Genomic DNA, 72,089 nt, shown 5'->3' with positions numbered 1-72,089 from the left:
ACTAGAACTTGTAAAATATATGAAGAACACTTAGAACTTGAAGATAGAACTTGAGAGAGATCAATTAGATGAAGAAATTTGAAGAATGAAAGTGTTTGTAGGTGTTTTTGGTCGTTGGTGTATGGATTAGATATAAAGGATATGAAATTTTGTTTTCATGTAAATAAGTCATGAATGATTACTCATATTTTTGTAATTTTATGAGATATTTCATGCTAGTTGCCAAATGATGGTTCCCACATGTGTTAGGTGACTCACATGGGCTGCTAAGAGCTGATCATTGGAGTGTATATACCAATAGTACATACATCTAAAAGCTGTGTATTGTACGAGTACGAATACGGGTGCATACGAGTAGAATTGTTGATGAAACTGAACGAGGATGTAATTGTAAGCATTTTTGTTAAGTAGAAGTATTTTGATAAGTGTATTGAATTCTTCCAAAAGTGTATAAATACATATTAAAACACTACATGTATATACATTTTAACTGATTCGTTAAGTCATCGTTAGTCGTTACATGTAAGTGTTGTTTTGAAACCTTTAGGTTAACGATCTTGTTAAATGTTGTTAACCCAATGTTTATAATATCAAATGAGATTTTAAATTATTATATTATCATTATATTATCATGTATGAATATCTCTTAATATGATATATATACATTAAACGTCTTTACAACGATAATCGTTACATATATGTCTCGTTTAAAAATCATTAAGTTAGTAGTCTTGTTTTTACATATGTAGTTCATTGTTAATATACTTAATGATATGTTTACTTATCATAGTATCATGTTAACTATATATATATCCATATATATGTCATCATATAGTTTTTACAAGTTTTAACGTTCGTGAATCACCGGTCAACTTGGGTGGTCAATTGTCTATATGAAACATATTTCAATTAATCAAGTCTTAACAAGTTTGATTGCTTAACATGTTGGAAACATTTAATCATGTAAATATCAATCTCAATTAATAAATATAAACATGGAAAAGTTCGGGTCACTACACCAATGACCTAATTGAGGTCCATCTGTACCTCCATTTTTTTGACAAGACATGTGTCCTCACAGCATCTACAACAGGTAGCTTCTCTAAAATCGAGTCTATCAAATTCTCTACCAAATTACTGATTCTATCCATTTCAGTACAAGTTACAAACCTCCTCTTAGCATTGTTATCTGTCATTACATTCAAGAAAACAAAGACTGGTTTATTTAATTACTATGATACTCTTTATTTTGATTTTTATTAATTTGTTTTTCCTTCAATCAAAATCGATAAAGATTTCCACAACCAAGATGCGCAAAATGTGATGTAGTTCTTAGGCCGATGTTATATCAATTTACTTATGAATGGAAGTTAGATCAATTTTCTTATAAATGGGTCGATTTGGGCTATGATATATCTCTCAATGGGTCAAAAGGTAAAATAGAAAAACTGCTTGATAAACAACAGATCTAATGAACTGAAAGTTTCCCAATGTGTATCTTCGATCCATAAAACCTCCCAAATCATTTCTATCAAAGTTTTAGTTTATTATCAAAGTATTATATATATGTATTTGATAATCATATTTGATACACTAGTTATTTGTATAAAAGTTTGGACGAGAAGTGTTTCTGGTCAACGCAACCTCACATGTATCTAGTTAACAAACCAATCATTAACTAACCTGCCCATTTTACCACCTATGGTTTCATAAAGGGACTTATCTTTTTTAGTAGTTGTCAAATATTTTTCTGTTGTGCTTATGTAACTTTCATGTCATCTCCCAATAAGTAACATCATTAATGTTTCCTGTTTAATATTAAGATTTGTGCAGCCCATATGGAGCTTACAGTACTGGTTTCAAGCCAAGTACTGGTTTCAAGCCAATTACTCATCAGGTAATCTGAATACACTTAGTTGATACTATATGCATTTTTCTATTTGTTGATTAGTCGTCTTTATAATGCTTAAAGTTCAAAAGGTGAATAGCTAAAGCAATCTATTCATACTTGCTGCTTTATTCTTTAGGGATTCTAATAAGTATCTAAGTTAATATTCGGTCTCTTGAATATGTTTAGAGTAAATCGCTAACTAGGTTATAACAATCTCAAATAACTCGAATTGCTAAACCAGAATGAACGAATTCAACTGGAATAAACAATGAATGTGTGACAGCATTAAATTGAAGAAAATAAAAATTCGAATAGAAATTACAACATGAATCATGTTTTTCACACATAAGTACGTTTATGAAATAAACAATGAATGTGTGACGCCTTTAAGGTAGTACAATGTGTGTTGCCATATAAGGAATTACAATACCAATTTTTATCGAGTAGTATTTTGTTTGTGGAAGTTGATCTTTTTTTGCCAAAAATAACGAAAACTTCTATAAAATCGAAAATGTTTTCTAAAAGAAAACGTCTTTAACCAAATATACAAAAGATGACCTGATGAGGCTCGTACCTAAAAAGCAGCATAGAAACTAACTATCTATACCGAGTCTCATCTACATTAAGGCAAACCAAACTACCCCAGAAGGAGAATCGAAACAAAAAACATAAAAAAAACATCAAACTAACATCCAACAGTAGACCTTACGGAAAAATGACAAAACGTAACAAGCATCGAATCTTCGACCTTTTTAAACTTGCCATGTAAAATCTCTCGACCGATATTTTCCGGAAGAGTTCTCGATCTTAAAGGAGAGAGCATAAGAAGATCAATCACCAATCAAAGTATCGGAAGAAGGAGGGGAAAAACCACAGTTAGCCAAGTTTTGGAAGGCATCTATATTCGAAGTTCATAAAATTCGCACCCGACGACCCAACCTGGTTACCATCTTGAGGAACCATAACAAATTTTAGATTGCTTCTCCGTAAACAAAATCTTCGTTATAATCCTTGAGTTTTAAAGATCGCAAGGTATGTATCTCTTTCGCCTACTTTCATGTCTTCAAATTAGCGCTACTAATTTGAACTTTTGATAAATGCCTATTAAAGACATGCCAAAATTGGTAAAATCATTCACACGAGGGCACCTCACAGTCGCAATATATTCTCCCGCTTCGCCCAATCAAAATCAGGGTAGGCTTTTCTTCGTTCTTGTCTTCATTGTGTAAACCCAAAGATACTTCCTTCTCCATCTTCTTCTCCGTTCTTTTTTTTTAATGATTTGACGAAAGTGGAATTTGTAGCAAAAGAGCTCGAACCAACATCAAGCAATATACGTTGATTGCAGTGGGCAGCAGCAATAGAAAGTCTGGGTTATGACAGCAGCAATTCAGATAAGAGTTTTGGGATGAAGCAAAGACCCGATGGTGATATTGAAATCCATGAAAATTTCTGAAAAGAAGATTTCCACATACCGACGTGCTAAAAAATGTGACTGAATTCTTAAACCCGATGTAACTCAATTCTAGTAACTAGTATAAATGTTGGCAAAACTCGAGCTGTTCATGTTGCAGATTTTAAAATTAACGCGAGACTGTGAGAGGTCTGTTGTGCCTGAAAACCATTTGAATGTAAGTTTAGATTTATCTGAATCTCATGCTGTTACTGCAGATATTACCACGGGTTCAAAACACCACATCGCTCAGTGTTCCTATTTTTTAAGACTACAAACAAGACAATACGTACTAATTGTTTGTTGTGTGGTTGGAACCTAAAATTAATTAATCCATGATGCTGACTTCACCGACTTCTCCTAATGGGTTACTGAAAATATTGAGATCCTACTGTTGGCATGCTGTATGGTACAATGTATCTGTGCCACATGTTCTTGTTTGTTAAAACTGATATATGTGCGTGTAGTAAAGTTATTTTTCGTTCACAGTAAATATGCAAAGATAAATTAATGTTTGTATAAGCACTATTTGGAAATGGGTATATTGTATTCAATCAAATCAATACCTAATCGTAAAATTGTTGTGGGATTATCACTTTTTTGCCCATTTTTTCACCCTTTTTTGCCTCAGAGCCCAAAAAAAAAAAAAAATTTGCCAGCCCGTGCAAGTCGCAAGAAACCTTGCGACTAGACCCGCGCAAGGCGCAAGTTTGAGACCTTGCGCCTAGCGGCATTGCGACCTTATCTGATCAGAACTGAATTTTCTGGATAAGATTTCGTCAGATTTCCGAGATTTTTTTGGATAAGATTATATCAGTAAATAAAGAATGGCCGTGGAAGAGTTCATACACACTCTCATATTCCATTATTTCAAATTCATTTCAGAGATTATTGGCATCAAAAGGTACACATTTAAGCATTTTTGCAATTATTTTAATGTTAATGAATTGTCGTAATGATGATAAATTTGTTGTTCATCTATGTTGTGGGGGTTCTTTCCAGTTTATTAACAACATTCCCATATATTTTCCCCTAGATTGTTTTTGAATTCAGTTAAAACTCCCAATTGCACCCGAAAAACCCATGAATCGAAGAATATTGTTGAAAAATGTTCTTAATAAGCTTAATATGCCACTCATTGCACCTGTTTCAATGAGATATTTGGTAGATAATCATGTTTTTGATATTACGGATGATTATGAAGACTTTCATGAGTTTATACAATACGCAATCGCAAACGCCCCTATTGATATTTATATTGTCGAGAGAGTACGAACGCACCAGCTTCAACGAAACCCAGAAACACACGAGCTACAACCATACCCAGAAACACACCACCCACAACCAAACCCAAAAATACACTGCCCACAACCAAACCAAGATACACACCATCACCAACAAAACCCAGAAACACACCTTCTAGAACCACCTCCAAATGTCTATAATAACAATTTAGAAAAGGATCTTCCTGAAATACCACCTCCAAACATAGAAGAGTTTGATTTTTTTAACCATGGTGTTGAGAACATATGTAAAATTAAAAAAAATAGACCACCCGTTTGAATCTGTTGTTGCATCTAGTGATTCTGATGACGCAAAAGACGGAGAAGATGAAGATGAAGATGAAGAAGAAAAGCAAGATTTATTCTGGAATATGCCACGTCTTTTGAGTCAACAAGAGGAAGAGCCTGAATTTACCACACAAATACCAACCACGTATCAGGTATCTGATTTAATTAGTGTTCGTCAGACGTTTTTGAATAAGGATGACTTTTTAAACAATCTGTTTAGAAAATGCCTTGAAGAAAACTTCCAAATCAAGTCGGTAAAGTCAGAAAAATCTCGATACACAGCTAAATGTGTGTTGCCAAACTGCGATTGGAGATGTAGTGCTTACAAAATAAGACACACTGAGAACTTTATGGTTAAAAAATTGTATAACGTACACACTTGTTCACGCACACAAATTATGGGAAACAATAAACATGCAAGCAAAAAAGTGTTGGGTAGTATTCTTATGGATTCATTCAAATATGCAAATCAAGAATATAAACCGAAAGATATACGCGACGATATAGGCAACCGGTTTGGTGTGAGCATATCTTACAATCAAGCACGGAGGGCCAAATGTCATACATTACAAAATGCTTTGTGGCAGTAGTGATGACTCGTTCCGAATGCTTCCAATTTACCTATATAACATCATGATCTACAATCCAGGAAGCGTAACTAATGTGATCACTAACAAGGAAAATAAATTTCTGATGTGTTACTATTCTCTTGGCGTAGTTGTAAGTATTAAAATAATTATTGCTTTTATTTATCATTTTGTAGATGGCAAGGTAAAACACATATATTAGTGTTTCTGTTTAGGCGCTAAGGTAAAACTTGCGCCATTGCATATGCGTTGCAACCATACGCAAGTTTTGCCTTGTGCCCTAGCGTAAAGGTTGCAAACATATGCAAGGTACCACTTGCGCCTTTGCGTAAAGGTTGCGACCATTCGCAAGGTACCCCATGCGTCTTCCAAACCATGCGCAAGGGCGTAAGGGAACTTGTGTATAGTGTGAAACCATACGCAAGAACCCCTTTGCGTCCTTGCATCTTTCATTTTTTTATTTGTTTTGTAAATCTACCATACAGGTTCGATCATTTGTTCAATGTTGTTGTCCGATAATCATAGTCGATGTTGCGCATTTGAAGTCAGGTTATTTGGGGACTAATTTAGTCGCTGTCGCAATGGATGGTAATAATAGAATTTTGCCATTGGGATATGGAATTGGTGAAGGAGAGACAAACGAGGTTTGGTCATGATTTTTTGGAAACCTAAGAGATCATTTAATGCTTTGTGGTATGGGTGATCGTATGTCAGAGCTTACTTTTATATCTGATCATGCCCCCTTCAATAGCACATGGTATTTCAAATGTCTTTCCCAAAGCGTTTCATGGTTTTTGCGCACATCATTTGTTCATGAACGTCAAGGAAAAATCCATAAAATTAAAGTATTTCGAATGACACTATTGGAAAATGGTTAAGGCTTACCGTGCGTCGGATTTTCAGGATCATCTTAGTGTATTTCAAAGAAGATTGAAAGTGACTTACAAATATCTACAAGACATTGGTTTCCAGAAATTTTTGCAGAAATAGAGCTGAACATGTTAGGTTTTCATATCTTACTAGCAACATTGTAGAGTCTATCAACGCACTAAGTAAACATGCTCGAAAACTACCTGTTTGCATGTTATTGGAATTTTTCCGTGCTTCAGTACAAGATTGGTATTTCAAACATCGCAACACATCAGTTAGTCTTACTTCCATGGTTACTCCATATGCTGAACGTAAACTAGCCAAAAGGATGAAAAAATCTAGAAGGTCTCAAACAATCCCATCGACAAACAATCTAATAGAAGTTCGTGATGGACGAAAAAATGGGATGGTTAATCTAGAAGATAGAGTGTGTTCATGTGGCCAGTGGCAATTATAGGGTATACCATGCGGACATGTTATTGCAGCAGCACGACGCTTCGAAGTAGAGGATGTTACTTGTTATGTATCACGTTGGTTAACGACCGAAACTTATATAAATACGTATGTGGAACATATCCTATCTTTACCCCATTGGTCAGAATGGTCAGATCCGGGGCCCGACGTTTTACAAATTGTAAACCCCCCCCCAATCCAGTGAAAAGAAAACCTAGACGCCTAAAAAGTACAAATCGTTAACCTTCACAAGGTGAAGAAACTTCCAAAACAGTAAGAACATGTACTCGTTGCAAAGAACCAGGTCATGGTAGGAATACGTGCAGCGCACCTTTTGACCGAACAAGTGAATCTACTTCAAAAAGGGTAGTTAAACAATCGGCCTCAAAATCGAAGGGTAAAGATAAAGTCGAAGATTAAAGCTTATCAGTCTCAGTTTTATTCAACGTGCAATTTAGGGGGCGATTAGGATTATTAATGATTTATGTGTGATTTTGTAAACTCATTTAGGGTTATTTAATGTGTATTTTATCTGCAATCACAATTTAGGATTATTTAATATATTTAATGTATTTTATATGATTTTATGTGTATTTTATATTGCCAAAAACCAATAATAAGGAAGTCGCGCAAGGGCGCAAGAAGCATCTTGCGCCTTCTAAATCATCAAACGCATGGAAGCAAAACAGTCCTTGAGTCTCGGCAAAGGAAGGCACAAAGGCGCAAGTAGGCCTTTGCGCCTATAAAATCGGACACAAGCACGCAAACATTAACTTGCACCTACAAAAAATAATACTTGCGCCCACAAATAACACGCAAGGATGCAAACAATAACTTGCGCCGCCAAAAAACAATACGCAAGGCGCAAGGACATTCTTGCTCCTGTCCAGTTTGTCTACCCTACTTATACAGACAATATGTAATAGACCAAATATACAGTTTTAGATACAAAAGGTATTTATCAACAACCTATTTACTTGTGGGTTGTTTAGTTGATGGTGGCGGATCAAGTGTATCAAACCGTGCCCGGAAGAACGTTCTCACCATTCTCAATCTGTAATCTTGTGCAGTCTTTTTTGCATATCCAATGTTTGGGATTTCATCCCAACCAAAAGCAACTCGCTCCATGTGGATGCACACCCAAACACCGCAATTCCCATTAATACCACACTGAATTGGCGAGACTGGTGCATTCTCGATCATAAACTCTACGCTCTCCTTGTTCTCGTAGTAATCACCAATCTGGGAGTCTTGTACTATGTTGTAATAGTCAAAACTCGGCGTTGATGTAAATAAACTGTTCATTCTGAAAAATGAACATGCATCGGGTTTCTTACTTATTCTCGACCATAGTCTTCTGATCTCTTGATGGGCCGACATGCTTTCTCCCGCCTCTCCAAGCATTAGGTGGTGGTGGTTGTAGAGTTCCTTGATCATTCACAAGCTTATCAACCATCGCCCATACTTCTTCGTCACTAACCCACTCCTTTTGAGACCTTACACGCTTAGCATTAGGTGGTGGTAGTTGTAGAGTTTCCACAGGCACCTCAACTATTTTCTAAGGATCGTTTTGTTCCTCGGTATCTAGATTCAACACTTGACTTTCCTGATGAACTTCATGATCTTTGGTCACCTTTATCCTTTTTAGTTTCTGTTCAACAACATCATCCAACTTTGAAAATACAATAAATAAGTAAGTCAGGAAAAATGGTCGCAAGGATGCAAGACAATACTTGCGTCCACTAAACCAGACGCAAGGTCGCAAAATGAAACTTGCGCACAAATAAATGCGCAAGAACGCAAACAGAACTTTGCGCCTACTAACCAACGACACGCAAACTCGCGAGGTTGGCCTTGCGCTCAGCAAAAACAAACTCGCAAGGATGCAAGGAGAACCTTGCGTCCACCTAGGAGATTAAACCGTAAATTTAACCCAACTAAATTCTGGTAATTATCAGTTTATAAATATTTGGGAAATACACTAACCTTCTCAACGGGTTTTCTGTACCCCGGAGTTGTGAATGGGGAGTTTAAGATATTAGTTGGCCGTCTTTCTCGTTTACCACGTCTAACCCGTGGAGCAGATTTTTTTCTCTCATTGTCAGAAAGAGATCGACCAATAATATCCTCTTGCTCATCATGATGTTCTTCGAGATCGGATAACCGTTTTTCCTGAACTGACAATCGTTTTTCTTGTTCGGACAATTGTTTCCTACACTCGGCCAACTCATTTTTCTTGAGTTTCCAAACGTTTCACCAATGACGAGTACAGGCGATGTAAATCGATCTTGTCGGTAGAACGATCAAGCACAGGCTCCTCATTATCCACATCCTCATGCACAGGCTCATTGACAGGCTCATTAACAGGCTCCTCGTCATCATTATTTTTGCCTTGAAAGTACGAGTCACTGTTTATCCACCATTGACATGCACTCTATATCTCTGTGTGTTTTGAAGCCATGAAGAGGTCTTTTATTCTTCGTACAATTTTCCTGTTCCTAAAAAGGTTTGGTCATAAAATACAAAATTTAATAGTCGCAAGGACGCAAGAAGAGCCTTGCGCATCAATAACAACCGCGCAAGGTTGCATAATTGACCATGCGCAGTTAAAATCTCAACCGCGCAAGGACTCAAGACATACCTTGCGCTTGAATCACCATGACGCAAGGTTGCAGTAGTAACCTTGCGTAGTAAACAACCGAAGGCGCAAGGGCGCAAGGATTAATGTTGCATCTAACTTAGCCTCAAGGTCGAATTGTCAACCCTTGCGTCTATAAAGAAAGCCACAAGGTCGCAAGACATACCTTTCGTAGAAAACAACCTGAATGCGCAAGGACGCAAGGAAATACCTTGCGTCTGTTAAATCAGGCGCAAGGTCGCAATACCTACGTTGCGCCTGGACAGTCAGCAATTTTGTCACATTTATTTTATTAAAAAGGTAGAATTAACGTAAAAACAATAGATATATGAATGTAAACTAACCATAACGTCAAGAATTCGAATGTAATCAGTTATCGAAAAAGCCTCGGCCGAGGTACGTTTCCAAAATACGGCCCTCGATACTCCATCCTTGTCTGTCTTTTCTACCAAACATTTAATCGTACGACAGTATGCCTCAAGAATCCAAATCTTAAAAGCCCACATATATCCCGCCAGAGTGTACCCCCTATTGACCTCTAACTGGGATCCCCGAGATTGAAACCCCTCGTTAACTGCTGCGTAAGTGGGTTCCCAAATACGATTCACCCATGGGTACTCATTAATTTTTTGTAAATCTTTCACCAACCAAAGGTACTTCTTGCTCACCACATGAAGCCCTTTTTTACCCAAAAATCCCCTCTCGACAATCAAAATAATTGCGAGTCGCACAACATCTTCATCACTAACAATAACATCACCATGATCATTGAATAATTTTTGGATATCGTTAATCGTAATGTTAGAATTTGTTGGATGCTTCGGGAAGCAACATCGTCTAATCGGCGGTAACTGTACATCATAATTACTAGGGATGAATAGTGCCATGTCCGTCCGGTGACGAAACATAAAACCCGTAATTAGACAAAACTCCCGTCTACCAAATGTAATTTGGAAATTATGACGAAAACTTAACCATATTTCCTCCTCTTCGGCTGGGTACCTCTCATGTATTCCCGTCGGCCGCTCAGTTTTTCGTTGGAGCATGGCATGTACTAGACCGGGATCATTGCTCGTGTATACTAAATCTAACCACGGACCGAAACATGTTGTTCTAAATTTTTTTTGTTGATTTTCAGTCAACGCTTTCTTCACCACAGGTATAAGAGTCAGCATATTCTTCATCGTTAGCTTGGCTTCAACATATCCCTGAAAACAAAGAATTTTATGTTAAAAAATACCATCCGCAAAGACGCAAGAACAAATTTGTGTCTCCTTAAAAGGGAGACGCATAGTCGCAAACACTGTATTGCGCCTATTACATTCACAAGGCGCAAGGATGAAAGCAATAACTTACGCCATCAACGACCAACAAAACACAAGGACGCAAGGTCTACCTTCGCGCCCAATATGTTTCACAATCTTTCCCATAAATTCGCAGTAAAACTAATTAATACCGCTTAAAAAAGCATATGTTTGCGAAAATAATCAAGTAGAAACAACCATAACATTAAAACAACACAAAATATTCGATGAGGCTTTTAATCGAGCACTTGGTGTGCGAAACTATTTGAGTGAGAGAGATTGAACGATTTGAGAGGATGAGTGGCACTAAACTGAGATTGACTCTGAGATCTACTCTGATCTTCTGCCATCGTCGATTAAAACACGGATCTAAGGCGGTTTGTAAGATATTAGGGTTTCTGCATTGATGTGATGGTGGTCGTGATGCTGATGGTGGTGATGATGACGACTGATGGTGGTGATGATGATGGTGATACTCCAAATGTTCGACAATGATGGTGGTTAGTGTAACGGGTCAGGAATCGAACACGCAAGGTGTTAGTGTGTGTGAAATGGTCGTAAGGGAGCAAATGGGGAAAGTGAGAAAAACAACAGATTTTTTTTATATAACAGCAAAAACGCAAGGACGCAAGGCGCAAGGTCGCAAACTTGTGCCTTGTGTAGGTCTGGTTGCAAGGTTTCTTGCGACTTGCGCGTGCATTCTGGCAATCTTTTTTTTTTTTTGGGCTCTGAGGCAAAAAATGGTGAAAAAATGGGCAAAAAATGATAATTCCAACTGTTGTGTCTTTTCTTTGGACCATTTCTAACCCTTGGCGGTGATATCACGAGCAGTTGTGCACTTTTTGGCCAAAAAGTACAATCTGACTGTGATTTGGCAATGTTTCTGACATTTTTTTAACCTCAAATGTCATTTTTTTTTCAAATATTGGGTAGAGTGATGTGGTAAAATCCGATTGAAAATTGGGTGAGAAAATATTAATTAATGTAAAAATATAATTAATGAAAAATTGTGATTGGTTGGGAGAAATCAAACGCACCTTCACATTTGTGTCACTTCGGTGCCTGACAGCAGTTGTCAGTTTTTTACACATCATCTGATGGGGGGGAAGCTAACGGAGGGTTGGAAAAGGTCTTATAACACTATAGTTACAATAACAAGAATATCCAAACATTACACTATAGATGTGATATGTATATTTTATCCAAACAAATCAATCTGTGAATTGTCTTTTTTCAAAGATGCTTGTTACAGAACTATCGTGTAAGGAACACTTGATCTAGTTTTTGATAAACCGAACCGACTGCTAGCCGCTCGCAAAGTATAGATAAATACTAGTAAGGTTACCAGTTTTATAGTACCACCCAACGAGTTAAAGAACCAGATTAAATAACTTGAAGATATGACGCTCATGACCATGGTGAAGGTGCAAAATTCAGGTAATGATCAACCATAAACTTATTTCTTGCCAATAATTGGGTTTATCAAACAGTATATACATACAGCAAATTAGAATTTTGCAATAACCAGCTTTCCAATTTTATGTATTACAATACTCAAGTGCTACAGCATACAAAACATAAAAAATGAAAACCCATAACATATATGCATACAATCAGAACACAACTAAATTATAAAGTAAATTAAAGTTATTAGTGCATTCTAGTTACGGATCCAAGTAGTGAAGCTCTGCTTTCGAGGAAGCTTGTGGGAACCGTGTAACATCCTTAGAGAAGTTGTACTTTTCCTGAGCATCAGCAGTAGCACGTGGTCGGATTGATATTTTTTCAAGTGTGGGAGAATGTTCAAGTAGAAGCTTTATAAAGAGCAACAAGGGCTTTGATCTTTCTACATCCATTATATTTATAGTTTTCAAGCGGTTCAATGTCTGGTCCGAAGCTTCCAGATAAGTTAATGATGGTTTCACATCCAAATGCACGTTTGGAAGATCCTAGAAATACATTAAAAGTGAGACTGACGGTGTATAAAAGGAACCCACATTAAATTACTATATATGCACAAACAACAAAAAAACACAAGAGAAACGTTTAGCACTCTTTACCTGATTGTACACATCGAGTCGTCTCAAGGTAGGTGAGTTCCGAAGGATACATAAAACACCTTGAAGTTGATACAAATCACCAAATTTGAAGTCTATTAAGTAGAGACACTTTAAACTATTAGCTGGGTGTGGAAGCCACTTGGGAATATTTTCCGCAATAGAAAACTGTGAGGGTGAAGGTAAGATTTTAAGTTAACAAAGAAGATATGGCTGGAAGATGATACAAAATAATATATGAGAAATAACTATACACAAGAGTTGAATGGTAAGTTCACTTGCTCAAACACAAAATGATGAAGAGCAAAATTTAAATATTAGACTTTAAAATTCAAATGGTACCTGAAGAAAATACCCGTCGATAACTAAACCCACAAGACATGGCATATTACTTAACAAGCTAGCCAAATAAAGTCTTTCAACTCCCTGAATAGTTTTTTTTGAAAAGTATAACAACCACACTAAGGCATTTACTATGCAACAACTGAAGCAAAGTTGCAGCAGGGCAAGTCCTGAGCACTAATTGAAACAACTTTGTAGACTTGATCTTGAAATTATAAACATTGGTGCATTCATCCATTTTCAACTTCTTAAGTTGTGGTAAGTTAATGATAGTTCCATTCAAGTTAGCCCCAAATTCAATATTCCTGAGCATGAGATCTTCGAGATAGAGAAATCCTTAAAAATCGAGTGGCGGCTTAATGATACAGTTTTCAAGTTCTAGCATTCTCATTTCTAGACAACTAAAAAAATAACATGGGTGTCGATAACGTCGGTTTTTATTAATAAGGACGAGTTCTTTAACACCATCTCTTGACAAGGATAAAATCCATTGATCGACTTCTTGGAAACTATCAAGAGCCACGTATGGTATGTGGAGATGTAACTTTAAGCGAGGACCTTTGAGAAAGTTAAAGATTTGGTTTGAGATTGAAATAAACCCATTATGACCAAAAGCTCCATTTTTGGCTAACTTTTCGGGGAAATGTTCATCAAGAACCAGCGAACTCAATGTGGTCCATTTGTATGCCCTTTTTTTTTTTTTTTGATAAAACGTGTGTCCTCACAGCATCTTGAACGGGGAGCTTCTCTAAAATCAATTCTATCAAATTCTCTGGCAAGTAACTGATTCTATCCACTTCAGTACAAGTTACAAACCTCATCTTAGTATTATTGTTATTATTACCTGTCATTAAATTTAAGAAAACCAAGACTGGGTTAGTATAAAACAAATACATGAAACTAGGAAAACTTATATATAGGGTTGTATAGTGATGCAACAGACATTGGAATGATGCCGAATGACATACTAAGTGGTAGAACTTAGTAGTTAGTAATACAAGTGTACTTAACCATCTGATGGTCACAATAAAAGCATGAAATATTGAAAGGGGAAGTAGAGATAGCAACACACATCTCAAAGATAGAAACCAAGTCGACTGCAGAAATAAACAAAGTGGGCATCAAAATTAAAAAAAGCTGAGTAGTCAGACAAGAAGGTTTATAAGGTTATTAAGGGTATGAATGAGAGATACGAAATCTTAAATAGTTGTAATAGTGACCATCATAAAGCAATAGTACTATGGAAAAGCAAGCTGTAGTTATAAGTAGGGCCAACATTTAATTCAAGGTATTATCAGTTCTTCCTATTAAAAAGGCTGGTTCTAGCTCTCTTAATCTTTTATCAATTTTCAAGAAATCAGGGTTTCGCTTTCACTATGTTGCATCTTATAATCAGACATCAGTATAGACAAAAAAAACTTGTAAACATTGTATAATTATGCGAAAACCTAAAGTAATCCATTCATACTTCCTGCTTTATTTTTAGGGCTTCTAACATATATCTAGGTTAAATTCCGGTCACTTGAATATGTTTCGAATAAACCGCTAACTAAGTTATAACAATTATAATCAGTCGAATTGGTAAACCGGAATCTACGAGTTCAACTGGGTAAATAATGCATGTATTATTATAGAATAGGGCATGTTGGGCGGTGAGTTTTTTGAGGTTTTTTGGAGCTTTTAGCTTGTATGTGTTATGGATTTAACCATATTGTGCCACACACGTGACATTAGATTCGTGCATTGCACCTGAGGTGTTAAGAGTTCAAAAGTTGTTAACTGATAACCGTCAATTTGTCATCTTGTGACCTAGCAGTAGTATATAGTTAGGATCCATTGTAACACAATAGTTAGCTTATGAATTTGTATGTGTGTGATCACACTTTCTTCCCCCTTTTCTGTTTTAATCTTGAAATGTAATTTGAGTAACATCAATACAAGTTCAATTCGATTTAATTCCGAAGCTGATTCTTAATTCGACGCTTCCATGTTGTTTCGAAGAACTTTCTCGATTCATTGAATTCAGAAAGTTCATATCAATTGGTAATCAGAGCCACACTTTTCTGGACCAATTTTTTTTTTCTTTTCTTTCTTTCGATTCAAAGATTAAAAACAGATCAATGGCTACTGTTGGAATCCTAAATTCGAATCAAGATATCAAAAATCAACTTCTACAATTTGTGATTCAATCAAGAAGATGACTGAAGAGATGACCACAAAATTAGATGTATTGGCAATAAGTCAAGAATTTCTGATGAGTGAAGTACACAACCTTAAAGATAAAAAGCAAGGTAAGAATCAAAATTCACATTCCTCGTGCTATTCTTTTAATGATTCAGTATGTAGTTCAGATTTTGTTGGCAATTCAAGAAGTTTAATGGTAAATGATCATGATGCACATAAGGTGTTTGATAAAATGTCAAATAGAAATATTGTCAAACAAGATGGGACGGTTCAAGAATATTATGAAGCATTTAATTCCTTGTTTCAAAATATGGGTTTAAATGAATCGTATGTCATAGATATCTTTGTTTGGGGGTTGCAACCAGAAATTAAGAAAGGTGTTAGCATGTTCGAACCCAAAACCCTTCATGATGCTTGTTGTTTGGCTAGGGTGCAAGAAGATATCAACAATGTCATTAAGAAACGAACTAGTTCCTCATTGCTACCTACTTCTACTCATAAGGTTTCAAATGAAGCGAATAACGACAGTTCTTGTTGTTTGGTTAGTTTTGGTAATTCAATTGACTTAGTGAACAAACCTTGTTTGGAATCACTACCTTTTCTCAGCGTGGAAGATTCAGGCAGCATAAAAAACAGTAATGATATAACTATTGTTAGTGCTGCTGCTGATAACTGTGAAGAGGTTTGTAAAGGTGATCGAAATGAGTTAGCTTTTGTATCTGTTACTGATAGTTGTGATGAAATTGATAAAGATGATCAAGGTAAGCCTAAACCGAAATTAGTGGAAGAGGATATCCAAGATATAGTTGTGGTTAGTAATGAGTTAGAAGATGAGTTTGTCACTAATATTTGTATTAGTCCGAGTCATCTAGTGTATTCAGATTCATTTGCTTCTAATTATGTGAACGAAGAATCTATTAACGGAACCACTCAGAAGGACCCAAAGAAACACCTAAAGAGTAAGAGTTATGGAATAGAAAGGACAAATCATAAAGATGGCATAGAAAGGACAAATCAGAATGATGGAATAGAAAGGGCCATCAAAAAGGTTAACTCGAGAACTTCCATTTCTTGCTCAGTAGAAAATAATCATGAAATCACTTACTTTCAAGTAATGGATGTTGGCTTTGAAGCTTATGTTAAAGGTAACATGACGATTATTGTTTTAAAGAAATTTCATTTTTCCTCATTAGTGGAAAAACATATGATGTTTGACTTATGGAAATGGCCTAGGAGGAAAAAGATAAAGATTATCAATTTGTGGCCTATTTTTAGGGTAAATAGGGTGTTTAAAGAAGTTGCTCATAGACTTGCTGAGGTGTTGAATATACTGATGGAAATGATGGGAACATTGTTGCATATGAACAATGATGGAATTATGGCAATTAAACCATTGAAAATTTTGAGCAGTAGGCAACTACATGACCATGAAATGAATTTTGGTATATGTAATGATATGAATGTAACTGGTGGTTTGATGGAATTGCATGGGAACCTTGGCACTGATGCCACAACATCATTGCTTATTAATTTTGAGATGGAAACGACTAGTGTATTGTGGACACGATACACTCAGATCCACACCCTTGTAGAACGTATGAATGGAGCTTTCCAAATCCAAAGTGTGACTCATAATTCTGGAGCAGAGGAGACTACAAGTATAAATACGGTGTGGTCTCCATATGAAGAAACAAAGAAAATTGTAATAAAGGCAGTGGAGCAATGTGTGAGTACTGAAGGTGTTGAGACAAATTACATTTGTAGTGATATCCTTCTAGTGATTTTGAGAAACTTTTTGGTTAGAAGGATGGCTTTAGGCATTAGAAGTTATAAGCAGCTTGTTAAGACTACTGTCAAGATAGAAAATGAAGATGGTGTTTCTACCATTGTGGCCAGAATAGGTGGAAACATGAAAGATGAAAGTGGGCCTTATATAAGAGTGGTGATGGAAACAAGTGAGAAAACTTTACCAAATCTAGGTGCATCTGATATAGAGCCTTGTTTAAAAGAGCTTCTCATGAATGGGGTTGGTGTCATTACCTTTCTTGGGCTACGTGTAAAGTCATACCTCCCTCAAATCTGTGGTACTATAACGTGGCATCTGAACACTAGTGCAAAGGTGAGACAACATGCTGCAGATCTGATTTTGATGATAATTCCCATTCTTGTGGTCAAGAATGTTTTTAAGGGAAGGGGATTGTTATGGATTTAACCATATTATGCCACACACATGACATTAGAGTCGTGCATTGCACCTGAGGTGTTAAGAGTTCAAAAGTTGTTAACTGATAACCGTCAATTTGTCATCTTGTGACCTAGCTGTAGTATATAGTTAGGATCCATTGTAACACAATAGTTAGCTTATGAATTTGTATGTGTGTGATCACACTTTCTTCCCCCTTTTCTCTTGTAATCTTGAACTATAATTTGAGTAACATCAATACAAGTTCAATTCGATTCAATTCCGAAGCTGATTCTTAATTCGACGCTTCCAGGTTGTTTCGAAGAACTTTCTCGATTCATTGAATTCAGAAAGTTCATATCACTATGAAAAAGCTCCTATTTAATAATTTAACTCCTTTTGGTTACACGAGCTTAAAGCTTTTTGAGGAATGGAAAAAGCTCCAAATAGCTCCAAATTGAAACGCTAATTGATCCAGCGTTTGAGGGATTGAAACGCTACGCTCCAAATTAATTTACATAAATAACCTTCCCATCTCCCACGTAATTCTGTTATCATCATGCTTTATATAGCCCATACCCTACTTTTGATTAAATCCTCCTTCGTTTTCTACGCCGCTGTCTTTTTTTTTCTTTGAAGTAAACCTATTCTACTCGTTTGTTTATTCATTGTATTTTTATGCTTCTAATTAATAATCAATGTTTCTGCTTTTAATTAATATAAGCATTATATACCTTTATGTTTGTATCTTCAATTCATGTGTACTTTATAACGTTAGTTGCATTCTGATGTATGTATATTGACATATTGTTTACTGGTTCATTAAGATTGAATGGGTAAACAATTATGTGTAAACATAATTGGTTACACATAATTGAGATATGTATGCAAGTACGGAGGATTAGTTACATTCAATCTTAATGAATTTTAAATTGGTTACACATAATTGGTTACATGTATGATGTATGTATATTGACATATTGTTTACTGATATGCTGCAACTTGATCTTGTTCTCTCGTAGCTACTATTGTCATCCGTTTGTGTAACTGTATAAACTATTTGTGTAACTATATAAGCTCCATGTGATTACAATGCTATGAGTGTGTAACTGCTATTGTCTCATTAGGAGATAATGCTATGAGGCTATGTAATTGATAAACATGAATTTATATCATATTTCATATAGTGATAAAAATTATTGAATAATTGTGGTAGACTTTAAGAGTAATGGAATTGTGTATAAAGTAATTTTATAAGGTTAAGATAATCAAGTAGTTTAAATTAAGTATTAAAGTATCATTCGTATCTCATCATGTTGTTAGATGGCCTCAAAACCCGAGAATGCAAAAAAAGAAAACTGGACAAAAGAGATGGTTTTGGAATTTTGTCGGTTCTTAAATAAATATATCACGAAGTATGGTCGAACTTCTCCATTTAAATGGGTATGCCTTCAACCAGAGTTTGAAAGAGCTATAAAACATAAATTCAACAGTGATAGAGCTCTAAAGAACAAGTATGATTGTCATTAATAACTTAGTAGTATTATATATGTTTTCGGTTATTAGTAGTATTATATATGTTTTCGGTTATTTGGTAATGACTATGTTTTATTAAACTAAAATAATGATATTTAAGTATTTTTTCTAGTGTCCATTTTTGTCATTTTACTTATTTATAACAGCTCCAGCTACTTTGCCAAACAATTAAATACATTTAAAAAGCTTCAGCTAAACGCTTGCAGCTAAACGCTAGCAGCTAGACGTCTGCAGCTAAACGCTTGCAAGAATCAAACAAATTATGAGGTAGAAATAAACTTACCGATATTAAGAATTACAGATGAATCCATAGGAGTACCGATTGGAGTTTATCGCCCAAATTGTAGTGCCTTTTCGTTGTAAGTTTTTCAGAGTTCAAGGGTTTATGTCACGGTAGTTTAATAAGTTAATCATCCCTCAACTTTTGTTTTATGTGTATTTTCCAAAACCAACTTTCTTTGCAGAATAGGTCCCTTGTTCAATTAAAATTTTAAAATTACTAAAGTACTCTACTTAAATTTTATTTAATATTTTTTTTTCCTTCGGTTGAAAAAAATCAAGATCTCGGCATTACCAAGATGCTCAAATGTGATGGATTTTTTACCTTGTGCGGTTTTTATGTTAAAGATATTTTGTTTCTTTGTTGTAATTAAGTCAAATTTTTAATCAATACGTGGTTACTACTATCCTGTTTAAGAAACTTTGTAATTGAAAGGTTTGTTTTCAAACCAATGGGCGACGAATTCATCACTACTTTATTCATAATGTTCGTAAGCAATGTTACATGGTCAACCAAGATGTGCAGCTAGAGTTTTGAGTTTCGAACCTGAGAATTCTTGTGGGGATATCAAGACACAGATTACTAGGTCATCTTAGATCCATGTGATGTGAGTCATTATGTGATTTTGTGGATTCAAATTCCGAAACACTACTAAAGTTTTTTTAAAGGGGTTATGCTCAATTGATAACATGCTTTTAATTAAATATTGCTTTATAGTCTAAATGTTCATTGTAATTTTATACGTTTAAGGCTCTAACTACATCAGTTCAAACACAACATTAACATTATTTAAAGTATTCACAAAATTGTTCAACTGTATATAATATGGAAGAAGACTTTTGAAGTAGTCTTTGTGATTGAACATTCGAATAAGTCCACATTATAGTTTAATCCAACTGCAATATATTAAATGAATTATATCCACTGCCAAATTTTTAACTACAAGATTTATTATTAGATTCATTAAAAGACAGAAAAGTGGTCCTGGATGCAGATCCACCAACCGCTAAAGATGTCAATCTTTTGTATCAATTTTTCGATAGAAGGTATGTCCTGATGGAGTCATATTTGGTGTGGTTATTGAATGTTTAAGCTGATCTACAGTGTAAGAAATGGTCTGTTCGTTACGTTATGCAGTAACAAAGTTGTTGTTTTGACTGGAGCTGGGATAAGCACAGAATTGTTAGAAATAGGAGGTTATGTGTATATTATTTATGGAAGAGAGGATTGATAATTTAGAAGTTTGATTGATCTTGAAAACTCTTCTTTTATTGCTTATTGAATTGCTTTGTTGCTTGATTACAAATGAGGGGTGAAGCCCTCTATTTATACTACTCAATGGAGTAGTCTAGATCACTCTATCATCTACTACTATCTAGATATTTCCTAGTATTTCTAGACCTAGATATTTTACAAGATTATTCTACACACATTCTACACACTTTCACTACTACATATTACAAGAAGTTTCTACATAATGGGCTATAATCTTGATCCAAAATAGTTGTATACTTGCAAGCCCAAATCCAAAACAAATAGCCCACAATCAAGTTTAGTTTCCAACAGCCCCCCTTAAACTTGATTTCGTTACTCCGAGCATATTCCGTAATCTCTGAAACGTCTCGTGTTTTAGAGGCTTTGTGAAAATATCAGCAACTTGGTCAAGTGACTTCGCGTACTTTATCTGCACCTCTTTATTTGTAACACACTCCCTGATGTAATGGTATTTCGTATCGATGTGCTTGCTTCGATCATGCAAGACTGGATTCTTTGCTAGAGCAATCGCAGACTTGTTATCCACATATATCTCTGTAGCTTCCTTTTGAAAAAACTTAAGCTCATTTAGTAACTTCCTGAGCCATATTGCATGACAGGTGCACGATGTTGCTGCTACAAACTCGGCTTCACACGTTGACAGAGTCACAATGGGTTGCTTCTTCGAGCTCCATGTGAACGCCGTATCTCCCATATAGAACACGAAACCACTCGTACTCTTACGATCATCTATGTCTCCAGCCCAATCACTATCACTGTATCCAACTAGCTTGAAGTGCTCAGAAGGTGAATAAAACAGGCCATAGTCAATCGTACCTTTGATGTAACGAAGTATCCTCTTGGCCGCCTTCAAGTGATTTATTGTAGGTGCTTCCATGTATCGACATACTAGTCCAACTCCGTAGAGAATATCTGGCCTCGTGCAGGTTAGGTACCTCAGACTTCCAACCAAACTCTTGTATTGTGTTGGATCCACCAAGTATCCTTCATCATCTTTTGACAATTTGAGATTGCAATCCACCGGTGTGTTCATTGACTTGCAGTCATTCATCTTAAACTTCTTGAGCACCTCATTCGCATAACCTTCTTGGGATATGAATATTCCTTCTTTCTTTTGTTTTACCTCGATCCCAAGATAGTAAGCCATAAGTCCAATGTCGGTCATCTCGAACTCCCGAACCATTGCTTTCTTGAACTCCTCAAACATTTTGGGATTACTACCGGTGAATATCAAGTCATCCACATATAGGCACACAATCATAACATCTCCTTCCTTGCTTACTTTGGTATATAGAGCATGCTCATGTGGGCATTTTGTAAAGCCATTCTGTTGGAAATACTTGTCTATCTTGCTATTCCATGCTCGAGGCGCTTGCTTCAACCCATATAAGGTCCTTTTCAATTTCAGCACCTTATTCTCTTGGCCTTTTACGATGTATCCCAAAGGTTGTTCTATATAGACTTCTTCTTCTAAGTGGCCATTAAGGAACACGGATTTGACATCCATTTGATAAATCTTCCAATTATGCTGAGCCGCAAGTGAGATTATTAATCTTATAGTTTCTAGACGAGCGACGGGAGCAAATACTTCTTCATAGTCTATGCCAGCTCGTTGACTATATCCTTTCGCCACCAACCTTGCCTTGTATCTTTCAACTTCACCTTTGGAATTCTTCTTGGCCTTGTACACCCACTTTACACCAATAGCCTTATGCCCTTTTGGTAGTGTAGCAAGATCCCACGTATCATTCTTCTCGATTGCTTGAATCTCCTCGTCCATGGCACGTTTCCACTTTTGGCTTTTTGCTGCATCTTCGTAACTTATTGGCTCACAATCGGCAAGAAGGCAGAATAATGATAGATCCTCCATAGGCTGGGTTACCTCGTACAACTCCCTAATGCTCCTTATGTGATGTTGTAGCCTACTTGATTCTCCTCCTGATGTTGGTGTCACTTCATTAGGTGTAGTGGTTGGAGTACGTGGAGAGTGCGGAGATGGTGTACTAGAAGGTTCTTAAACTTCTAGATATTCTTCATTCCTTGCAGTACTTTCGAATGGATAAGGGAGAAAGTCGTAGTTCTCCTCTTCGGGAACATTCCAATCCCATGTTTCTTCTTCATCGAACACCACATCTCGACTTGAGATTACTTTACCGGTCTTGGGATTGTATAACTTGTAACCCTTCGAACTTGAGTCATAGCCCACGAATATGAGTTTCTCGCTTTTATCATCGAGCTTCGTCCTCTTCTGATCTGGCACATGAGCATATGCCACACTTCCGAACACTCGAAGGTGTAAGATGCCGGGCTTCCTTCCACTCCAAGCTTCAATGGGTGTTTTGTTCTTGACGCTTCTAGTGGGCGAGCGATTTGCTAGATAGATCGCACAGTCCACTGCCTCAGCCCAAAACTCCTTAGGCATCCTTTTGCTCTTTAACATACTCCGGGCCATATCAAGAATGGTCCTATTTTTTTCTTTCCGCAACACCATTTTGTTGAGGTGAATACGGAAGAGTTAGAGGACGTCGTAAGACATTGTTGTCGCAAAATTCCTTGAATTCCTTGGATGTGAACTCTCCTCCACGATCGAATCTCAACGCCTTTATGGTGAGACCACTTTGATTCTCCACAAATGCTTTAAACTTCTTGAACATTCCAAAAGCTTCCGACTTCTCTTTTAGAAAATAGACCCATGTTTTTCGACTAAAATCATCAATGAATAGAAGAAAATATCTATTTTTACCAAAAGACGGTGGGCTGATGGGTCCACACACATCCGTGTGAATAAGTTCTAGAGGTTTCTTCGCTCTACTAGAAGCTTCTGTTGGAAAACTGTTTCGAAAGTGCTTTCCTAGAAGGCATCCCTCACATATTTGATCCGGATGATTAATTGGAGGCAAACCCTTCACCATTCCTTTACTTGATTATAATTTTAAGCCTCCAAAATTTAAGTGCCCGTATCTCATGTGCCAAAGCCAAGAATTATCTTTGAAACATGCTTTTAAACTTCTTGGAATGTCATGTTGAATATTTAGCATGAACATCCTATTCGTTGACATTGGCACCTTAGCAATCAAACCTCCTTTTTGGTCTCTTAAAGAAAGGGTACGATTTATCATGTGAATATCATAGCCTTTCTCCAAGAGTTGTCCAATACTCAGTATATTCGTCTTCATATTGGGCACATAATACACGTTAGAGATAAATTGATGCCTTCCATTTTTCAAGCGGATGAGAATCTTACCTTTGCCTTTAACCGGGACTTTAGAGGAATCTCCGAAGGTGATATTTCCACTAATTACCTCGTCTAACTCCACAAACATGTTTTTCTCACCGCACATATGGTTGCTTGCACCTGTGACGAGATACCACAAATTTGATTCTCCGTTATCTTCACCTTTGCATGCTAGTAACAAAGTGTTTTCCACGGCTTCAGTATCTTCTTGTGCAAAATTTGCTCTTTCTTGCAGGTAATTGTTTGACTTCTCGCATTCCGAAGCATAGTGGCCAAATTTATGACAATTATAGCATTTGGTTTGAGAATTGTCATACCTTGGCTTTCTACTTGTGTAGCCTCTCCCGCGACCTCTTGTCGGGTGAAAATCTTGACTTCTTTTTTCATTTTTGTAAGAACTATAACCTCCACGTTTGATATATCCTTTCCCTCATCCTCGGCCACGTACTTGACCACGGCCTCGTTGACTCGTTTGATGAGTCTTTTCACTATTCTCTTCCTTGAAAGAGAGTTTTGCTTGTAAAGCTTGCTCCAAAGGCTCCTTATTTTTCTTATTGAACCTCTCTTCATGGGCTTGTAGTGAACCCATGAGTTCATCGATAGTCATTGATTCTAGATCTTTAGATTCTTCAATGGCTACGACTATATAGTCGAATTTTGAATCTAATGATCTAAGAATTTTCTCAATGACCCTCACATCACTTAAAGTTTCGCCATTCCTCTTTAATTGATTGACAACCGCCAAGACTCTTGTAAAATAATCAGAAATTGATTCTGAGTCTTTCTTATTTAAGGATTCGAACTCACCTCGTAGTGTTTGTAGTCGAACCTTTTTCACCTTATCAACTCCCTTATAAGAATTCTCCAAGATCTCCCATGCTTTCTTGGCGGTGGTTGCACTTGCAATTTTCTCAAAAGCTCCATAATCTACACTTTGTTGGATGATGGAAAGAGCCTTTTGATCGTTCGTCTTCATTAATTTTTTCTCCTTGCCGAGAGGACCTTTTTCTGCAGGTTCCTCATAGCCTTCCTCCACAATCTCCCATAAGTCTTGTCCACCTAGGAAGGTCTTCATGGATGCTCCATCAATCATAATTATCCTTTGTGAGGTGAGGAAACGTGATGACATTGTTGGCCATCATCTTGTCGAACCAAGCTCTGATACCAATTTGTTAGAAATAGGAGGTTATGTGTATATTATTTATGGAAGAGAGGGTTGATAATTTAGAAGTTTGATTGATCTTGAAAACTCTTCTTTTATTGCTTATTGAATTGCTTTGTTGCTTGATTACAAATGAGGGGTGAAGCCCTCTATTTATACTACTCAATGGAGTAGTCTAGATCACTCCATCATCTACTACTATCTAGATATATCCTAGTATTTCTAGACCTAGATATTTTACAAGATTATTCTACACATATTCTACACACTTTCACTACTACATATTACAAGAAGTTTCTACATAATGGGCTATAATCTTGATCCAAAATAGTTGTATACTTGCAAGCCCAAATCCAAAACAAATAGCCCACAATCAAGTTTAGTTTCCAACAAGAATGTGGTATTCCCGATTATACAAGGTAATTCATGATTGTTATGTTTTCCGTTCTGTGTTCTGTAGATGTGAGAGTTTAGATCAATTTATTTGTAACTGAATCAATTTAGGTTACATTATATTTCTCAACGGGGCAGAAGATAGCATATCAAGTACTATCTTAATAGAGAATGGATCAAATGAGTTGAAAGACACCCAACGTGTATATTCAGTCCATAAAAACCACCTAAATCACTTTAATCAAAAAATATTACTAGTTTATTATCAAAGTCATATATTTTGGATATGATATCCTGGTTATTTACATGAAAATTTGGACATAAAGTCTTTCAGGTCAATGCAACCTCACACGTACCTAAGTTACCCACCACTTACCTACCCTGCCCATTTTACCACCTAATAGTGTGGTTTCATAAAGGGAGTAAGGGGCATATCCTGTTTAGTAGTTGTCACCTGCTGATAATCTGCATGTCTAATTATATATTCTGTAATCATATTTGATGAGCTAGTTTGTACAAAAGTTTGGACAAAAAAGTGTTCCAGGGTAGTGCAACCTTGTACATACTTGATCAGCAACCCACCAACTACCTAACCTTCCCATTTTAACCACCTGATATTTTGGTTTACAAAGGGACATATTCTGTTTAGTGGTTGTTATCTGCTGGTAATCTGTTTGTGTTTACTCATTATATGTATCCCTGTTAGCAACATCATTCATCTCTCCTGTCTAATATCATAATTGGTGCAAAAGCCCGAATGGAGCTTACAGTACTGGTTTCAAGCCAATCACTCATCAGGTAAATTCAATACATTACATTCAGTTGATACTATCTGCATTTTTCTATTTGAGGAATCCTGATTTGTACTTCTTTTTTATAATTTTTCTGGGTGTAGCAATTTAGTTGTTCAAGCCGTGCATGAAGGCAGTATTGGGCTAGGAGTTATGCAGGATGGAGGAAATTTAACGAAGCTAACCCTAGTCCACCTCATACTGCGTTAGCTTCTTTATAATAAGCCAACCGGATTAGCTTTTTGAATACACAAAACTTTGACATGACATCCTTTTCTTCCATTTGTACGCCCATTTTTTTTTGATAAAATGTGTGACCTCACAGCATCTTTTAGGGGGAGCGTCTCTAATCGAGTCAATTAAAGTCTATGTCAAGCAACTGATTCTATACACTTCACTCCTCTCAGTATTGTTATTATGACATTACAAGTATATTAAGTATATATGTTGACTGCAGTGGGCGGCAGCAATAGAAGGTCCGGATTATGATGTTATGGACTTTACTTAATGGGCACAGGCTCTGCACGTGATGTCAAAATAACTGAAGTTGCGCAACAGTGTAAGACATATAGTTGTTAGTTAGAATTCGGTTTTGGAAATTATAGATCGGTTAATTCAATAATCAATGGATTACTTCTATTGGTTTTATGATCCAACACTTATTCTTAATCTTGGGTGTTCGTCACTTTAGCTTGTGATCTTCTACAATTAGTATTAATTCGGAAGATCCATATCATATTGAAATCGATGAAAAATTCTGGGAAGAAAATTTCCACATACCAACATGTTCAAAGTGTGACGGAATTCTCAAACCCGATGTAACCCAAATCTAATAATAACTAGTATCAATACATGAAATCCGTTATTACTGGATCTAATTGACTAATAGGTTTAGTTTGTCTCTTTTTAAAGGTTGTTTTTTTTGTGATAATGTACGAAAAGTTTGAGCGATTGTCGCTAACTAGCTATGGAAGCTTCTGCCGGGTGTGATGCTTTCCTCGTTTTTGGTTCATCGGTTATGACGATGTCTGCTTTCCGACTTGTCCGGTACAAATGTTCATGCAAATTCATTTGACGTGAATGTTACTATGTTTTGGTATTTTTGTGGGGTTTTTTTGTTTAATTGAGAAATGTACATGAATTATACAGAGCAGCTCATGATGCTGGTACAGCTACTTCAATTATAGATATTGGCAAAACACGAGTGGACGATATTGCAGATTGAATATTAACGCAAGACTAGGATCAGCCTATTCTTAAAAAGGAGTAATTGGGGAGCGTTACAACAGTGCCTGCATGAGAATAACTATTATGGACGTTAGAGGAATTCAGATAAGAGTTTTGGGAATAACTAGTATACCCGATGGTGATATTGAAATCCATTAAAAATTCTGAAAAGAAGATTTCCACATACCAACATGCTCAAAATGTGACTGAATTCTTAAACCCGATGTAACCCAATTCTAGTAACTAGTATCAATATTGGCAAAACACGAGCTGATGATATTGCAGATTTTAAAATTAACGCGAGACGGGGAGAGGTCTGTTGTTCCTGAAGGCCATTTAAATGTAAGTTTAGATTTACCTGAATCATGATTCCAGTTGGCTGTTACTGCAGATATTACCACGAGTTCTAAACACCACATCGCTCAGTGTTCCTGTTTTTTAAGACTACAAACAAACAATACGTACTAATTGTTTGTTGTGTGGTTGGAACCTAAAATTAATTAATCCATGATGCTGACTTCATCGACTTCTCCTAATGGGTTACTGCAAATATTGAGATCCTACTATTTGCATGCTGTATGGTACAACTTATCTGTGCCACATGTTCTTGTTTGTTAAAACTGATATATGTTCGTGTAGTAAAGTTATTTTCCCTTCACAGTAAATATGCAAAGATAAATTAATGTTTGTATAAGCACTATTTGGAAATGGGTATATTGTATTCAATCAAATCAATACCCAGTCATAAAATTGCTGTGTCTTTTATTTGGACCATTTCTAACCCTTGGCAGTGATATCACGGTCAGTTGTGCACTTTTTGGCCAAAAAGTGCAATAACGGGCAGCGGGTCAGCAGAAACGAGATTGTGATTTGCTAATTTCAGTTTCTGACATTTTTTTAACCTCAACTATCAGTTTTGTTTTTAAACATTAGGTAGACACTACAACAAATTTATCAATTGTTCACGCATATTTTTACACACTTGTAAGAAAGTGTGAGCTTTTTTCCAAATTCCTCACACTTATAAATATGTATAAGTTTGTTACATTTATAAATGTTGAATGTTAAAAAAATTCACACTTAGAATTGTAGGAAAAGTTTGTTCACACTTATCAGTGTGTACAAACACAAATTTTATGTGTGAAACTATAACGATATTCAACACTTATAAATGTATTACATTTACAAACATTTACAAGTGTGAGGAATTTAATAAAAAAGTACACACTTCTTAAAAGTGTGTAAATTTATGCGTGGTTAACTAGCAAATTTGTTGTAGTGAGAGTGATGTGGTAAAATCCGATTGAAAATTGGGTGAAAAATAAATTAATTAATAAAAAAATATAATTAATGAAAAATTATGATCGGTTGGGAGAAAACAAACGCACCTTCACATTTGTGTCACTTTGGTGCCTGATGGATGGATACAAAACTAACTGATGCCTTATAACACTATAGTTACAATAACAAGAATATCCAAACATTACACTACAGATGTGATATGTATATTTTAGGGATTATAGTCAAAATGCCCACTCCCATCCATATTATTGCCCTGAAGCCCAAAAAAATATTACCAGAATGCCCTCGCAAGGTGCAAGCTTGTGACCTTGCGTCTTGCGACCGTGCGTCCTTATCTTATTAGAATTGGATTTTCTGGATAAGATTTCGTCATATTTCCTAGATTTTTTCGGATAAGTTTTTGATCTATTTATAGAATGACCCTGGAACTTTGCATTCACAGTCTCATTACATTTAAAAACATATTCAACTCAGAGATTATAGCCACTCTTTTAAGCATTTTTTTCACTAATTTTTGTATTTATGAATTGTGTTAATGATGATAAATTTGTTGTTCATATATGTCGCGGTAGTTCTTTTGAGTATATTAACAACATACCCAAGTATATGCCACAAGATTGTTTTAGAATTCAGTTAAGACTCCCAATTGCGCCCGTAAGACCAATGAATCAGAGAATATTGTTAAAAAATGTTCTTAAAAAGATTGAATTACCACCCAATGCAGCTGTTTCAATGAGATACGTTTTTAATAATCATGTTTTTGATATTACTAATGATGATGAAGACTTTCATGAGTTTTTACAATATGCAATTGTAAATGCTCCTATTGAGATTTATATTGTTGATAGAGTAAGAAAGTATCAGCCACAGCAAAACCCAGAAACAAAAAACTCAACAAACCAGCCACAACGAAACCAAGAAACACTCCCACCAAAACCAACAAAACAACCAAAATCACCTAAACACCAGCCACAACATTTGTTACCTTTGCATGATACCGAAGAAAAATTTGCAAGTAACAATTTAGAAATGGAACAACCTGAATTGCCACCTCCAAACACAGAAGATTTTGATTTTTTTAACTATGGTCTTGAAAACGTATGTAAAATTAAAGAAGGAAACCACCCGTTTGAGGCACCTGATGTCAAAGATAGTGATTCAGATGGAGCAAAAGACGGAAAAGAAGAATTCCAATATGAAGAAGAAAAGCAAGAGCCGTTCTGGAATATACCAACGCTTTTGAGTCAGCATGAGGAAGAGCGCGAACATACGACTGAAATACCAACCACTTATAGGGTATTAGCTTTAGTTAAAGTTCATCAAACTGTTTTGAACAGAGAAGGGTTTATAAACACTCTATTTACTAAATGTCTTGAAGAAAACTTCCAAATAAAGCTTGTAAAGTCAGACAAAACTCGATACACCACTAAATGTGTGTTGCCAAATTGTGAGTGGAAATGTAGTGCTTACAGAGTACGATTCACTGAAAACTTTAAGGTAAAGAAACTGCATGACGTACACACATGCTCACGCACACTAATTATGGGAATCAATAAACATGTAACCAAAAAGGTGTTGGGTAGTATGCTTGTGGATTCATTCAAATCTGCAAACCGGGAATATAAAGCAAACGATATACGTGCGGATATAGGCAGCCGATTTGGTGTCAGCATATCTTACCATAAAGCATGGAGGGCCAAATGTCATACATTATAGATGCTTCATGGGAGTAGTGAAGACTCGTACCGAATGCTTCCCATTTACCTATATAACATTAAGATTCACAACCCGGAGAGCGTAACTAATTTGGTCACCGACAAAGAAAATAGATTTCTGATGTGTTATTATTCCCTTGGTGTAGTTGTAAGTATCACTATTACCATTTACTAAAATTATAAAGTATGAACGATGTGCAAGGGTCGCAAGGAAAAGCTTGCGTATAGGTTCAGAAGACGCAAGTACGCAAGAAGTACCTTGTGACTCGCACGTCAACTGTATGCAAGACGCAAGATTAGATCTTGCGTCCTTGCGTATTTGTTCAAATTAACATTTTTATTTAACCTTTTTCATTCCTGCAGGTTCGATCATTTATTCAACATTGTCGCCCGATAATCATCGTCGATGGAGCGCATTTGAAGGCAGGATACTTGGGTACAAATTTAGTTGTTGTTGCGATGGATGGCAATAATGGAATTTTGCCATTGGCTTATGGAATTGTTGGAGGCGAGACAAACGAGTCTTTGGATTGGTTTTTGGGAAACCTGCGAGACCATTCAATGTCTTGTGGTATGGGTGATAGTATGTCAGAGCTTACTTTTATTTCCGATCGAGGGTTGGCAATAGCACACGGTGTTTCAACCATGTTCCCCGAAGCGTTTCACTATTTCTGCGCTCGTCATTTGCTTAGAACCATTAAAAGTAAATCTAGAAAATTCAAATATTTTGAATGGCATTATTGGAAAATGGTCAAAGCTTATCGTGCGTCGGATTTTGAGGATCATCTTAATGTATTTCGAAGAAGATTGAAAGCGTCTTACAACGTTTTAAATGAAGTTGGTTTCCACAAATGGTCCAGAAGTAGAGCTGAACATTTTAGGTATTCACACCTTACTAGCAACAGTGTAAAGTTTGTTAACGCACTATCCGTACATGCTCGAAAACTACCTGTTTGCATGTTATTGGAATTTTTTCGCGCTTCAGTAAAAGATTGGTATTTCAAACATCGCAACCAATCGGTTAGTCTTACTTCAACGGTTACTCCATATGCTGAACATAAACTAGCCAAGAGGACGAAAAAATAAAGAAGATAGCAAGCAATTCCATCGACAAACAATCTAGTAGAAGTGCGCGATGGACGAAAAAATGGCTTCGTTAATCTAACAGATAGAGTTTGTTCATGTGGGCAATGGCAGGGATTAGGCATACCTTGCAGACATGTTTTTGCAGTAGCACGACTCTTTGGAGTGGCTGATGTTACTCAATTTGTATCACATTGGTTCACGACACAAACTTATATAAATACATATTTGGGACACATCCTTCCTTTGCCCCATCGGTCTGAATGGTCGGATCCAGGGCCCGACATCCTACAAATAGTAAACCCTCCCATTAAGCCGAAAAGACAACCCGGACGCCCAAAATCAACAAAATGTATTCCGTCAACGGGTGAAGACGCTGAAAAAACAATAAGAACATGTACTCGTTGCAAAGAAGCAGGTCATAGTAATAGTAGGGATACGTGCAGAGCTTCAGTTGATCGAACTGGTGAACCAACTTCTAAAAGGGTAGTCATCGGCCTCAACATCAAAGTCAAAGAAGGGTAAGGAGAAACTCACAGAGGCTGAAGCGTTTCATGCTTATTAGTCTCAGTTTTATGCAACGTGCAATCTAGCGAGCGATAATTAGTAACCAATATCCAAGTTTCTGTTTATTTTCCTATTTAATGTCATATCGACTGTTGTAACAAATTCTCGAAGTTTATGTATTTTATGTGTGATTTTCTTTAAATAACCAGGACAATACTCAAAGACGCAAGAAACACCCTGCGTACGTAAGACAATACTTACATGTAAATGCAAGGTCGCAGGAACAACCTTGCATCCGTTCATGAACAGATACGCAAGGTCGCAAGATAAACCTTGCGACCAAAATCACAAATACGCAAGGGCGCAAGTCCAACGTTGCGCCTATTCCAGAATACAAATATGAAAAATATTTACAAAAATACACAACTAACAACTTAATGTAATACAAAATAATTAATATTTAAATAGGAATAACAATCATACAATCTGCTTCTCTATTGGAGCATCCTTTTGAGCATCGTTTTCCTATGGTGGATTAGGTGGCGGCGGCGGTAGTGTATCAAAACGTGCACGGAAGAACGTCCTTGCCATTTTGTTCCTATATTCCTGTGCAGCCTTTTTAAGATCTCCAAGGTCATCACGCCCCTCCTGTGCAAACACCAGCCTCTCTATATGGATGCACACCCAAACCCCATAGTCACCGGTTTCACCTATTTGCACCGGCACATTACCAGCACTTTCAACCATCAACTCCAAAGTCTCATTGTTTTGGTAGTAATCAACAATTTGTGACTCTGGCATCTTGTTATAGTAGTCAATCGCATGTAAGTAGACGTGAAAGTTTTTACACAACATTGTAACAACATGTTGGAGGGCTGCACTGGCAATACCGGGTAAACTATCGTACACATAAAACTTCATTTCTTCTAACTTTAAACATAGTAGCAGGAAATGTTATGGTTCTGTAAAGAGTACTGGGATCAAGATCTGAAACAGATAGAATGTTTAGTCACACAACTAACCATACACAAGGATGCAAATTTAACCTTGCGTCCAAACATGTAACAATATGCAAGGACACAAAATAAACCTTGCGTCCAGAAAGTCATTAAGACGCAAGGACGTAAGAGTGACTTTGCGTCCAAACACCTAACAAGACGCAAGGTCGCAAGAGTGACCTTGCGCCTGTTCCAACTTTTAAAAACCTGTTCTAATTATAAACAATACCAGATTCAAAGTTTTAAGAGTGTACGTACACAGACCAAGATGGATAAAGTTCATCACTACAATCCCCGAGAGAAATTATATACGTGTAATTTGGTTCCTTAACGGTAGTGATTCCTTCATTTACTTGCAATTTTGGATCTTTGGCCTTGGCCTGCTTCAACATCTCCTCCTTCTGCTTCAACTTCTCCTCCTACTCCTTCTGAGTTAATTCATAGAAATCTTTAAAATTTGCAAGCTGAGAAAGGAATGCCGATGGCATAATCGTCCATCTAGAACTTGCTTTAACCACCTCATGTGGAAACACAGGAGTGTTAAACATCTGGCTTGTTCTGGGGAGAAATCTCTGACGATATCTCAAAAGAAATGTAGCCCAACCATCAATGTGCTACAAAAATAAGAAGATCAGGTTAAGATATTAACGCAAATTAATGATTCATGACATAAACACAAAATTAAGAAGATCACTCACCAAGTTCTCCAAATACTCAGCCTCTCCTAATCCCAGCAGGCGAATCCAAAAGTTCGTACTAAGGTAAATGAACTAATCACTTTAAAAGATGAACATGCAACGGGTCTCTTGCTTGCTCTGTATAATTGACTTGGGATCTCTTGCAGGGGGTTCATGCTTTCTCTGATCTCTCCAGGCTCCCGTTGGTGGTCATTGAAGATAACCTTGATCATTTATAAGTTTGTCGATCATGGCCCAGATTTCTTCCTCACTAGCCCAGTCCTTTTCCTTCTTTTTTCTCTTATTACTTACCTTCACAAGAGGCTTACCATCCTACAATAATTCAATATAAAAAGCCAACATTAGAATTTTAAAATAAGACATAAGGACGCAAGACACACCTTGCGTAAAGGTTTTTTACGAGACGCAAAGGCGCAAGATGGGTTTTTCTACCGACCAACAAGCATACGCAAGGACGCAAGACCTTATTTGCGACAGAATTACAACTTACCTTCTATGGTCCTTCTGTTTCAGGTACCACATTATCAACTACCATAGCATCAGGTTGGCCATCAACAGCTTCCTGATCAACAACTTGCGCATCAAAAGCTTGCTCTTCTGTATCAAGGTTGACAACGTTCATGTTTTCCACTTTCTCAATGACATGTCTGGACAACTGTGGAAAACATGAAATCTAGTTAAGAAAAACACAAACATTAGACGCAAGGACGCAAGACAACCTTGCGAACACTAGATGCAAGGATGCAAGAAGAACCTTGCGTCCACATAACACAAGGACGCAAGGTTGTATCTTGCGTCCATATCAGATCGACCATCACCGACCATCAGTAAAAACCACAATTTAGCACAAACATAATTTAGTCATTTGAAATAAAACTAATATAATAGTTACGTACCTTCTCAAGGGGTTTTCTATAGCCAGGTGAAGTAAACGGGGACCTTAATGCACGCGTGGGCCTTCTTTCTCTTATTCCATGTCGTATTTGCATATGAGAAGGCTTGATAATCTCATTTTCAGACAAAGATTTATCAAAATACGTATCGTCCTAAGCAAATAAAAAACAAAAATATATAAAATCAATAGAGAACTATTTAAAATATTCAAATGCAAAAAATATATAAATTCAAGGTAAATTCAAAATATACCTGATACTCTTGCTCTGAAAAACCCTTTTCGCATTCCGATAATTTACTTTTACATTCTCTTAATTCATTTTCAACTTTTTCCATCCGCTTGCTAAATTCATCTTCACTTTTGTCTATCCACTCGGTCAACAACGCTACCAAACGATGTAATTCTCGTACATCCAGATTTTGATGTTTTTGTGTCTGCTCTGCAGTTTCTGGAACTTCTTCGGGATCATCATCTTTCAGGATCTCCTCTTCAACTAATGTTCCAACAAAGAATGCGTCACTATCAATCCACCATTGACAACCCTTCTCAGTATCAGTGGGGAACATACCACGTAGAGGTTTCTTGTTCTTGGGATAATCATCCTGCATAATTAAACATAATATTAAACGCAAAATTACAAGAAAAATCTTGCGACTATTCTGGTCAGCGAGACGCAAGGACGCAAATCTAGATTTGGGTCTCCTATGCAGCTAGTACAAAGACGCAAGTTCAACCTTGCGTCCAAGCTTAAGGATAGAACGCAAGGTCGCAAGAATGGTCTTGCGCCCTTACCATATCCTCTCTGTTAATAGCAGTTAAATATGAATTTAATTTAGTTTAAAAAAAATTAATGCAAATAACCATAATATCTAGGAGTTTAATGTACTCAGAGATTCCAAAAATCTCCGCTGATGACCACTTCCAAAAAAGAGCCATCGGTACTCCATTCTTGTCCGATTTTTAGCAAAGGCATTAATGGTACGACGGTAAGCCTCGAGTATCCAAATCTACCAATCATTTGTTTTAACAATATCAAATATATATTTAATAATACAAGTATTTAAAATCAAACATGTTGTTACCTTAAATGCCCACATAAACCCCGCCAAAGTGTACGCCTTTCCGCTCTCTAATTGGCTTTCCTATATACGAGACCCCCATGAGTACTTATTAACATTTGAAAAATCTTCGACTAAATATAAAAACTTCTTGTTCACCACATGGGCGGATTGTTTACCCATAAAAGCTCTCTACAACCAAGATGATTGCTAGTCGCACCACATCATCATTCGAAATACCAACCCGACTAGTTTTTAGAAGCATCTTTTCAATATCACCAATCAAAATGTTTATGCTATCTTTAATGGTCGAAAATAAATGTCGTCTAATTGGTGCGGTCTCATTTTCATAATTTTTAGGGATATAATGTGCCATGTCCGTACGGGTACCAAACAAAAACCCCGTTACTAGACAAAATTCACGCCGACCAAATCTAATTGAACAATTAGGCTTAAAAGTAAACCAAATGTCATCACGCTCTTTGGGGTACTTAGCAGCATCTATTCCTTCCGGCTTTACGTTGGAGCATAGCATGTATAAGTCCGGGATCATTACCCACGTATTCAAGATCTAACCATGGACCAAAACACGTTTCTTCAAACTTTTTATTTGATTCTCTGTCATAACTTTCTTCACATCACTTATAACACTCAATTTATTCTTCATCGTCAATTTACCTTCAACCCATCCCAGTAAAAGTAAGAAGAACATCAGCAAACGGAATGCAAGGATGCAAGAAACTACTTGCGTGTTAAACCATCGGGATGCAAGGGAGCAAATTTGGTCTTGCGACCTCTTTTTTTTCAGTACGCAAGGACGCAAGATGATCCTTGCGCCTATACAGTGAAGTTAATTTGATGAGCAACAAAGAGTTGTTTCACCATCATCATATACAAAAAAAACATAACATATACTCCATTATTAAAAAAAAAAAAAAAAACCAATTATAGTGTTAACTGTTGATGATTATCATAGAGACATTTCATCAAACAGTTGGTGTGCACATAAACACATTTATATACGAACATAAGAATATATATATATATATATATATATATATATATATATATATATATATATATATATATATATATATATATATATATATATATATACATACATTTTTATAACTAACATATCTAGTGAAGGAAGAACTAACATGTGGATTTGCCATCGTTATTAGCTTGATTTCTTGATTTTTTTGGTTGGTGTATTACTTGAAAACTGACGGAGACGAAGAGTAGGTGGGTTGGTGGTGACGGAGACGAAGCGTACGTGGCGGTGGTGGTGAAGACGATTAACCGGTGCAAGTGGAGGTGGTGAAGGTGGTTACGAACTAGTTTGCGTACGAGGGAGAAGATGATCTTGCGTTTTTGCATTTGCAAAATAACAGCGTTTTGTGCGATCTTGCGTGTGGGGTTGTGTGTGTGTGTCAAGTGAGTGGTCGAAAAAGGGTTATAAACTAAATTAAATACCAAGCGCAAAGACGCAAGGACGCAAGGTTGCAAGTCCACTTGCGCCTTGCGTGTTGTCTAATTTGTAGACGCAAGACATGATTTGCGTATTTGCGTCTTGTTGATAAAATATGATTTAAAGAAGGTAGAATAAAGGTAGAATAAAATTACAATAACATTTAAGTAATTCGAATTACATAGTTTATTACAAAAGGCCATACGACCTAGTTTATTACATGACCAACCGAATTAAAACATATAAGCAGCAATCAGAACCTCAGCAACTCCAATCGATCAGAAGGATAGATCAACTCATATTCATAAAGAAAGAAGTTGTTCAACAACAAGCCATAGGGTAATCCTCTCCCAGCAGCCGCTGGCAATCCCACCACTCAATTAGCAACCACATATGCAAGATTAATTTGGATTTGTTCGATCAAACACATCAAAATCAAAACTTTAGTTACATATAGCTCCACATCATCATCATCTCGAAATATTACATTCTTCTCGACGACCCTCATCATCAGGTCCTAAATATGTTCTTCCCTGATAATGATAGGACCACTGTTTGGAAAGACAAAATCAGGTTTGCACAGTCCATAACATAACCAGAAGTTGAGAACAAATTTCTCGCAGGTGACCTCCTTGGGCCACTTTTCACATCCTTGATGAGACTGAAAAACTTGAAATTCCCCACGGGGATATCCAGGTTCTCAGCAAACTCCTCCAATGTCTAATTGTATGGATAACCAAACATGTTCAAGTGAACACATTTCACCTTACGTGGATCAAATACATAGTTTGCATAAAATTCCCTAACAAGTTTGGGATAGTTCGCATTATATTGAGGTTGATTGAGAAAAGCTCCACCACTAATTCCCCGCTAGTACGCAGAAAAGTTTGGTTGAGCAGCAACATAACAACCAGAAAGAATACGATCAGCCACTAGTCGTCGTCTATCATCAACCTAGTTGTGATGACTATCCATGTGAAACTCGTCGTGAAGCTCTTCCTGGCATGGATATTAACTGAAATGAACAACACACTAAAATTAATCATCATTAGCACAATTCATAAATACTAAAATTAGTGAAAAAAATGCTTTAAACAGTACCTTAACGTGGCTATAATCTTTGAATTGAATATGTTTTCAAATGTAATGAGACTGTGAATGCAAAGTTCCAGGGTCATTCTATATATAGGGTAAAAATCTTATCCGAAAAAATCTAGGAAATCTGACGAAATCTTATCCAGAAAATCCAATTCTGATAAGATAAGGACACAAGGTCGCAAGACGCAAGCTTGCACCTTGCGCGGGCAAGACACAAAGCTCCTTGCATCTTGAGAGGGCAATCTGGGAAAAAAAAATTTGGGCTCCAGGGCAATAAACTTGATAAGATTGGGCATTTTGCTATAATCCCCTATATTTTATCCAAACAAATCAATCTGTGAATTTTCTTTTTTCAAAGATGCGTGTTACAGAACTATCGTGTAAGGAACACTTGATCTAGTTTTTATTAAACTGAACCGACTGCTAGCCGCTCACAAAGTATAAATAAATACCAGCAGGGTTATCGGTTTTATAGGGTACCACCCAACAAGTTAAAGAACCAGATTGAATAACTTGAAGATATGACGCTCATGACCATGGGGAAGGTGCAAAATTCAGTTAAGGGTCACTGTAACCATAAATTTATTATTGCCAATAATTGGGTTTATCAAACAGTATATACATACAGAAAAATAATATTAGAATTTTGCAATAACCATATTTCCAATTTTAAGTATTACAATACTCAAGTCCTACAACATACAAAACATAAAAAATGAAAACCCATAACATATATGCATACAATCAGAACACAACAAATTATAAAGTAATTTAAAGTTATTAGTGGATTGTAGTTACGGATCCAAGTAGTGAAGCTCTGCTTTCGAGGAAGCTCGTGGGAACCGCGTAACATCCTTAGAGAAGTTGTACTTTTCCTGAGCATCAGCAGTTGCATGTGGTCGGATTGATATTTTTTCAAGTGTGGGAGAATGTTCAAGTAAAAGCTTTATAAAGAGCAACAAGGGCTTTGATCTTTCTACATCCATGATATTTATAGTTTTCAAGCAGTTCAATGTCTGATCCAAACAGTCAGAAGCTTCCAAATAAGTTAATGCTGGTTTCACATCCAAATGCACATGTGGAAGATCCTGGAAATACATTAAAAGTGAGACTGACTGTGTATAAATGGAACCCACATTAAATTACTATAAAAAGCACACACAGCACAAAAACACAAGAGAAACGTTTAGCACTCTTTACCTGATTGTACACATCGAGTTGTCTCAAGTTAGGTGAGTTCCGAAGGATACATAAAACACCTTGAAATTGATACAAATCACCAAATTTGAAGTCTCGTAAGTAGAGAAGCTTTAAACTATTAGTTGGGTGTGGAAGCCACTTGGGAATATTTTCCGCAATAGAAAACTGTGAGGGTGAAAGTAAGATTATAAGTTAACAAAGAAGATATGGCTGGAAGATGATACGAAATAATATATGAGAACTAACTATACACAAGATTTGAATGGTATTCACTTGCTCAAACGCAAAAATATGAAGAGCAAAATTTAAATATTAGAATTTAAAATTCAACTCGTACCTGGAGAAAATACCCGTCGATAACAAAATACCCATCACATGGCATATTACTTAACAAGCTTGCCAAATTAACTCTTTCAACTCCCTGAATAGGTTTTTTGATAAATATACCAAACTCACTAAGACATTTACTATGCAACAAGTGGAGCAAAGTTGCATCGGGGCAACTCCTGATCACTAACTGAAACAACTTTTTAGACTTGATCTTGAAATTGTAAACGTTGGTGCATGCAACCAGTTTCAACATCTTGAGCTGTGGTAAGTTGATAATAGTTCCATGTAAGTTAGCCCCAAATTCAATATTCCTAAGCGTAAGTTTTTCGAGATATAGATATCCTTGAAACTCAAGTGGTGGCTTAATGATACAGTTGTCAAGTTCTAGCATTCTCAATTCTAGACAATGAAAAAAATAATATGGAAGTTGATAAGGTTGGTTTGAATTTGTAAGGACGAGTTCTCTAACACCATCTCTTGCCAATGATGAAATCCATTGATTGACTTCTTGGAAACTATCAAGAAACATTTTTGGTATGTGGAGATGTAACTTTAGGCGAGGACCCTTGAGATAGTTAAAGATATAGTTTGTGATCCTAATAAATCCATTATGACCAAAACTTCCATTTTTGGCAAACTTTCTTGAGAAATGTTTATCAAGAACCAGTGACGTCATTGAGGTCCATCTGTACCTCCATTTTTTGACAGAACATGTGTCCTCACAGCATCTTGAACAGGTAGCTTCTCTAAAAGGAAGTCTATCAAATTCTCTGGCAAATTACTGATTCTATCCACTTCGGTACAAGTTACAAACCTCCTCTTAGTATTGTTATCTGTCATTACATTCAAGAAAACAAGACTGGTTTATCTAATTACTATATAATACTCTTTATTTTTATTTTTATTAATTTGTTTTTCCTTCAATCAAAATCGATGAAGATTTCCACATACCAAGATGCGCAAAATGTGATGTAGTTCTTAGGCCGATGTTATATCAGTTTACTTATGAATTATGAATGGAAGTTAGATCAATTTACTTATAAATGGGTTGATTTGGGTTATGATATATCTCTCAATGGGACAAAAAGTAAAATAGAAAAACTGCTTGATAAACAACGGATCTAATGAACTGAAAGTTTCCCAATGTGTATCTTCGATCCATAAAACCTCCCAAATCATTTTTTTTCAAAGTTTTAGTTTATTATCAAAGTAGTATATATATGTATTTGATAATCATATTTGATACACTAGTTATTTGTATAAAAGTTTGGACGAGAAGTGTTTCAGGTCAACACAACCTCACATGTATCTAGTTAACAACCATTCATGAACTAACCTGCCCATTTTACCACCTATGGTTTCACTAAGGGACTTATCTTTTTTAGTAGAGAAAATTAGATAAATGGTCCCTGTGGTTTACATGAAAAGGGTAAATGGTCCCTGAGGTTCATTTTCGAGGTTCGTGGTCCTCGTTTACTAAAAGCATGTGGGTGGTCCCTGCACATAAACTCAGAACTTAAACTTAAAAAACCCTAATCGATCTAACTCTCTTTTATTCCAAATACAAACCCACACACAAAAATCAAAAACAAATAAACCAAATTACAGAAACCTTTCACTAAAACAAAATCAGATGCACCTCACGTCGAATCAAAACAAACGAAAATCAGCGAAAGGAGCAGAGCTTTAATCAGAGGTTAGACAGAGCTTGAATCATCGTCAGTTGAAAATTGTACACCCTCGCTTTCAGTTGCAAATCGTACACCCACACTTTCAGTTGCAAATCATCGTACACCCACGATTTCAGTACAACAATCTTCGATTTGGTATTGGTAGATCTGATTCTCAATTTGGGTTTATGGGTCGGGATGAAATCGACGGTGGCGGCACGCCGGAAAAGGCTGCTAAATTGGGGGAAATGGAATATTTTGATTATTCTACTAGTAAGATCTAAACAATTATATTTATATTCAATGTATACAGGAACTGGTCGTGGACAAGGCAGGATATTGGATCACGAAACCTTCTTTTGCTTGAAAATATGCTGGACGAAATTAAAAATATCACGTTTCTCAATCGCCTGATATTTGGTGTTGGAAATATTACTAAATCCACTTATATTAAAAACGGTTTAGTTTGATTCTTGATGTAAAGGTAAAAATTTTTGTTTCATTTAATTTTTTAGAACTCATTCATGAAATAAAATAGAGATTGTGGTTAACTGTTCCACTAAGGAATCGTGTAAGTGATTATGAATTAATTATATGTATATAATCTTGATTCGTTTCACTGCGTTTTAGCTTTTTGGTATGTGCAGGTATGTGTTTTCATTTAAAGGCATTTTGTTAAAGGAATGAAGAATGGGAAGAAGAAGATAAAATAAGGAATGAAAAAAATATTAAATTATGTAAACGGACGATTTTACCCATCACGTGTTTGGCACGTGATTACACTTGACGGATGAAATAAACGTCCGTCAGAAATTGGGACCATTTACACCGGCTGTGTAAACCACAAGGACCACGAACCTCGAAAATGAACATCAGGGACCATTTACCCATTTTCATGTAAACCACAGGGACCATTTATCCAATTTTCTCTTTTTAGTAGCTGTTAAATATTTTTCTGTTGTGCTTATGTTACTTTCATGTCATCTCCCAATAAGTAACATCATTAATGTTTCTTTTTCAATATTTTCTGCAGCCCATATGAAGCTTACAGTACGGGTTTCAAGCCAATCATTCATCACTCATCAGGTAATCTGAATACACTTAGTTGATACTATCTGCATTTGTCTATTTGTTGATTAGTCGTCTTTATAATGCTTTTAGTTCAAAAGGTTATTAAAGGTAACAATGAGGGCTATGAAATCTTAAACGGTTGTAATAGTATCCTAAAGCAATATTACTTTACAAAAGCAAGCTGCAGGCCAAGCATACATGAAACTAAGTATAGAGTGCAATTTGTCTTATCAGCTCTTCATGTTAAAAAAGCTTGTTCTGCCTCTCTTTGTCTTTTAAAAATTTTCAACACATTAAAGTTTCACTTTCACTATGTCACATCTTTTAATCCTAGACCAGCTTAGCTTAACTGATGCAAATATGTAAGCATTATATAATTGTGTGAATAGCTAAAGCAATCTATTCATACTTGCTGCTTTATTCTTTAGGGATTCTAATAAGTACCTAGGTTAAATTTCGGTCTGTTGAATATGTTAATCTAAGAATAAATCGCTAATTAGGTTATAACAATTACAAATAACTCTAATTGTTAAATCAGAAACTACGAATTCATATGGAATAAACGATGAATGTGCGACAGCATTAAATTGAGGAAAATAAAAAGTCGAATAGAAATTACAACGTGAATCAAGTTTTTCACACATAAGTACGTTTATTTGAAAATCTTAAATCAAATTATGAGGGAGAAATAAACTTACCGATATTCAAAATAAAAGATGAATCCATTGGATTACCGATTAGAGTTTAGCGCCGAAACTTGCAGTCCCTCTCATTTTAAGTTTTTTCTGACTTTCAGGTTTTTAGGGTTTAGGTCACTGTGGCTTAAGTAAACATCCCTCGAATTTTGTCTTGTGTGTACGCTCCAAAACCAAAAGTTTTTATTTAGAGAATAGGTCCTTGTTCAATTAAAATTAGTACGGAGTTAAATACTCTTTATTTAAACTGTAATTAAATTAATTAATTTAATTAAGTAATTAATTTGTCTTTCTTTCAATTGAAGTCGATCATCTTTCCATGTACCAAGATCATCAAATGTGATAGACTTCTTAAACCAATGAAAACCTATCATTTAAACAGCATAATGAAAACTAACTAATTGTGTGCGGTTGGTATCTCGCTGATGTTGACATCAACTTCTCTTCATAGTTAGAGTAAAATATTAATTCCATATGTCGGTACGACGACATTAAGGTAGTACAATGTGTGTTGTATAAGGAATTATAATACCAAATTTTATCGAGTAGTATTTTGTTTCTGGAAGTTGATCTTTTTTTTTTGCCAAAAATAACAAAAACTTCTATAAAATCGAAAACGTTTTCTAAAAGAAAACGTCTTTAACCAACTATACAATATATATACAAGAGATGATCCGATGACGCTCGTACCTAAAAAGCAGCCTACAAACTAACTATTCATACTGAGTCTCATCTATCTACATTAAATCAAACCAAACTACACCAAAAGGAGAATCGAAACAAAAAACATAACAAAACATCAAACTAACATCCAACAGTAGACCTTAAGGAAAAACTACAAAATGTAACAAGCATCGAATCTACGGTTCGACCTTTTTTAACTTGCCATGTAAAATCTCTCGACGGATATTTTTCGGAGGAATTCTCGATCTTAAAGAACAAAGCATTAGAAGATCAATCACCAATCATAGTACCCGAAGAAGGAGGGGAAAAACCACGGTTACCCAAGTTTTGAAAGGCATCTTTATTCGAAGTTCTTAAAATTCGCACCCGACGATCCAACCTTGTTACCATCTTGAGGAGCCATATCAAATTTTAGATTGCTTGCTTCTCTGTAAACCCAATCTTCATCATAATCCATGAGTTTTAAAGATCCCAGGGTATGTATCTCTTTCGCATTTTTTCTTGTCTTCAAATTAACGCTATTCATTTGAACTTTTGATAAATGCCTATTAAAGACGTGCCAAAATTTACAAAATCTTTCACATGAGAGCACCTCACAGTCGAAATATATTCTCCCGCTTCGCCCAATTAAAATCGGGGTAGGTTTTTCTTCATTCTTGCCTTCAAGATCCTTCCTTCTCCATCCCCTTCTCGGTTTTTTTTTTTTTTTTTTTTTTTTTTTTTTGTTTTTTCAATGTTTCGACGAAAGTGGAATTTGCAGGCCAACATTCAGCCCCAACAGGCAGCCCTGCATTCAGCGCATCAGAGGGCCCTACAACCAAGCCAATGGACTTTAAAATGGACTCGTCCACGGTACGATCAACCTTTAAAAACTACAGTTCATTACAATTATCAAGTGCATCAGAAGCTCTGTTACCTTCTTCCAATGCAAAGAAGAGGTAGAAACATAAATTCCATACGTGTCTCCAAAATCATCTCCATCATTTGTAGCTTGGAGATCAAATTCATCAATTGAACCAAACTTGAAAGGAAAAACACTGGATTAAGGAATCGATTTCTCATCACAGTTTATGGAAGATGTTGCCCCTACATCTCCTTCTTCCACTACCCAACCTTCAAACCCAACCCCGCCACATGGGCCGACTCATCCCATGACCACCCCCGTTCCCGTTCTGGCATTACTAAACTTGATCAACGTCTAAACCGTCACATCTCCACTACCTCACCCCTCCCAAAATCATACTCTCAAGCCTTCTCTTATCTTGGTTGTCTGCCGCAGTGCTATGAACGATGGATATAATGCTTTGATTAATAACCGTACTTGAACTCTTGTGCCCCGACTTCGGGACACGATCATAATTAGGAAAAGAACAACAATATCTACAATACCAAATCTTGTCGAGGCAAGAATTTAGCTGGAGATAGGTCTTCAAATAAACATGAAGTGTTTGAGGAGATTAGAAGGAAACTTCATCATTTCTTATCACTACAAGAAAAATGGTCGTTTGTGACGATTTTTAGTGACGACTTATTATTTGGTCACTATTAATGCTATTTAGTTAACATTAAAAAGGCCGTCACTAAATTTTGTCACTATATCATATTAGTGACCAAACAAATAGTCATTTTAGTGACTAATTTTAGTATTTTGCCCTCAAATAATGTTTTGTGACGGATCTATATTGACGAAAATTGACCAACTTATTTTGGTAACTAACTCGATTTGGTGACCAATTTAGCGTTATTAGTGATGAATCGCTCTCGTCAATAAAGCTCATTTTTCTTGTAGTGTATGTACATCATATCATACCTAACTAAACGTCTACTTACCAAGTTTATGGTGTTCTTTAAATATATTCCCTAAACGTTATTGGCTCCCTTCCTAATTTAACCATATAGCCATTTCAGACAAAGTAGGATAGTATAGATAAGTAATAGTTAGCTTTGTCAATAATAATAACCAATAATGTAATTTTCAAAATGTAACCAAAAAATTCATCATCAATTCAAATGCAAATAAACTTAAATACTTCTCATTTCAAAATCAATATTCCAATTTCGGCTTACAACATAATATGCAAGCAAAAAGAAAAATATTTTATCAAGATTTATGATTGTTGTCTTAAACCTCAACGAGTTTAATCCAAATACATACCAAAGCATCCAGCCAGAGAGCAACAGCAACCTACAGAGTGAAACATGTAAGAATCCTAAAATGTTGAAATGGGTAGATATAATATTACAAATAATACCGCTGCAATGTCTTCAAGATATCTTTTTTGACAAAATTCTGTAGCAGATTTGACCAGCAAGGGAGGGGGACCCTCTTGATCACCCTATTGCATTTCATCACGAGCTGTTTGAAGTTTTGAACCTTCAACGAGAGAAATAATGCAATGGATTTTTTTTTTTTTTGTGAAAAACAACGGAAACTCATATACAAACGAAATTGTTTTCCATAGGAAAACATCCTCAACGGAGAATACAAAGAAACGGGGAAACGGGGAAGCTCACACCTAGAAAGCAACCAACTAAACGAAAACTATCATTAAATGAGTCTTCCTTAAGAACCCAGAAAACATTAAAACAAATTAACCAATACTAAACCGCATACTACACACTAATAACAGGTACCAAACCAAACGAACTAAGTGAAATCAAAAAACTTAAAAAATATACGAAAAAACACGAGACGAACCCAATCAATTAACCTCTAGGTCCCGCTCTTTTCAACTTACCATTAACCCTCCCTTTCAAAGTGTTCTTCCCGGACCGATTCACTATCTTGTAAGCTAACACATTGGCGGATTCATCACCAAGTTCGCTCTCCTCCGGCAAAGTACCCTTCATCTCCCATTTCATTATAAGATTAAAACGAGATGTTATTGACTAAAATTCAAGCCTATTTAAGAAGGTCTTGTAAAAAAAATATTTCCTTGAAGTTGGTGTTAGCCCATATTATATATTGTATTATGATCTAAGCCCATCTTTATAAGGGCCATATTCTAGTATATTCTAGTGATTAGCCTTATGTTTGGTGTGATCTTTATATATGTGGCAAGGATTCTCATTTGTACGAAATTCAGTTAATATCAATATCAATATATCAATTATGATTAATATGGTATCAGTAGCTATCTCCCTATCGCACAGAACCAACACGAAACCCTAACACACAAACACATCTTTACAGCAGCTTCCATCTTCTTCTGTTTTCTTTTTTTTTTCACACATATCTACATCCGGCAAGTACGATAAGATCTACACGGTCACTTCCGTCACTCATTTAATTCCCATTAAACTAGATCTAAACAAACACAACTACATCCATTGGAGCAAGTTGTTTAGCAATCATTGTGCGGCCTTCAATGTTGATTCGTTCTTGACCGAATCAACGACGTCCGACGCACCATCGGACGATTGGAAAAAGGCCGATGCGTTCGTCATGGGATGGATGTTCTTAACCATCTCGGAAACACTCCTTGAACGTCTCTTGAACTCACAACCAAAGACATCTTATCAAGCATGGGAGTTTTTGAAGAATATTTTCCAAGACAATAAACGATCCAAGATCGTCGAACTCACGGCTGAACTACGTTCTATTACCATTGGAGACCTCACGGCAGAAGCTTATTTTCAAAAGATTGATTCGATTGCATCTATGCTCCAGAACCTCGGATCTACCATGAAGGATGAAGAGTTAGTAACTTATGCGATCAATGGCTTAAATAATCGATTTCCTTATGCTACTCACATTATTCTACATAGCGAACCATTCCCGAATCTAAACACCGTTCGGTCCATGATCACCCTTGAAGAGATGCAACTTCAACGACAACTTCGCGGTTCAATTGATTCACCAGGAACCCCTTCGGCACCCACTGCTCTCATGGCTCAGATTCCCGCAAATGCTTCGTCTCGATCAACGATCACATCACCTCAGGTTTGTCGCAATTTTAGTCGTGGTCACTGTCGATTTGGTGAGAAGTGTCGCTATATTCTCCAAGGAAATCATGCTTCACGTTCTGGTAATCATATGCAAAATACCTCAGGTAATCGGACAACAGGAAATAACCAAACTCAGCTCTTAAACATCATAGCAGCCCAACAGCATCTGTTAGCCCAACATCATCTAAATCGGTCCAGTGTTCCATCTATTCCAGGATATGGGCCGCGAACTCCCCTGGCCCAATTTTCTGGCCCGCCAGGATTCCCTGCATCTCCACAGGCCCACTACATTGGTTTGCCAGCTTCTGTCGGGTCTGGTTATTTAACAGGCCCTCTCATGCCCAGTCCACAATTTAATGGCTATCTTCAAACTGGGCCTGCTCAGATTAATACAGGTCAGGTCTCTGGCCCAGCTGCTCACACGGTCAATGGGCCTGCACAGATTACACCTGGCCCATCTCAGTTCACTGTTGGCCCCACTGGTCACACCCCATTTGCTCTTACAGCTCAGCCTAGTCAGGAAACTTTGATTCCGAATGCTTTCGCGGCCACGACACTACCTGATTACGGTAATTCGGGTTGGACTATGGATACTGGTGCGTCCACCCACCTTACCTCTAGCATTAATAATTTAAGTATTGTTTTTAATCATTGCATTTATCCATCGGTCGCCGTTGGCGACGGGAATTCTATTCCCGTCACCAATACCGGCTATAGCATGTTGCCTAATATCCACCGACCCCTCCATTTATCTAATGTCCTTGTTACCCTCAATATTGTTAAAAACCTTATTTCCGTACGTAGATTTACTCGTGATAACAAAGTTTCTGTTACATTTGACGAATTTGGTTTTCATGTGAAGGATTACTTGACACGCGGTCTACTACTCCGATGTGATAGCACCAGAGATCTTTACCCGCTCACTCCTCAGTCACCACCTACAGCTCATCAAGCTCTTGTAACCACACCCAGCATTTGGCATCAGCGACTTGGTCACCCGAGTACTGATACTTTTCGTCGTCTTATTTCAAATAATTCTATTGTTTGTAATAATACGAAGTCTCCCGTTCTTTGTCATGCTTGCCAACTTGGCAAACACGTGAGACTTCCATTTAGTAGTTCTGTTTCGCATTTTACTTCATTATTTGACATTGTTCACTCGGGCTTATGGACGTCTCCCATACCGAGTCTTAGCGGATACAAATACTATGTTCTATTTTTGGATCATTACTCGCATTATTTATGGATTTTCCCTTTACGTAATAAGTCTGAAGTATTTGACAAATTTTTACAATTTCGTACATATGTTAAAACTCAATTCAATACTGAAATAAAAGCCTTTCAATGTGATAATGGTGGTGAATTTGATAACAAACAATTCCAGTAACTTTTTCAAACCAACGGTATTCAAATACATTTCTCTTGCCCCCACACCTCTCAACAAAACGGCAAGTCCGAACGCATGATCCGCACCATAAACAATCTCATCCGCACTTTACTCTTTCAAGCTAACCTCCCACCTACCTTCTGGGTCGAGGCTCTACACATGGCCACTTACCTCATAAATATCCTACCCTCCTCCGCCATCAACCACGAAATTCCCCACACCCGCCTATACAAGTACAAACCTAACTACTTCTCCCTCCGAGTTTTTGGATGTCTCTGCTATCCTCACTTACACACCACTCACAAACTTGCTCCTCGCTCCACTCCATGCATATTCCTTGGCTATCCGACTAATCACCGCGGGTATCGCTGTTATGACCTATCCACTCACAAAATCATCCTTTCTCGACACGTCACTTTTGACGAGACATCCTTTCCATACAGCTCTACCACGCCCTCAACACCACCATCATATGGATTCCTGGACCCCCCCCCCCCACCACCCAATCTCCTATCAAGAAACCTCTCCGACCCTCCAGATACAAATCCTCCCGAAATCACCCTTCCCACTTCTCCCACTCCACCTACCCCTCTTACACCTCCCACACCACCATTACCATAAAACCCTATTCCCGATCCACAACCAGCTGCCCCCACTCAACCAACCACTTCCACTCACCCTATGGTCACCCGTCACCGTGTCGGTACCACCAAACCTGTCCAACGGCTCAATCTTCATGTAGCCACCCCTTCTCCCACACCTAAAACATACTCACATGCCTTTCAAGACCCCAACTGGCAACATGCTATGACCTATGAATATAATGTTTTACTTAAAAACGGTACTTGGACTCATGTGCCTCGCCCATCGGACACGGACATAGTTCGCTCCATGTGGCTCTTTAAGCACAAGTTTAATGCAGATGGTACTTTAAGCAGGTATAAGGCTCGCCTCGTTGCTAACGGACGTAGCCAACAGGTTGGTATTGACTGCGATGAGACCTTCAGTCCGGTTGTCAAACCGGCCACTATCAGGACTGTTCTCAGCTTAACCATTTCTCGACATTGGTCGGTCCATCAGCTGGATGTCAAGAATGCCTTTCTTCACGGCAATCTATTCGAGACTGTTTACATGCATCAGCCGCCTGGTTTCCGGGATCCCACTCGCGCTAACCATGTGTGCCTCTTACATAAGTCCCTCTACGGACTTAAGCAGGCACCTCGCGCTTGGTTTCAGCGATTCGCCAGTTATGCCCAGCGAGTTGGTTTTCAGCACAGCAGATGTGATCCTTCCCTGTTTATCTATAAACATGGTGCTGACACCGCATACTTACTATTATATGTTGATGATATTGTCTTGACTGCATCGACTCCGGCTTTCCTTCAGCGGATTATTGCCTCGCTTCACATGGAATTTTCGATGACCGATATTGGCCCATTGAATTACTTCCTCGGCATTTCTGTCACTCGCACCACTTCTGGGATGTTTCTCTCTAAGAAGAATTATGCCACTGAAATCCTTGAGCGTGCAGACATGGCTGGTTGCAATCCCAGCAGAACATATGTCGACACCTGCACCAAACTCACAGCATCCGGACCTCGTGTCAAGGATCCCACATTATACCGTAGCCTCGTCGGAGTTCTTCAGTACCTCACATTTACTCACCCTGATCTCATATGCGGTACAGCAGATTTGTCTCTTCATGCATGATCCCCGAGAGCCTCACCTTGCTGCTCTACGACGTATATTACGGTATGTCCAGGGTACTATTGATCTCGGCCTTCAGCTACATGCCTCTCCTGCTACATCTCTGACTGCATACTCCGATGCCGACTGGGCTGGTTGCCCGACTACTCGCCGCTCCACCTCAGGCTATTGTGTATTCCTTGGTGATAATCTTTTGTCCTGGTCCTCCAAGCGACAACAGACTCCATCGCTCTCCAGTCCTGAAGCGGAATATCGCGGTGTCGCAAACGCCGTGGCCGAGACATGTTAGATTCTCAACCTTCTCCGTGAGTTGCACTGTCCATTATTTTCTGCCACTCTGGTCTACTGTGACAATGTCAGTGCTGTTTATATGTCTAGTAACGCGGTTCAGCATCAGCGAACCAAGCATATCGAGATTCACTATAACATTTATCCTCATTTAGACCCCCATATATAGACGTGTTAGTAAATTAACATGTCTATATAAACAAATGGACACGTCTAATTAGAAAAAAAGGGCGGAACACCTCTAATTAACATATTATTTAGACATGTTGACACGTCTAATTAAAATATTTAGATGTGTTGTTGATAAAAAGAGCGGAACACCTCTAATTAACATGTTATTTAGACGTGTTGACACGTTTATTTGATCAAATTGGAGGAACACGTCTAAACGTGTTATTATTTAGACGTGTTCTAATTAACATTTAGACGTGTTTAGACATGTTGTTGATTAAAGTGGTGGAACACCTCTAATTAATATATTATATAGACTTATTAACACGTCTAGGTAAGCCAAACACGTCTAGTTAGAAACCATTAACCATTTAGCTATTAGGGTTCCCTGACCCTTAAAAGTAAAAAAGCAGTATTTTCCTCTACAACCTTCATCTTCTTTACTTCTAACCTCAAATATTACATCTCAATCTCAATTTCATAGGTCTAACCTCTTCTTCACTACACCATGCTCTAATCTTCAAATACCTAATTCTTATATGTGGTTCCTCTATTAACCTAATTCTTTACCCGAACTACATTCGTCACTCCTCTGTTCTGCCACCAATTTTTGTGTCCGCTTATATACACCAAACGAAAATGGCGAAAGTCTAGGGTTTCGTTCGTCATCATTTTTTTTTTCCAATTAATTGTACCAGAAAGGAAGCATTGGTTTTGCTATCATAGTTTGTCTTCATAAGTTAACTTTTTTTTTTCAAAAGATTGTTGTTACTCTGTCGTGATATATATCTTCAATTCATTAATCTGTATTATTGTGTTCATTTACGGTTTATGCGTTCTTTTTTTTTTTTTCCTTTATTTTTGAATTTTTGTGACATCATCTTAATGGTTCGATTCTTTATCAGTGTTTTTGGCGATTTCTTTATACATCGATCATTTCTGCCATTTCCAGGTACTGTGGGATTCAAATTTCCGCTCTTACTTTTTTTTTTAATCTTCGATGTTCCTGTTTTTGTGTTTCGTTTTCGTCGATGTGGTCATTTGGGTGGCCTGTTATCATTTGCGTTGGTATCTCCATGTCTTTAGTATATTCAGAAATTTATTAGTATTGTCTTATTGAATTTATTAACAAATTTCAGTAACTTGAAATATATAGTATCAAGTTCGGTAACTGAGGTATGTAATAATTCAATATTGCTTTTGGGTCCTCGCGGATGTGGTAAAATCGCGCTATGATATTTTGTTTTTTCACTAATTTGTTCATGTTATCTATAATGTAATCTGAATTTATTAATAAGTTATTGATTTATGAATTTAGGCTTTGGACCTTGTTCATAATAATCTATCTCATCAAAAGAAAATACTCATTAGTAGCTGTATAAATATGGGTGTCTCATGTTTATCATCGTTGCCCAACCATTTCTAACAACCTACATGTTTTTTCTGACAAATCAAACTAACCGTAAATGAAGCCTGTACAGGTACCGGATTTCATCATGCACGCGTGCCTGATTCCAGCCCCGCTAGGGGTGTGATTGCAGCCTGTTACACGCTCCGTGCGTTACAGACGTACCTGATTGCAGCTCACACACGTGCCTTAATTGTCTGCAATATTAATAGCTTTTGTTGAGGTTTCATTCATGAAATATAACTGCAAGTTTTTAATGAATTCTAACTGAAACTTTTGTCTTCGTATACCTAATGGACGTTTCATTTGTTGCAGGTGTTTTGGATATCTTCAAATTTTGCCCAAGTAGAGTAAGATTCTTCATTTATTCTTTATATGTATATGTATTAATGCATTAATGTTTGCAGTTACACGTATGCCTTTTATATGTGTTCATAGTGTGCAATTGTTTAAACGCAAAATGTTCTATATGTTATTGTTTTTCCTGCACCAAGTTCTCTATTAATTTACTAAATGTTGCAGGACGGTAACCAAATTCCTAATTTTGGTCCTTTAATATGTGCAGCTGCAACTGCTCCTTCGTTCGAACAGTTTCGTTCACATGGATGATAGCCTCAAGACAATTTAAGGTACATATTTACACTTCTAAACAAGACTTTTTTATAGCCATAAACTGTTTCAAGTAAATGTCTGTTTGGAATCTTGGAGGACTGCCCATTGTTTGTTATGCTCAACTTTCTCAACACATGTAGTGATACTCATTTACTTCCACTACCTGATGGAATAGTTCATTAGCTATACAAACATTAGGATGTCCTTACTAACAATACTAACTATAATAAAATACCCTTTTCAGATTGGAGCAGCAGGTTCGGATGCAGCAATTGTGAGGTTGCATGATTTCACACCACCGTTGGCACTCACATGGAGGAACAACTGCATGCTTGACATTTATTTCACCCGCTGGAGGGGACTGATTGCAGAGGGATGACATGTTGGATGGCTACCATTAGCTACCGTTTTTAGTTTAGAGTTCCTCCATTGTAAATTACATTCATGACCTTTTTGTAAATACTTTAAAGATATGTATATATATGATATTTATATATAAAGTTTGGTTCTGTAGTAAATTTAATTTCGTATATTTGGTGCATTTGGTATTTGGCGGGTATTATTTAAAATATTTGAGATTTTAATTTATCTGGCGCCGGAGAGATTGAAATATCTCTGGTATTTGGCGGGTATTATTTAAAATATCTAAGATTTTAACCAGGGTTAACATTTACCGGAACACGTTTAATTGATAACACGTCTAATCGATAACACGTCTAATTGTTACCCGTAACACGTCTAATTATCAATTAGACGTGTTAATTTAACCAATTAGACGTGTTCCTGGAACACGTCTAATTGACAAAAAAGAGGAACACGTCTAAATACACTACTTTTTAGACGTGTTGACACGTCTAATTGAGTTTTTTAGACGTGTTCACGGACCGCACTATATGCCATAAGCAATTAGTGCTGTCACATCTAGACGTGTTGAAAAACACGTCTAATAAGCCTTTTTAACACGTCTAATTAACGATTTTTGTAGTAGTGATTGACATACACTTTGTTCGCGATCTTGTTACGAAAGGTCATGTTCGTGTCCTCCACGTGCCCTCGCGCTACCAGTATGCCGATATCTTCACCAAAGGCTTACCTGCTGCTCTGTTTGATGACTTTCGCGCCAGTTTGAGCGTTCGCTCGACTCCCGCTCCAACTGCGGGGGGATGTTAGTCCATATTATATCTTGTATTATGATGTAAACCCATCTTTATAAGGGCCATATTCTAGTATATTCTAGTGATTAGCCTTATGTTTGGTGTGATCTTTATATATGTGGCAAGGATTCTCATTTGTACGCAATTCAGTTAATATCAATATCAATATATCAATTATGATTAATAGCTGGCAAGGTCCAGGAGTATGTATACGGCGAAGAAATATTAATTCCTGCTGTTCCAAAAAAAAAAAAAAAAAAAAAAAAAAAAAAAAAAATTAAGATTCAAGATATAAATATCATAAGTCAAATAAATGAACTGTTAAACCCAACCCTTTTATAAACCAGGAACTCTCATGAATAAAGACGGAGTGTTAAGCACATGATTACCCTAGGGTCCAGCAATGTAAAAAACAGATTTACAACTTATGTTACATTGTCTAGGCAGTTAGGGGTAAACCACAGTTAAATTTTCCTTGTTCAGGCTACCGGGAGGATGGGTTTTGTTGCTTAGATGTACGCGGTTAAGTTGATAGTATAATGCATTAATGTTTAGTTAGGGGTAAATATGGGTAAACTGGTGATGGAATAAAAACGAGATATATCAGAACCATTATTGAGCTGTATTACTTTGCATTAATGTATGGATTTTTAGATAAATCATCCAATACCTCTCAACCATTTTAAGCACACATAAGGTAAGTTTGAGGACCATCAATATTGGTATACATGGTTTATGCTTGAAAACAGTGTATGTTTGTTTATCTTATGAAAATATAACTAATTTAATTCTTTTTTTCAATCTGTATCTACACTGTTAGCATATGTGTATTTATATATTATAGTTTGTAGTATATTATAGGCCCATTCCACATTGTATACTATGTAATCTGCTCAGCCCATCATTGTACTATATATATGTGATAATACAATGGAATATATGACTGGAATATATCATGGGAAAATATATGTCCTCAACTTATTTCCTTCTTTTTTTCTCTCATTCTAGGAAACTATTCTTCTCCTTCCATCATTCTCGGCTCTACCTCCTGCCATCTCTCTTCCACTAAAAAAAAAAATTCTTGATTTATTACTATGCTTTTTTTTTTTTTTTTTTTTCCTTTTTCTCTCTGTTGATCTCCACCATCAACATGACAAGCGGAAGCTCTACCCCACCAACTTCCGCTACACCTCTCCACAAAGCATATAGCGTTACTAATATCAACTCTCACATTCTGCTTATTTTAAATCTTGATCATCTCAACTATGATGCATGGAACGTTCTATTTGAAACTCATTGTATCGGTTTTGACGTGATCGATCACATGACATCGATAGTACATATGAGAATAGCAGCCTTCCCACCGATCCCGAATGGGTCAAACTTGACTCTATTGTTAGGATGTGGATATATAGCACTATTTCTCCTGAAGTTCTTGAAAACATTCATGAAAAGAAAACCACCGCTCGTGCCACGTGGTTAAATCTCGAAACACTCTTTCGAACCAACAAAGATTCAACCGCATTTCAACTTGAAAACGAACTCTGAACACTCACTCTCGGTGACATGTCTATTAAGGATTATTGCACGAAAATTAAGTCAATGGCCGATCTTTTGGAAAATATTGGTGAACCCGTTTCCTATAAAAACCTCGTTGCGTATACACTGCAAGGATTGCCACGTAAATGGAATGGTGTCACCCGCGCCATACGTCTTCGGGAGACTCAACCTACGTGGGTTCAAACCCGGGCTATTTTACTAAGTGAAGAATCAAAGCTCGACGACACCCGATTATCCAATTCAAACTCGTCTTCTCCAAATTTACTTGCTTCATCGGGACCCGAAAACCGTTATTCGGGACGTCGTGCAGGTTGTCGTGGTGGTGGCCGTCAGAGTGACCGCCGTCAACAGCCCATCGGTCAGTATGGATGGGTTTACATCCCACCGCCGCCACGTACTCAAAATAACCGGTCTTCCTACAATACGTATGCTTCCAATCAACAAAATGTTAGACCATTTTCTCGTACAGGAAACTCACAAAATGGATTGCTTGGTATTGGCCCAACAAATAATTCTTTTAATTATACAAGCTCAACAGGTCAAGCACATGTTTTAAATGGGCCCAACAATTCAGTTTTTTCAGCAGGCAACTTAAATCAGACGCAACAAATTAACTCACTAGCTGCTGGACAGAATTTTGGACCATCTTTTGGTGGTGGACAGCGCACGAATCAGTAGACTTGGGCTAATAATTATGATCAGCCTACCACTTTACCATATTTATTCAGTACTATGACATTGCAGGAACCCAACACTTCAGGTTGGATCATGGATACCGCGGGAGCCACGGATCACGTTCACTCAGATTCAGGTATACTTAAGTCCATCTCTAATAATCATGGTACTCGTTCTATTTTTGTTGGTGATGGTTCTTCAAATCCTGTATTGACTACTGGGTACACAGACCTGCCAAACCCATATCGCCCACTTCATTTTCACAATGTACTTATCACCCCGGCAATCATTAAGAATCTTATTTCTGTTCGCAATTTACAACTGAAAACTGATAACTACTGTTCTATTGACTTTGACCCCTTTGGTTTTACTGTGAAGGATTATCGCACCCATCAGCCTCTAATCCGATGTGACAGCACCGGGCCTCTCTATCTCGTGACACAATCCACCTCTCAAGTCTTCTCTACATATAGCTCATCACTTTGGCATCAACGTCTTGGCCTTCCCGATGACAAAGAACTACAATATTTAATTTCCCGCCAATTTATTTCTTGTAACAAAGATAAGTCACGTGTTTTGTGTCAACCATGTCAACTTGGCAAACACGTCCAACTTCCATTTAGTACTTCTAATTCTTTTGTGTGGTCTCCATGTGATATTATTGTTGGTCCCTTGATAAATAACAGGAGTATTGTAGAGGAGGGGGGGGGGGGGGGGGGTGAATACAATTTCTTTTAATTAAAAACACGATTTAGTATTCAAGCAAGTAAATTAAGTAGAGTCACAGGTAAGTTTTCAACGGTTTATTCTTTATTGATAAAATCACAAAGAATTACAACTATCATTGGCGGAATGATAGTTGGTTGATACAGATTTACCAAGATTATAGCTATGAGGATAACTTAAAGTTATTACACGTTTTGGACTCTAAATAATAAAACCCACACCACTAGTTTTTACAATAGTGGATACATCAATTTATAGTAGTCCTATTATCCGTGTAATTGTTTCATTATCCACTGGTACATAGGATGTCTGTACTTGTGGGGACAATTGTGTCAGAGAGCGTGCTCCCTTCTTTCCTCTTTGGTAGCTATTTGCAGGAACACCCCAATTCGGTTTGGCACCACTATTTGTTTAAACAAATAGAATGTTGTGTTCCCTAGGCGTTGACAAAGGATAACCCATGTCTGCACATGCGTTAAACTTCTGCATTCCCACGTGGTCTTGTAAGGTCACTTGTCAGCCGCCGACGCGTGTCCTTTTCTGTTCAACTTTGTCTTTGACTTCTGTTGAATAGTACGATTGATGTAGACCACTCAGGAAACCACTATGCTTGTAATGGAGCATAGCTGTCTTGTGTTGTATGCTGCTTACCAGGTATACTGGTTCTTCTCATGCTGAGTCACTTGATATTCTTGAATTGCTGGGTACACATCATGTGGTGATTCGAAGAATACTCTCTACCTTGTGTTGGTAGACTAGGCAGCATACTAAACACATGACATAACAATATTTGCTGTCTATACATAAACAAACTTGTGTTGGCTGCACATAATATTTTAGTGCCAATAAATTCTGTTTTGTCATAATTAAATCCTTAATTACTTTGGGGACTCAACAATCTCCCCCTATTTGATGATGACAAAACCCATGACATAAAGAGAAAACACTAAAGCCAGCACTAAGGGACCTAATGAAAAATACGCAGTAAATCTGTCCCTTTAAAGTTGGTTTTGGGATCTTTTGCTGAGTTATCTATATCTTATATATTGATATGATTTTGAAGATAAACCCATTTCTTTTTCATTACAGCAGAGTATATACAAACATTTACAAGATAGTATAATGAAAAATGAAATAACAAAAGATACAATTAAATCACTAGAAGGTTATCTGTCTTTATCTTTATCTTTCTCTTGTTCATCACCAGATAGCTCTTATTCCTTCACTTTCAAGGCTGCCCAGGCTTCAGGAAATAAATAAGGCACTTCGGCAGGATCGAATACTAGAATGTGAGGGGGTAGAATGATGGGATCTCTCCTTTGTGGATCTTCACCAACAGACTTCTTCCTTTTAGGCTTTTGAGAAAGGATCTCTTCTACATTTACTGTTGGTGCATTCCCATATCTAACTGCTTTGTTGAAAAGTTCTTGAAGATCACGTTTCTGTGTGTCTTTAAGAGCACTTTTACCTTTATTAATGAAGTACTCTAGGATCTCCATCCATTCACTATACCCAAAAGATCTGAGTTCAGTGTAGTCTACCCTCTCATAAACATTGTTTTCTCTGCTGACAGAGAAAGCTCTTTTTGTGCCTTTGTGCACCTTGATGATCTTGCTAGGATTTGATCTTCTGGTTAGCACATCACCATATTTGCTCCTATAGTAATGATCAGATAACTCAATTGTTCGTTCAGTTTCTATAAGGGTGCTTTCTCAGCAGCTTCCAGTTCATCGAATGCCTTATCTTGTTCCTTAACAATGGCTTTGGCTAACTTGAGGGACTCAGCCTCTTGCTTTCTATCAGCAGCCAACTTAGCCTCTTCTTCCTGGAGCCTCAGCCTCTCAGCATATTCAGCATCAACATCCTCCCTTCTTTGCCTTTCAATTTGAAGACCCAAAAGATAGTCATTGGTAGTAATGTTCAAGGACTTTGCTGTTGCAATCAATTGCATGCCCTCATCAGTTTTAAGGGCATCACGATATTGCCTTAAATCCATATCCAGTTTCACAGCCTCATAAAAGAGAGCTTTCTCTTCATCAGTATGTAGCCTTTGACCACTGTTATATAGATACACGCCAACCTCAATGCCATATGTGAAAGCATTAACATAGAATTGCTGATCAAGTGGGTGATGCAGCAATCTAATCTGGCGTATCCTTTCAGGAATAGCTGCTTGTCTTTGTTCAAGCAGTTCATGTACAGTGATCTCCAGCCTGTAAGCCTCTCTTTTGTCAGGATTCATCTTTCTTATATCAGGCTCACGTTGTGCAACTGGATCATCTTCCCAAGTAGTTTGCTTACCATTACGTTTAGGGGAAGATTCAGCATAATTGAAGAGTGATTCTGCTTTGCCGGAAGGGCCCACTCTTTCAAAGTCAGGCTCCTCACGTATCCTATCAAAATAAGCAAGGGTCCGGGCAGGGATTGGTGATTGAATGAATGTTGAACTCCCCCTGCCCCAGACTGTAAACTCAGCAGGATCAACAGAATCAGCATCTTGGTTAGCACCCAGCTCATCCACCTTTGCTGGGTCTTCAACACTTGTTACACCCAGCAGCACACTACTGGCTGGGTCTTCAATCACAGCACTCCTTGCTGTATCTTCAGTACCAGCTGACTGCAGCTGACACAACTGCCACAGTATCTTCACCAGCTGCCTCAAATAAGGGCTCTTTCCTTAGGGGACGATTGGCCCCAGGGGCAGATTTTACCCTCTGTTTATCGATAGGATTGGGTTCAGCTGGTGGTTCTTGTGTTGTTACTGGTTCTTGTGGAGGCACATAGGGAGTAATAGCAAGATACTCCCCCTGAACATCATCATCATCATCATCAAGGTTGATTATTTCTGCTGGCTATTGTTGTGCATCTGGCTGAGCAGAGAAGATGCTGGTCGAGAGGATTGGCTGGTTTCTAACATTGCATCTAGCCATTTCATGAACACATCAGCTCTAACTCCTCCTGACTCAGTAGTTTTCAAATAATCTTGCATCTCTTCGGGTATCATTCTTTTAATCCTGTATGCTCGCTCAGCATACAGCTTTGCCCTTTTCTTGTCATATTTCACCATGAACTTAGCATTTCTTTTTCGAGCATCTCTTTTGTATTTGTTAATGCTGAGCAGTTCATCATGAATATCCATCTTTTCAGGGACTAGGCTTCTTCATGCTGTCTCTTTTTGTGTCTCTCTAGTTTTCTTTTCATTTTCCTTTCAATAGTTTGAAAAATGACAAAAGATTCAGCAACAGCCAGTTCAGAAACATCACTGGGCTTACTGCCATAACCAATATCATCCACAGATGTGGCAGACATACTGGGTTGAGATTCACCAGCTCTCTTGACACCAGCTTCAGTATGAGCATTGCTGGGCTTAGTGCTAGTACCTTGACCAGTAACATCACCACCATCATCACCATCTCTCCTTTGCTGCTTTGGAGCCTTTTCATGCTCATGCTCTCCCTCAAATTGTTTTTTCTTTTTAGATTTCTTTTTAGATTTCATCTGCCCCTTTTTGTCATCAGTAGGGACAGAAGGATGGTCTGGGGAAACTTATGCATCAAGGTCACTATCTGACTCAGGAACAGAATAGGCAAAGTTGTTCCAGTCAGCATTAGCAGGAGGTAGATGGGCACCAGGATCTACGCCATATTGTCTGAGACATAGGTTTGAAGTTCTGACTTCATTCCTTGCAACACCCATAGCCATCTGATCAACAGTTTCCCTAACATCAGCTTGTAAGGCAGCCATACGTTGCATAGTCTCCACCATTTGAACATAAGCAGAGACAGGAACCATTGTAGCCATTTGCTGTTCCTACGAATCCAACCTCTCTTCCAATACCCTATTCTCCTCATTAAGAAAAAGAATCCTGCGATTAGCAGCATCAAGATCAGCTTAAAGACGGGCAATATGATCAGCATATTCATTGTGAGAGATGATTCACCTTTTAAGGTCCTCCTCTTCTTCATGGTGTTGGACAATGGCATCCACCTCGAGATCAGCAAAAGCACATACTTGTTTGAGCTGGGATTCAATAGTGGAAGTTGTAACATCCCCAGCTCTGCGTATGGCTTCAGTCATTCGATCAACAAGAGTAGTGAGGATGGTTCTTTGGATGTCCGGTGTGATTCTGGCTACAGTACGATAGACAGCCAGAGTATAAATGGCAACCACCTCGGTAGAATCAAAACTACTGGTTGAGGGGCGATCAATAGTAGCTAGAACAGGAGTACCTCCATGGGGTGGTGGAGGTAGAAGGTCAGAATATAACTCATCACCATGATCACCATCATTTTTACCTTCACCCGAAGGTTTGGAACCACTAGTATCCTTGTCAGCATCATTATCAGCATCATCGGTAAGATCCACTATTGTGTCTTTGGAACCAGCCACATTATCATGAGTGACTAGCTCATCCTTACCAGTACCTTTATCAGCATCACCATCAGATGAAGAGGATAATGAGGAAGAAGCTGATGAATCAGAAGGTACTGGTAAATCAGGAACATTCTGCATCACACACTTTTTAGTGACATGATCTATGATGAATTTGAGAGGCCTCCAAGTATCAGGCCATGGTGAAGCAGCTGGAGCCATGCCAAACACATGGTAGTAAGTGTGACAACCCGGAAATTTCCGACCAAATTTAAACTTTATCTTTATATTATTTTGACACGATAAGCAAAGTTTATTAAGTTGAATTTAAAAACTTTAAACTGTGTTCATACATTCATTTAACCTCGACCCAGTTCCAACGATTCACGAACCATTATATAAATGGATATGATTATATGTATATATATATATGTATATATATATGTATATATATATATATATATATATATATATATATATATATATATATATATATATATATATTATAACTTGAAAACATTAACAAGGTATTAAATGTATAATACTTTACATGAATGTATTTGTTTCAATATATGTTAAATGTTTATTGACGGAATTAAAAGATAATTCAATTGATTGAATTATCAGAGTCATTATGATATGATTTACATGTCTCTATTGAGAGGTCCACTTAGATTTAGGAAACCTTTCCTTTTTAACGATATTCGGAATAATTGGTAAAGTGATTTTACAAATTGGAATAAAGTATCATTAACGAGAGTTAGTCAAAAGTTAGTGGAGATTCCAGTCTAAATTTCAAAAGTGTGCTTTACTTTGATTGTCTCGTGTCCCTTGATAAATTAATTATTTTGTTTTCATATTATTAAAAACATTATTTGATATAATAACTCCTATTATTTAAAACGAGTTTAAATTATATAAAACGAACTTTGAAATATAATTTAGTTTTGAAAAACTAAATATTATATTAAATTAATATTCCAGTTATATATACATAAATTATATTCCTAAATAAAGATATATATATATATATATATATATATATATATATATATATATATATATATATATATATATATATATATATATATATATATATATATATATATATATATATATATATATCTTTATATATTTTACAATATTAATATAGTTATAAAACATTTCTATTTAAGAAACACTTTAAATATATTATTAAATATATTTTAATAAACAAACGAGAAGTTGATTTACATAAATAAATAACCAAAACACTCAAATATATAAGTTACACTTTGTGTAATACGATTTATCAATGGTTTTAGCCTATATTTTGACAAGGGTACGAGTCACTAATTGTAAAGTACAAGTTTTATAAGCGTACGAAACTTCGTTTGAAAAAACCGGAACCGAGACATTAGTTGAGTGACAACGTACGAGTCATTGGAACTAATTTTACATGTCATCTATACTCGTAAATATAATATAATATATATATAATTATATAAATTAATAATATAAATAAATAAATAATAAAAATGAGTGTCGGCAGCTTTGATTGCTCGAAGGTGAGCTGGCTGGAGAGCCCATACGATTGCATGGCCCTCAAGCACAATCCCCATGCGATCGCATGGGGAGTAGTTGGCTGAAACATCTATAAATCGAGCTCGTTTGCAGTTTTGATTCATTCACTCATTCACTCCGTAGTATTACATATATATATTTATTATTATTATTATTATTATTATTATTATTATTATTATTATTATTATTATTATTATTATTATTATTATTATTATTATTATTATTATTATTATTAAGATTAATATTATTATTAATCTTATTATTATTAGTAGTATTAGTATTAGTATTATTATTATTTATATATAAAATACTACGACGAGGTTCTGCTCGCATGTTTTCAAAACGGGTTTTATGAGCGGGATAGAGCTAAGGAAATTATGGGTTATAACTATGGAGGTGATGGGTATTGTTCGGGGGTATGCTCAATAGGTCAAACTAGTTTTTATCATCTCCGTTGCGTCTACGTACTTTCCTGCAATATTGAATCTCAAAATTGATACGTTCGTGAATCCGAGGCCAACCCTGCACTTGTTCAGTGCCGTCATTTGCATTATGGCTACGAATTACAGTATTGTGAGTTCATTTGATTCCATTTTACTCTTTATATTTTTGGGACTGAGAATACATGCGCTGTTTTTATAACTATTTTATTAAATGCTTTTGAGATATATTTTTGAACTGAGAATACATGAATTACTTTTATAAATGTTTGACGAAATAGACACAAGAACTCGAAACTACATTCTATGATAGAATCATTTGGATTATGTGGTTCGATTTCTATAATGATTTTTTACGGTGAGATAGTTTTGCATTGCACGCTGCATTAGCTCACGTTGTTAAAATTGTTTACGATGAGAGAGTTTTGCATTGCACGTTGCATTAGTTCCCGTTGGTGAGATTGTTTTGCATACCTATCGGTGTTCTTCATAAGAATGATTTTTACAGCAGTGAGCAGACCTGCATAGATTGTTTTCGAAATATAAAGTATCTTGTGGTCTATTATATAATTGGAAATGATTGATTATGATAAACTCATGAACTCACCAACCTTTTGGTTGACACTTTAAAGCATGTTTATTCTCAGGTATTAAGGAAATCTTCCACTGTGCATTAGCTCATTTTAAGTATATTACCTGGAGTCATTCATGGCATATTTCGAAAGACGTTTCATTCGAGTCGTTGAGTTCATCAAGATTATTATTAAGTCAATTATAGTTGGTTGTATTATGAAATGGTATGCATGCTGTCAACTTTCGATGTAAAGAAAGTTTGTATTTTAAAAATGAATGCAATGTAGTTTGTATTTTAAAAACGAATGCAATGTTTGTAAAATGTATCATATAGAGGTCAAATACCTCGCGATGTATCCATATGTTATTGTATTCGTCCTTATGGATTAGGACGGGTTATGATAGTAAGGTTGTTCATTGATTTGCTCCAGTGTGGCCAGCCTCTCATACACTTCTTCACGTGCTGGTCGATCTAGCTGAGATAGCAGTTTAGTCAGCTCCTCTTCAGGTAATTTGCTGGCTGAGACAATAGCACTTTGAGGATCAATGGTCAGCTGATCCACCAACTTTAATGCCCCGTCCTAATCCATCCGGACGAAGTCCTTCTCGATTATAAACGATTCATAATAGTTGATTACATCGCGAGGTACTTGACCTCTAAATGATACATTTTACAAACATTGCATTCGTTTTTAAAAGACAAACTTTCATTACATCGAAAGTTGACAGGTATGCATACCATTTCATAATATCCAACTATAAATGACCTAATCCGTCATTTACTTAATAATCTCTAATGAACTTCAATGACTCGAATGCAACGTCTTTTGAAATATGTCATGAATGACTTCAAGTAAAATTCTTTAAATGAGCTAATGCACAGCGGAAGATTTCTTTCAAACCTGAGAATAAACATGCTTTCAAGTGTCAACCAAAAGGTTGGTGAGTTCATCAGTTTATAGTAATCATTTCATTTTCATCATTTTAATAGACCACAAGATTTTAAATATTATAAAATGTGTAGAAGTCCCATTCCAACTGCACAAAAAAATATCTTTCATATGAAGAACACCTGGTGAGGATTCAAAATATAATAGTAACCATCTGTGCTGGTCTTTCACCCCACGGCTGAATACATGTGTCTTCAAAATATAGAACCTCTGTGCCGGTCTTTACACCCCACGACTGAACACATGTTTATAAAATATAGGACAACCGGTGCCAAAATGTCATAAATAATAAACCATCCACCCGACTCGGGAGCTCATATGCTCTAACGGAAACCGGGGGCTAATACGTGTCATAATAATCAACCCCAATCCTAGATAATTCTATCATAGAATGCAGTTAAGGTACTTGTGTCTATTGCGTCAAACATTTATAAAAGCGCATGTATTCTCAGTCCCAAAAATATATATTGCAAAAGCATTTAAAAAGGGAGCAAATGAAACTCACGCATATAAATATTGTAAAACAGTTAATAAAGCATTTGCATGTATTCTCAGCCCAAAAATGTAAAGAGTAAAAAGGGCAAATGAACTCACGCATATAAATATTGTAAAATAGTTAATAAAGCATTTGCATGTATTCTCAGCCCAAAAATGTAAAGAGTAAAAAGGGCAAATGAACTCACCATACTGTATTTTGTAGTAAAAATACATAGAACGACATTGAACAAGTATAGGGTTGGCCTCAGATTCACGAACCTATATCAGGTATATATATATATATATATATATATATATATATATATATATATATACACATATATATGAAGTCAATTAAGGTTATATATATTTTATAATGTAATAAGATTAATATCTTTATATATAATGATATTAATACTTATAATTTGTTATAATACTTATATGATATATAATTTAATTAATGTTATATCAATATAAATAATATTATATTAGTTAATATATTAAAAGCATAATATTATGTAATATTCATATACTTATGATATATGTTATAAATATATTTTTATATAGATATCTTTCGTTTGTAAAATACTAATTATAATAATATTAAAATAATGATAATAATAATAATAATAATGATATTGATATTAAATTATACCTTTGTAGCATTAAAACAAATTAAACTACCCGAGACGGGACTCGAACCCGCGACCTCTCAATATCCCAACTCCAATCCAAACCATTTCTCTACTAGTTACCCCCTTGTAAAATCCAGTACACTTAAATATTAAATCCACAAAACTGTTTATGTACCAGTTTCAGTCCAACACGAGTATGGCCCAACAGAAGCATGGCCCAACAGAGCAACACTCAAAAAACATATATATATATATATTTCTGCAGCTTAATGGTTTCGAACTCACGACCTCTTGATAAGCAACTCACACCTCAACCATCCAACTGCTAGTTTATTTCTATTTTAATCCCAGATTAAACCTACTTAACCTATATAATTGTTTGTTCTTCTTCTTCTTAATTAACTATCTCAATTCATCATCATCTATGTTTTTCCCTATCATCTAACATAACTCTAATCATTTTTCATTATCAATTGTCATCATCTAAGTTGTAAATCTTAATATTATCATCAAATCAAATCCTCAATTATCCTAATCTAATTCGTTACTCCATCATCATTATTTTATAAAATCACGTTTTGGAATTTATGATAAAAATAGAACTAGTCGCTATCTATATCTTTACAGCTCATTTTATCGAAGTAAAAATTACAGCCCAAGCCTAAAATAAAAGAAGTTCAATCTTTTAACGTGTTATATATATATATATATATATATATATATATATATATATATATATATATATATATATATATATATATATATATATATATATATATATACTTATACGAACCTAAATAGCCTCAAGATTGTCATAGCTCATGCTGTGCTATATGTTCCATATTTGCAATGTTTTTAAATCAAAGCCCCATAATATTTAAGTCTATTTGACCAATCATTTGCACAGTTCGATGGAAAAAAAAATGAATAACAATCCTGCCACTTTAACAAGTGGGTGGGTGTACTTACTAAATGTTGTCCACCACTTTATTAAGCCACTAGTTGCACTTGTCCTACCACTAACAAACATAATCTCATGGATATCTTTGTTATAACCGAAGCATCGAGAAAAACAGAAGACAAATCACGATTTGCAGCGGCATCATAATAGTAATGCAGTGGTGGTGTTTTAAATAATTTCGAGTGAGTTTAGTTTGTACAGGTTTGAGTCGTCGACAAGACAGTAGTAGAAGACAGTGGATTTGTGGGCTATGGGTTGTACTTGGTGGGTTTTCGTTGCAAGTGGGTTTAATGAGGGTGATTGTGGTTGTTCATTCGTATGTAGTAGGTGTTCTTGATGGTTTATTTGTTCGAACACAACAGGCAGCAGTTGTAGCAGTATACATTTAATAATTTGTGTTTGGTTCTTGTTGGGTCCGAGTAGGAATAGGAAGGGAGCAGCAGGTTGCAGCCGTAATGATTAGAAAGTTGATGGACATGATACTTGGTTGATGGGTTGTTCGAAATAGAACCCGGTACAGAAATGAGTGAGAATGAGAGAGAAAGAGTGAGGTGATGGGTAGTGATGGTTGCAGGGGTAACCGGTGGTGTTGGGTTTTACATGGTGTAGTTCACGATCAAAAGTTAGAACACAAGGTGGTGTTAGATGTTGGTTTTGTGGTTAAGGGTGGCGACAGAGAAGAAACAAGGTGGTGGCGTTTGATTCACCAAAAAAAAAAATATATGAAACAAAGCAGGATTATGAATAACTAAAGATTCGTGGGGATAGAAACAAGAAGTAGAAGATAGTTTGCATGTTAGGACAAGGTGATATAAAACTACACAATGTACTTTCATGAATCAACAACTTTCAATCAGTAAAGAAGAAGAAACAAAAAAAAAATAAAAAAAAAGCAGATTTGTTGAGATTCCAATTCGTACAACTTTGAGTGTGATGCGTAACTGAATTTGGTTGTATTGGTGACTTGATTTCGATTGATAGCTAGTATTAGAGACAGGAATATAAATTGGATTGTGATTTGCAGATTTGAAAGAAAATATACACAAGTTTATTCTATAATTAATTTATATTAATAATAATAATACTTTTTTTTATATTTTTAATAATCATATAAGTAACTATGATAATAAATATTATTCATAGTATTATTTCCAAAACAGTAATAATAATACATTTATAATATGATGATATTAATAATAACAAAAATGATAATTTTAATAAACATATTAATAATAATATTATTCATAATAAAAATTCTATTTTTAATAATATTAATGTTATTAATGATAATAATAATAATATTACTTCTAATAATAATAATAATAATATAACAATTTATATATGTCAAATTTCATATTTATATCCTAATATTATTATAAATAATAATGAAAGTAATATAATAACTATATTTTTTAGAATTTAATATATTAGTATTGCATATTACTAATTATATAATATCTAATAATAATAATATATATATATATATATATATATATATATAATTCATATAATATTTATATCTTTTATATATATTCTAATACCATAATACTTCTTTATAGAGATCACATATACTTATATATAATTTTAATTTAATAACCACTTTATTAACTTGTATATTACTTTATATTCTTAATTCAAATGATTAAATTCTTATTATTTCCTATTATTATTTATAATTACCTTTATTGTATATATACATATTCATTAACAAATAATGGTTCGTGAATCGTCGAGAACAGTCGAAGGTCAATTGAACATATGAAACAGTTTTTAAAATTCTTGAGATTTAACTTAACAACTTTTGCTTATCGTGTCAGAAACATATAAAGATTTAAGTTTAAATTTGATCGGAAATTTTCGGGTCATCACACCAACAACGCAATCTTAGGGATGATAGAGGCTCCCCTGTAGATGAAGTTAGGCACAACTTCATCTGGATCTGGTACCTTGCAAACATATGGTTTCTTCTCAGTAGAAACAGAAGCCTGAGTAGAATCAGTAGTAGCAGTAGCAGAGGTACCAGCGTCCACATTAACACCCTGTTCACCAGAGTCTGAACCAGGGATGATAATAACATTAGCTGCATTAGGTGGAATAGTTTGAAATTCCACATCAGAAGAATCAGCAGTATCAGCAGCTTTGTCAGTTGTGAGCACAGTGTCACCCTTGGGTTTAGTGACAAGATCATCAGTGAGAACCTCCTTAACAATATTATCGATGACTTGTTTAAGCATAGGAGGTTCAACTATCATCTAATCTTTTACTTCTGGGACAGTAGTGGAGTCAGCACTACTGGGAATTGGAGGAGGAATAACAACAGTAGTAACATCAGAAACCATCTTCTCATGACCAGTAGGAACAGTTGAACCAGCATCAACTAGATCCCCAGTATCACCAGCAGTAGCAGAAGCAACAGTACTAGTATCAGCACCACCAGTTTGAGAATCAGTAGCACTAACACAAGTAGCAGAAACAGAGAGCTCATCAGTAGAAACAATAACATCTTTTTCTTGCTCCCCCTCTGCCTGTTCATCTACCCTGCTAAGAACTGAAACAAAAGAACATTTTATGTTAACAACTGTAGAACCAAATAAATTTGACTCAAAAATTGCATCTGGTGTTGGTCTCTTGGGGGTGATTTAGTTAGCCCTTTGATTAAAACAGAATAAGGTGTCTGTAAGTGCAGTTGTGACTCTGCTGACTCATCGGCAACACATGTTGACCCAGATAGTGTAAGAGTTCTGGATGGTAATAATGTAGGAGTGTGACTCTTATCATAATCCAAGTAACATTTAGGTTTTACAGTAGCCTGAGCTGGTTCAACACGATGAGGAGCCAGCTCAAGTCTGCTTTGGGGGTCAGTTATGTTCTCTGCTGGTTGTACTGTCAGCAGAGGATATTTCATGAAGTATAATTTAGAAAAATGTGGAAGTGCCTGGTTAGAAGAGTATAGGTTGCTACTCTTCTTAACACTAGTTTTAAAACCAGTCAGCTTGGGAGCCAAGGTTATACCTTTAACTCCACTTTCATTTTTCAATTCAGCAGTTAAAATATTTTGAATTAAGTTAGAAATTTCTGTTGTTTGGTCTAGAAACGCACCAGGTTCCATAGCTACATCCTTTGCAGGAGCAGCAGTTGAGACTGGTGCAATCTTCCTTGTGGTTTGCTTGGAGCCAGCTTTGGCACGTTTGGATTTGCCTTTTACCAAGAAATAGATGAGCAACGGATTCCAATACTAGAATTAGGTAGTCAGTATATAAGACTAGGGCTGTTCTTTATTATCAGAGAGCACTAGATTCTAATACAACTACTGCTTTACCAGTATGTGAGACGGTGGCTGTTCTAGTTGAGGTAGCTGGCTGCTTCCTATGCGTAGCTGGCTTTCGCTGAGGTCCCTCCCCTTCAGGTGGTGCAGACTCAGAGGCAGTCGATTGGTGAACTCCACCCCGAGTAGCAAGATACTCGAGCATGGCTGGTGTTAAACTAGTATATGGAGCAGGAGCATCTTTTATCATTCACCCTTGTTTCATAGGCATGTCAAACGATTCATCAGCAATCTGCTGGTAAGCATCACCCAGCTCATTTTCAAATACCAGGCTCAAGAACCTTCGAAAGGGGATTAAGTGTGTTCTTTTGGGTGCAAGCACCATTTCCATTAGCCTCAAGTAAATTTTACCGGCATAATCAATATTACGGTTGAACAGAAACCAGTGACCAATATTAAGCTCAAAATCTGAGCACTGGTCAAAACTACCAGACTCCTGGCTGATGCATTGAGTCAGCAATCCAAAGAAGTAATACCATAGAGGTGGCATATGCTTCCTTAATGGCGTATGAGCTACTGGTCGAGTAAATCCAATAGTTTCAAGTACCTCCCTTCAAAATTCATCACTCGTTGGTGAATCAACAAATGGTCCACCTGGCAGTTGAAGGGCTCTTCGAATGGCATCAACTGTGATTGAGCAGGTTAGGGTTTCAGTAACCATGCCACGAATACATGGAACATTCTGTGGAGTGGTGGCCATGGTGGCAGTATACCAGAATCTGGCTAAGTAGGCTGGATATAGACGTGAAGGTACACATGTAATTTCTCGAGCCAGAGGTGATTTCCTTATGTAATCGATAAGAGTATCATAGCCCATGTTGGCTTTGGATTTTGGAATGGAAAGGGCATGAGCAACATTTCCTTTCGATAGGAGAATAAGAGTGTGATCTGGTGCATTAGCAGCCCTGACCAGATTTGGGTGAAGATTGAACAGGGGTGCCTAAATAATCGGTTCCTTCGGTGTCGGTTGTGGTTGTTGTGGTTCCTCCAGTTGTTGTTGTTGTGGTTCATCTGGTTGGTTCTCAATGGGTGGTGATTATTGTTGGTTTGCCATTGATGATTGGAAAATATGAAGATTTGAAGATATAAAGGATTGAAGATTTTGGAGAGAAGAGTGTGTTTGAGAAGAATGAATAACCGAAGGTTATTATGGAAAGTGAATCACTCTTTTATCCGTTCTGATTGGTGAAAATGTGCAGGAGAGAGAAGATTGGCAACTGTCATCTGCAGGCGCATGGGCAGATGTGACAGT

The 72,089-nt window shown here is 36.5% G+C and overlaps 2 protein-coding genes and 2 pseudogenes across 2 annotated transcripts; 3 read left to right on the top strand and 1 right to left on the bottom strand.

Moving 5' to 3' along the window:
- The first annotated feature begins 4,998 nt into the window (after nucleotides 1-4,998).
- LOC139875197 (uncharacterized) lies at nucleotides 4,999-6,829 on the top strand. The gene is made up of 4 exons (XM_071862543.1): nucleotides 4,999-5,436; nucleotides 5,988-6,146; nucleotides 6,217-6,347; nucleotides 6,487-6,829. The coding sequence occupies exons 1-4, from the start codon at nucleotides 4,999-5,001 to the stop codon at nucleotides 6,827-6,829; spliced, it is 1,071 nt and encodes a 356-aa protein (XP_071718644.1).
- A 12,142-nt stretch (nucleotides 6,830-18,971) lies between these two features.
- On the top strand, nucleotides 18,972-26,425 carry LOC139875196 (NAD-dependent protein deacylase SRT2-like; annotated as a pseudogene).
- Nucleotides 26,426-26,711: 286 nt separating this feature from the next.
- LOC139875195 (NAD-dependent protein deacylase SRT2-like) lies at nucleotides 26,712-27,873 on the top strand (annotated as a pseudogene).
- Nucleotides 27,874-38,941: 11,068 nt separating this feature from the next.
- Nucleotides 38,942-40,462, bottom strand: LOC139875194 (F-box/FBD/LRR-repeat protein At1g13570-like). The gene is made up of 4 exons (XM_071862542.1): nucleotides 39,794-40,462; nucleotides 39,457-39,621; nucleotides 39,055-39,344; nucleotides 38,942-38,948 (listed from the first exon to the last, which is right to left on the bottom strand). The coding sequence occupies exons 1-4, from the start codon at nucleotides 40,460-40,462 to the stop codon at nucleotides 38,942-38,944; spliced, it is 1,131 nt and encodes a 376-aa protein (XP_071718643.1).
- Nucleotides 40,463-72,089: the final 31,627 nt, after the last annotated feature.

The sequence above is a fragment of the Rutidosis leptorrhynchoides genome, chromosome 11 (assembly GCF_046630445.1).
Source record: "Rutidosis leptorrhynchoides isolate AG116_Rl617_1_P2 chromosome 11, CSIRO_AGI_Rlap_v1, whole genome shotgun sequence".
NCBI classification, from domain to species: domain Eukaryota; kingdom Viridiplantae; phylum Streptophyta; class Magnoliopsida; order Asterales; family Asteraceae; genus Rutidosis; species Rutidosis leptorrhynchoides.
This window is presented reverse-complemented; position numbering and strand designations above follow the sequence as displayed.

Coding starts and splice junctions, on each gene's coding strand:
- LOC139875197 (XM_071862543.1), top strand. CDS start 4,999: ATGCCACGTCTTTTGAGTCAACAAGAGGAAGAGCCTGAATTTACCACA. Junction 5,437..5,987: donor ATATAGGCAACCGGTTTGGT/GTGAGCATATCT, acceptor TCTACCATACAG/GTTCGATCATTTGTTCAATG. Junction 6,147..6,216: donor GTGAAGGAGAGACAAACGAG/GTTTGGTCATGA, acceptor ATCGTATGTCAG/AGCTTACTTTTATATCTGAT.
- LOC139875194 (XM_071862542.1), bottom strand. CDS start 40,462: ATGACGTCACTGGTTCTTGATAAACATTTCTCAAGAAAGTTTGCCAAA. Junction 39,622..39,793: donor TCGACGGGTATTTTCTCCAG/GTACGAGTTGAA, acceptor TCACCCTCACAG/TTTTCTATTGCGGAAAATAT. Junction 39,345..39,456: donor AACTCGATGTGTACAATCAG/GTAAAGAGTGCT, acceptor ATGTATTTCCAG/GATCTTCCACATGTGCATTT.